We start from the raw sequence: 58,725 nt of genomic DNA on the forward strand, positions 1-58,725 counted from the left end.
TAGCGTGATTATGATAAATAACACGAAGTCGACTGATTCTCAATTCTGATTTAACAAACAACAGTATATTGATCCGATTAATTAAAAAAAATATTCTTATTCAGATGACATATAATTCGATAAGATGACCACGACAACATTTCTCTCGTATAAAACGTCACTTTGCGTGCAGTTTTCTTTATATTTATAAACTTTACAACTTTCGTACTCTTAATATACAGCATTTGTTTTTCATCATTGCTTATTTTATAATTAAATACTTCTACAAGACTTTTTCATGCTCCAAGTTTTTAGTTCAAACATAAAAAATATCAAAATAATAAAAAACCTGTTCTTCATATATATATTGATTATTATTAATATAAATTATTAATATGAATTATTATTAATATAAAAATTTTCAAAAACGCATAACATCACAAATATGATAATGTAGTTGAGCGCATACTTGTGAGTATACTTTTCAGTATATAACGTGAGTATAATATACGAACGGTATCACTGCAAAACACGACAACGCGCTACTTGACATGCCACCAGATTCCTCGTAAGATAACTTCCGTCTTCTGTATTTATGACCACTGAGATTTCGCATTATTAGAGTCATTTACTATTTTCGTCTTATAATAATGTTGCTAAATTTTTACCAATTTTATACACTTTCAATATTTAAAAGATATTTTTGTTGAATTGCCTTTATGCATATCTCATATTTTAGATAGTTAATCGTTTCCTGGATGATAGCGAGCTGATAGAATAAAGAAGAATTTCCAAAAGTGATGTATGTTCCTGAACTGTGTGCTGAATATTTCATCAATCACTTCTATTTGGAGTTCAATTAGTATCAACATAAAACTGGTATGATTTATTCGAATTTGTGGAATAGGTTCGAGATTGTATCTCAACATTATAAAAACCAACCTTGAAATAACATTTTTCATGTCTTATTGGTCGATTAAGACATTTTTTGTAATTTACTTTAAGACATCAGACACGAACAATGTCTTACTTAATTAAATTTCAGAGCATGTCTTTTTACGAAACTTATTTTTAAACACATTAATACTTAAAGAAGTACTTTTTGTAATAAAATCATAACTTTAAGGTTTAAGTTCAGTTAGATATTTTTATTATCAAATTACAATACTAATGATAATGAATTATTTGCATATAATAGTCATGTAGCAGATTATTATTCTGAACATACTCTTTCACGTTAAAAACTGGCTCACAAAAAAAGGATCTATTCTTACAAGTGATTCTTTACGCTGAAATGTTGTGAAAGAATGAACTATATCGATTACAAGTGTATCTATTATCATCAATGACAGGTTTTTAAATTATTACTACGAATATACTCGTCATTACAAGTTTCCCAGTGAATTTCCCATCTCGACTCTGAACTCACATTTCACCTCGTCCCATCGGACGGTAATAACATTCATCTTCCAAGTTGTATTGTCCAGCTATCCAGTCTGAACAAGTTCTTCATCCGTCTCCTATTCAACTCTTGGAGCACGACATTTCCGAGTCTCCATAGCAAACCTATTGTTCCCACTCTTTCTCTTGGCCTTAGTCCTCAGTAAAGCCATACGCTCAATTCCTGAAGTAGAAACGGCGACGATAGGGTCGGCCTCACTTAGTTTGATAGCGCGCATCATTACTTACTCTTTTTTTGAATTGTTATGAACTTCGATTCAATTTGAATATCATTGCAGGAATACAAGATTTCCGACATATTCAGGATGATTTGAAAATGAAAAAATACAGCTGTCATGAGTGAGAATGATAGATTCATGGGTATTGGAAATAAAGTTTAGTTATATCTGAAAAACCGCAATAACCACACTATAAATCCATCAGTACTTGATCAGACGGTATACATTTGATATCCAATGCACGTTCGTAACGTATCCAAGCGTGACCAACAAGAGGATTGCGCCATTTTAGTTCCCGCGAACAGGGAGATTCTTTATTGTTTCAATAAGCATGGCACCGTCCGGTCTTATTAGCGAAATAAACCTCTGTAACGATCTCAGCGTGTGAACGTTTTCTCCGAACGAGATTCGAAGAAAAGTATGAACAGTAATATGAGGGGATGGGAATAAGAAAGTAACATGAAAGAAAAGAGAAGAGCAATGAAGAAAGGGCCAAAGAGATTCTTAGCGGAATTTTCTTTGAAAAGAGACCAAAGGGAGAATCGATAGGTTTTTCTGAGAGTTTCCATGGAGACCACGGAGGAGAATTGGACTACGATGAGTGGAAGGAGACTTGGCTTCGTAAGAGCATCGCCACCCTCATATTTTTTTTCTACCCTCTAAGCAAAAAAAATAACGTGTAACTTTTTTAAATTGATTTCCTATTGAAATAGCTTTGGAATTCAAGAATAAACTGTTCGATCATGCAGTCACAAAGATTGTCTGGACGAATATCAAGCAGCCATCTTGCAGATCGTTTCTCATCTTTTACGAGTTACCATTCGTCCAGTCGGTTACGCTAAATGGAGCCAACACAATCGGAATATTGTCGGTTTATTTTAAGAAGCCTTAATTTAATTCTTCGTCACAGTATATAAAAGAAGAAGTAAAAATTTGTCGACGAAGAAAGGATAAAAGAAAGAGAGAAAAATCAACATTAAAAAATAAGGAATTAGTTATACAGCAAGAAGAGATTTTTTTTCATAATTGTCTTGAACATACGTATATATAGCGCTGCATATTTAAAACAAAGATTTGTACCCCTTCCTGTCTGCATTTCTCAACAGGAGTAGTTATAATATGTATATATGTATATAAATGAAGCCTCAGCTTTACTGCGGCCCAGAAGTCAGTGACACCTCTCGCATTGTCGATGTTGGTGGCTGCGGTTTTGCGTAGTCATGGTAACCACCTCTTTCCTACTCTCTTCCTCTTGCCGCTATCGCCCCACTCTCTTGGCTGTCGACTTCTCTACTCCACCTGGAGCCTCTCCTCTTTCCGTCTCTGCAATTATCATACAACCATCTCACTCAACGTTTATATACGTCATCTTTCTTCTCTTCGTAATCCGCACATCAACTTTACCTTTCCCCTCTGCCTCCTCTTCTCTTCTCTCTATATAACTTGTGTGCCAGTGAAAGCTCCAGAGGACCTTTGAGGATTGAGAAATGGCTACTGTTGCCAAGCATATCTTCTCCCGTTCGTAGTTATTTACTGTATGAATAGATGTACCCAACAATCAATGTTTATATTTTCAACTCTTTTTAATTATTTTTCATTATTTTACAACTTTATTTCATTTAGTTGCTCTAAAAATTCAAGTTCACATGGGAATGAACGATATTTTATAAATTTTCAGAAAATAAGATTTCAATTAAATAAAGCCAGACGTTTTTCAAGCGAGGATAATCTCAGTATAATTATATCTATCAACTGATTGATTTTGTTTACACACCTATATTCTGCTTTCGCGATGAACTTTCACATGTCTGCGTTTATAATGGTATGACCTCAGTTATATTACTGCAGCCAATTATAACTTGAGATGTACGACAGGATGTATGACTAAGAGTTTATGCTATTCTTGGAGACAGCCTCTTTCTTGAATTGGATGTCGATGCCAAAGAAAACGAACATGTCCATAATTTCATGGAATATAAACTATATTTTTAGAAATCCAAGATACTCCAAAAAGTTCAAAGTGACTTATAAAAAAAGCTGAAAGCTATAAAAAATTCATTAACACTTGAATTTGAATCCTTATGAAAAAAAAATTATTTTTATTCTCGTGAACTTATTCTAACATATAATATTCTTTTTTTGGTACCAGGATACGACCATTTTGGTAGCTTCAAGCCAAGAATCATTGCATAATGTGCGCAGCCGCGAGGATGAGTTGAGGATGCTCCGAGTTCGACCAACCAAGTGACGGTGATGTTCCCCTCGGCCCAATGGCAACTAAGTAGATACCATTCGACTTACACAGCCACGCAAAGAAGTAGAGACATCGAATGGGTGGACTAGTATATACGTTTATATGGAGAAACTGAGAATATAAGGATAGACCTCGATGTTTTCCATGGACCAATAAGAAATTTTTATTCACCCAACTCAAACAAAAAAGTAAGTGAGAGTAGAAATTATATTAACTAATTCTTTTTCATTATAAAAAATTAATGAAAAAATGCATGAATAATTCTTTAGAAATAATGCATATGTTGAAAAGATCATTAATTCATTGTTAACTTTATTCATATTACAATAGAATTATTTATTTACACAGGTCGACAAATGGACAATAACATCGTTGATTTAACAACTATGAAGTTTTGTCATGGTTATATTGTTTATCATAGAATCACACTGTCTTTATATTAACTGAAATAACATGAAAATAGAATAGAATTGTAGTTAAACAGAATAAAATTTTGATCAATTCATTGCCCATAGGATGTTGCTGGTATCATGTCCACGAGATAAATATTCAATTTTGACACAAATTCAACAAAAGGCTGTAAAAAGGTGTAATTTCTACTACATGATTATTATCTTCAAAAATATTTATGACCATAGGATAACTTTCTTCTTCAAACCATACTTTTGATTTATTTAGTAAGCAATGTTTATGCCATTTTCTTATTTTATAACTATAATTTTTGTTAATATCAATCAGCAGGTTTAGTTCTCTCTAAATATATTGCTAAAGAAAACTCGTTAGAAATAAATACTAAAGTCTTTGATGTAAGCATTTTAATGATATTCTAATATTAAAGTTAATGTTAATCATAAACTTGAATTAATTCATGAGATGATTAAAATAAAATTTATCCTCTTTTGTTTGTGAATTTCAGACATAAACGAGAGTTAATGAAAACCATTAAAAAAGAAGAATATCAGCAAAGCGGAGTACAAAAAAAAGCTGTTTCCCTCGTTCCTCTGATAATGCGAGGGCAAGAGAGGAGATGACGCAGTGCGCGCGACTCCTGGAAAAGAGGATCAATAGAGACATCGTGACGAGATCGGTCTTTTTACCTCTTCCAGCGCCCTCTTATCTCATGATTCTGTGCTCTCTCAGTTGATTGCATGATTGAAAAAGTGAGAGAGTAGAATAACCATCAAGAACGAGAAGCTCAACTCAACAGACTCGATAGCTATAGAATCTGGAGAAAATAAGTGAGCTTAATGTTGTGTGCAGACTGAGATGTAGGTATATACTACATTATAGATTGATGTAGAAGAGAAAAGAAAAAAAAAAGAGAAGAAGAAAATGATGGTGATGATGATGACGATGAAGGGGAAAAGCGAAAAAAAATGAAAATGAAAGAAAGACGAAAGTACATAAATGAGGGAGAAGGTAAAGAGAAGCCATGGAAGCCTATATAGTATATAATATATAGAGGGTAATGTTGCGTGTTGAGACGCCTCACAGATTCATTGAGGAGAGTAGAAATGCCAAAAGAGCAACTGAGAAAAATCTACCGTGTTCTTTCTACTTCTATTTTCCCTCTGCTGCTCTAATTTTTGAGTGCACTTCCCCAAAGTCGTCCGCTCAAATTTTATTCCTCTGACTGTCTTAAGTAATCAAATAATATATACTAAATGCTGCTGTTATTTCAGCCGTATAATGAATGCAAATTTATTCTTTATATTTTGATAGATGTAAAAAAAAAGTCATTTTATGAACTTGTAAAAATAGTATATTAAACAAACTATGAAAAAAAAAATGATTAGGCATGCTGATCGCTTACAAATAGTAAATTTATTAATTGTTTCAAGATTAAAGCATTCATGAAAAGGAAATTGATAGAATAGAGTGATGAGGGTAGATGAGACCATAGAGGGTTGATTCCAGGAGCACACAGAAGACGTTGTTGACAACATCGAGACGGTTGGATGGGGCAAATGCGCGGGGGCGCCTTAGCTTGTGGCTGTGATTAATTTGAATCAGTGAATGGCTTCAAGGGTATGCTGAAGGCATAGACTGTTGGCGGTGTATAGAGAAGAAGAGAAAATTCAGAATATGATGTCAGAGTGGGAGGTAACATGAATATACCAAGGGAAGGAAACATTCCCTTCGCAAAACCACAACGAGAGCCAAGGGCAGGCCGCACACATCCAATCCAAATGCCGCAGCACGATAGATGCGAACTGCAGGCAGATGAGGAGGAGTATACAACAACCAGGAGGAATAGGGGAAGATCGAAAAGAGCGAAAATGCCAAGAAGGGTGAGTTACGGTCTTTAAATCATTGCTCAACACCATACAGCCGGGGGAGGAGTGAGATTTTGGTTTACAAATTCGATTACGAGTATTCAAGAACTTGCTCCCTCGCATAAGTGTTTGCTATCGGAAACTAGTTATGTCATCAAATATTTATTGTCATTATTACTTGTAAACAGTGATTCTTAATTAATTAAGTATTTACATTGGTTAATTATGTTTTCAGTCATTAATATGCGGGTGGCCTTCGGTAAATTTTTTTAAGAATACTCATCAAATAGAGCCAGTTATTATGTAGTTAATTCTTTTTGGTTTTTAAATGACTTATTCAGAAATTTCTCTGAAATTAAATAACTCTTGACCTTTGGATACCGCTAAGCGACGGTTTTGAACTCGATGCGGCAACTCATATGTTTTACGACAAAATTTTATTTACTATTCATTCGCCTCAACTGGTGTTGGTTTGACTAATAATGAAATAATAACACGCTGTAAAAAGAAAAAACGAATATTATTTTTCCAACTCATTCAAAGTCCAGTCATTTATAGACATCCATTAATTTTGTGTATTTATGAGAGTTTTATGATTTTTAAAAGAAAAAACAAAAGTGTGATACATTGAATATGTACACTCAATATATTAGTTTTAATTAATTTATAAAATTATTTTAATTATATGACCTAGTTACATCGATAAAAATTAAATTAACGATAATCTACGGAGCGAAAACTGTAAAATCCGAGACCTTTGACTGTTCTCGTTCACCCATATGCGGTACATATAAAAGACGCTGTGGCGCAAAGAGACCAGGGGGATGAAGTGGGCAACGACGACCGGCAATTACTCGTATTAAGTTGCGTTTTTCCACTTGAATGCCCACTCTCTATGATACTCGTACACACTCGTCTCGTTCGTTCGGAGTTTAACTATCCAAACTTACTAGTACAAACATATCATATTCGTGATATTCAAGTGGTCCGTTCATTTATACCAAATGCATCTATATGATCGTGCATGTGCATACTCATAATCATCATTTATGTTAACCTTTTTATTTGATAATAAATTATACATTTATAATTAGATTTGTATTTATTATTAAAATCGAATCAACTCGTATAGCATGAAATTAAAACTTATGTATTAATACACAAGTTTAAATCTCCTATTGACAATTTTAGGCTTGATCTGATTGAGTTTAAAGTCAATACATATAAGGGAATCATCTATCGGTATTCGTATATCTTATTAGTTAAATATATATATATATATATATATATATATATATATATATATGTATATAACTAATAAGATATAAAAACTGTATTAATAATAAATGTAGTAAATATTCAATTTTGTTACAATAAAACTCCAATTAAAAGTAGCAGAATATACTGATGTAATAAATATGTATTGCCTCTCAATATGTCAATTATAACTTGAGATATAAACGAATGTTGAGAATAATTATTAGTTTTATATTTTTTTCCAGAAAGTAATGTAAATTAAATGTACATTATTTACGTCACTTCATTATGAAAGTTTATTGTATTTTATTCCATTTTTGAATGGTAATTTTATTTAAACAAAAATTCAGTAGGAGTGTGTTCAGCTACCACAAGACACAACAGATGGAAAACTGAATCTGTAAAATTGATGACTCGCTAACATATGTTCAGATAATTCACAGACGTATGTATTTCACAGTTAATTAAATATAGAACGTAAAGTAGTGTCATAATTTGTTACGATTGACAGTCGTCAAAATAAAATGTTACTGTGAATCAATGACTTTTTAAAAATAGCTATGATAAGATTTTTAGTTTTTAGATTAATTTATATTACTATTTTGATTTGGATTACAAGTAGAAGATAAATATTTAATGAATTTTAAGCGGGGAAAATATATCAACTAGCCCTGGAGCATTGAAGTCACGCTATACCTTTTTTGATCCTCAGAATTTATTTATCTCGAGTTAAAAAAAAGGGATATAAAGGACGTTATTTAGTGTAATACTGTATTTTATCTTGCTCAAATCTTCAAAAACCTTTCCAATTAACTACTTTATTCTATTCACCGTTTGAATCCATATAATTAATTCAGTCGATCTTGAAAGCTTTTTCGTATGTAAAATATATTTGAAAACAAAAAAAAAAACAAAACAATTAGTAGAGCTTTATAATATCAAAGAAGTTTTAATAGTTGATTTCTAGTAATTTTTGCACTAGTCATCAATTGTCAACAATAATTAAAACTTTTAGAAAAGTGTGAAAAAGCAGTATTGATACACCAGCGTTTTTGAAGATTACATGATATCAGCTTTGTCAAAATCTTGGCTAACTTATACAAGAATCAGTAAAATTGCGCGAAAACTTCATGACGAAAGTAATTTTTGAAAAAATGAGAACTATTGTTTTCTATATTACAGACAGTAGCATATTATGAAACGATATGGTCTCCAAGTCTCGCATGTTATGACCAGGCGGTCTTACAAGCTAACATCAGTTTCTTCGAGCATGCGAACCGACTAGCAAAATCCCTGCAATATATCTACACGTACAAAGAAAGTAAAAAGGAGGAGGCATAGGAGCCAATGAAGGATCTGACGACAACATAACAGTTAAGATACAAGTACGTACTTACACTCATACTTTTACAATAGTATATATTGCATTATTATACAGACTAATTGTGAGATATATCTACATACATAAGTATAAATATATATATATATATATATATAGATATATATAAATTTATTCTTTCGTATGAGATATGATTGCTGATATGACATGCAAACGTCTTAGATATAGCTTGCAACTATATACAACGTATATTCTGCACGACACCATGTACAGCATTCTTCATTTATATGTTTAACATAATTAAAGATAAAACTTCGGTCATTTTATTTTTTTTAAAAAACAGAATATTCTTTTTTAAATGAATTTGTACATACAGAGTAGTCGCCCTGATAATTGGTTGTACTCCTGTGGCTGACCAATACCGAATTTTTGTATACAAGCTGTTAGTAGTTACAGGCACGTGTAGAAGAATGAACTAATTATCGACTTACTAGTTTTGAAATTTTGATGTTTTTTATTGAAATATTCTGGCCATCTGAAGGTATATTTATTATCATGAAATTGATCAGTAATTAAAGGTTATAGAAAGAGGGTTGAAAGTTAATGTTTTCCTTATCATTTAAGATTTACCCCTTCTATTTTTAAATGGAAAACAAACTTTATTACTGTGACTTCAATATTTATTAGTCAAGATTATTTAGAATGAAGAAATTTATCTTAGTCAATTGTTAAGCTCAACAGAATTTAAATGTCAATTGAATCATTGATGATGTAATTGACAAACGATTAGTAAAGAAGAAAACTTTATGTCAAATGTTCGATGATCAAAGGAAGTTAGATTAGAAATAATTATGACAGAAAAGTTGATTGTATATTCATTTATTTTTTATTTAGTTGTCGCTGAAGAAAAACTAAAGTCATTTCTAAGACCACGTTCATTCTTGGATCGATAACAGATAGAAAGTAATAGGGATTGGTCTTATGGTTAAGAATCGAGGAAAGAAGCGAATGGTTTTTATAGCCAGTGAAGGATAGGGAGGGTTTCAAATTCTTGGGTACCTTACTCGACCAGAGTATCCCTAATATACGTCATCCTTTTAACGGTTCACTTTTTTTCATTTTTTCTATGATAAAATTTATGCATCTAGAAATATGGTTATTTTGACATTAATATTTTTAATATGAAATTTTTAATGATCATGCATTTTTTAAGATTATTTTCTTAAAAATATAATTCCAAATAGTTTCATCATTTTTTGGTAAAAAGTTATATCCATTTATTTGGAGATGAAAATTGTTTGTTTTTTGTAATTTTATTTTCAAAAAAAAGTTAAGTTAAGATTATATTCCAACAATGTTCTTACTTAAATTCATTCTTGTCGGACAAAAATATAGCTAAAAGTAACTTTCATTGATTAGTTTTCAATGTTCATTCATTAGTTTTTTATTCTACTATAAACCTATAATGTAATTTGATAAAATAACTTTACTTTATATCTCGTTCTATCATGAGCTTTGGAGCGAGCTTACAATTATAAAGAAATCACATTAAATATTTATTTCAACCACATAAATATAATCGCAGATGCAAGTTAATTTGTCCGTCTTACTCAATTCACCTGACACGAATATATTGATAGGTATTTGTTTCAGAATTGTTTGTTCATAATAAAAATACTTGGAAGAATAAACTGTAAGTATATGGGTGGTCAAAAGAACGATCCAAAGCGAATTGTTGATCGAGGATATGAGACGAAGCATGCTGCAAGAGTTGTAAATATAATTGGACGCGCTTCTGATTTGTACTGTAGCTCAAGCTCAGTCACGTTCATCTCTATTTAGATACATATATTCAAAGTATCGATTCAATACTCGACTATTTTTGCAATAGACACTAGTGTTATTAGTAAAAGTAATTCACGACAAGTCTGGTTAAATAAGAAATTTATGAAAAATATATTGTAAATAACTCTCCACTGGGAAGTTAATAACAAAATCATGACTTATTGTGACAGGAAAGTAAATGAAAAAAATATAAACATTTTGAATATTGGCATAGACAACTAAAAGTAGAATTGAGTTAAATAGCATTGAAAAAAATAGGAAAATATAAGCGATGTAAATTCCTATAAGAAAAAAAGGATTTGATATTAAGATTGTGCGCGTATACGAAATGGTTAATGCGGGGAGTCTTGAGCACGCCCAGAGCTCAGCGAATGAGCATGCACACGAGTGGCGTTTCGGGGTCCCGGTCTTGAACGAGGTAAGACCTGTGTATATACTGACTCGAGTCGATAGCCAGAAAGGTCGTCAGTTCTGGTGAGAATTTCAGAGTGAAAAAAGCTTTCGTTTCATGATCTGTATAAGACTGCTTATTGCACATGAGGAGTGTATAATAACAACATCTATAAATACACTGAAACATACATGTACATTTAAACATTGATCAAATTAATTAATTGTGGTTTCTTCAAAAAAGTCAAGACATGTTTATTAAAAGTCAACTTTCACCCTTATTTTAAACTCAGAAAGGACAATTAATATAATAATAATCACGACGATAATAATAATAATTTGGAGAAGAAGCAAAACTACAGAAGAGAGTAAAGAGTGTGGGTGTAAAGGGAGTGAGGAAACAAGTAGAGACAGCGGCTGATCATTGGTGGACAGCGATGTGATGTTGACTATGGTGGGGAAGTGAACGTCACCCCCGTGTGGTCTGCTGCTGCAGCTGCAGGTGGGGAACAGAAGGGCGCAAAGAGTACAGGAGAGGTATAGAGAGAACGACGACGACGGCGACGTCGATGACGACGTCAAGTTGATCTGGAGGGAGAAGCAACGATTGTGAGAAGTAGAAGGGGTTTTAGTGAGGTGCAGACGACGTTGAGGGGCAAGAGGGGATTCGCAAATATCGCAAAGCGATGTGGAGAACAAGAAAACTTATTCTCTGTTGGTGAAGAGATTTGAAGAAACTCGCAACTACTACCAATTTTATGTGTTACTATTTCATCGTCTCTTCATTTAGTGATTGTCAGTGAATATATTGAAACGTCCACTCAATAATGTTAGTTGATAAAGACTGAAAATACCAGTAAAGTCAACAGCCAAATTTCTGAGAAGAGAGAAAAAAATTGTATCGTTACAAAAACCAGTGACATTTGGATACATCAATTGTATGGCTCAAACAATCTGTAGATCAGTTATTAGTGCTTTAATTTGGAGTTTACTGGCAGTCGTCTAGCGATGAGATCAAAATCAGTGGCGCGAAAACTTGGTCAGGGTGAGTGTCAAATTGGTTGTATTATTTATTCCATCCACCATTTAATTATACCATGAATCGACATGTTTTCCAAAAAAAATAGGATTTTGAAAATGATTTAAAAGTCATTGAATACCTATATTTATTTATGGGTACACAGTGAATGTGTTAAAACGAAAGACAATTTTTTATACTTAAACGTCTAGGATTATAAATAACAGAAAAGATATAATAAGTAAAAGGGTAAAAATTGTCAAGCGATAATATGTTCTCCTTCTTTCCTCCTTTCTTGTGATATATATGTATACATAAGATACGAAGTACACCTCGTGGATGGGCGCGTATTCGTGACGGATGAAAAAGAGGCGGAGCAGCGCCCGCGCATCATAGTCATTACAAAACACTTATAGAATGACATATATATATATATAAACTCATTCCTCATATTTTTCTGTCTTGTCTCGTTGACGCATCAAAAGTCAGTTCTGACTATCTCCAAAGTCACGCCTACATTTTTCGCTAGTAGCCTTCTCTGTTGATAAACCTTTTCTCCAGATAGTTAAACTATTGATAAAAATACGTATTACTAAGAAAAAGGAAGAATAATGATTTTTAAAAAATGCAAAAATATTTTTTGGAGTAAATGATCAAATGGAAAAGAGAGAGCAGCAGTGTTAAGATATTTTTGAAAATAAAAATGGTTCATCCCATTCACAACGAGTCTAACCTGGACATGGTACCGGAAGTCGGATATGTATAGGAAGACAAAGCCAGTAAGACGCGCGTATACCATGCTCACTGGGGATGAGGTAGTTCTCTGTTTCATCATGGTCTTTTGTCTCGCATCCTGGAAGAAAGAACGAATGAATGTAAAGAGTCTGAATAGATTGGATGATCCTGAGCTAGGTCAAAGTCCGTTTTTTCTCGTTTTCGTTCTCATTCTGATGTTCACAAATATCTATGAGATCCCTATTACCAGTATAAACTTATGTTCTTGTTCCTCTTGTTCTTTCAGTCGTGTCTTTATCTTACACCAATTCTACCATCCTAATTCCAATCAACGTTTCTATATATTCTTTCTTAAGATGATTTATTTTCTGTTCTCATGAACTGCAGCTTCCTTTTAATGAAATAAAATCTGCTTCCGCCCGCGCATTGTCTTTTTGTTCCACCACTAGCGTACTATCGTTTTATCTCATCAGCAAAAAATTTCTCTTCTTGGAGAATACACTCGTTTTACAGCTCCAAGTATCAATGTTGTATGATTAAAGTTTGCTAAAGATCGAGGGTTGTTTTTCCTCGTTAAAAATGAATTTACTTTGGAGTTTTGTTGTAGTTTATTATGATTAAAACTCTTCAAGTCTTTATAATTTTTTTATTTTCGAAGTATTTATTTTATGAAATTAAAAAAAGAAATTTATTTGAATAAATACCAAAGAAAGAAATCATTTTATTCAGTTATGCAGTGTAAGAATTGATAAAATAAATATCATCATCAACTATTTTTCTTTCAATTTTATTTTTAGGTCTAATTGATTGAATATATGAAGAATATATCACAAGGATATCTTAAGCGATAAATTTCACGATGTTAGTATAATAAACCTCTTAATAGTAAAACATAACAATACTAATGCAGTCTCAATAAACAAAACTATGAGAACAATTGGTAATACTATGATTCCCTCTTACTTCTCCTTTTAACGAACAATCGTTGTAGTATAGTCCTCTGTCGGTCTTTTATATCAATCATTGATTTTACCTCGGGGGCCTCAATAATTACCAGTGTTTTCCCGCGCTTGTCATTTGTTTTTCCACTGAACACAACGCAATTATTCAATGTGCATTGAACAATCAATATCCAATTGGATGAATAGATGAGGAATTTTTGAGACGACTAATTAGTATGTATTTCTCCTATTCCTTGTTTGATAATGAAAATTTTTTTTGTTCATGTTTGATAATTATTTATTCCATTACAATAACTCCAATATTTATTTCATCATTCTAAAAACTATATGAGTTTAAAAAAACATAATTGAATATTTATCATAATAAAACATTACATATATGCAAAAAAAAAATAAAACAAAAAGATTTTCTGTGAAATATCTCTCTTTTTGCCTACGTCGACTCGTTTATTACTGAGGGTTATTAAATCTTGGAATTCCTCTTAAACTTAAGTTTTCTTGGTACACCAACAGAAGTAGTAAAGAAGTGTGAAAGACCCTAAGAAAGCGTGACCGATGACAGTACACGTAGTTGTACATATATGAATATACATACTTGCCCTCTGTGAAACATTTAAAATTTTTATCATGGTCTAAGATTATTATTTAAACCCTAAAATTTGAGTAAGTCAATCTAGTTTCTTTGATATAGTTTAATAATTAGATAAAAAACTGGTCAAAGTAATTACCATGACCAATGACATGAAAACTAATGTCAAAGGTATAATATAAGAGATATGGTTTATGGTGCTAACCCTGTATGACTTTTTAAAGTACCCTTGTTCCAACAAATGCTATCAAGTATTATATATTGAATGTATGACTACTTACAATCCCTAGTTGCGTGTCTGACATAACTTTACGATTCTCATTTCCCGCAACGTCATTCAGCACTCTACTAGGGCAAAATGGACAAGGACTTTATAACTTTAACCCTCCGTATTCACTTATTGCGTTAAGCAGTCTACATTATATGAAAAAAATATAATACCACTTTTCAATGATTTAAAAGATAATTTAATCTTATCTAATCTCTATTTTGATGCACAAAAACATCATCAGAAATCACGTTCAATCTTTCAAAATATTGCTGAAGTTTCAAGTCTTGACATCGACTAATTGACATCCTAATGATTAAGTCTTTAATCATTTTAAATCAAAATCAATGTATCTTTTCTTATTTATTTCACCTATTTATATCATTTTTATTTTGCTAAAATTCTAAAGAAAAAATAAAAAAATCATCACTAATAACTACGTCGCTTACTAAAAATTATTGATTTGAAAAAATAAAAAATTTTATGTTAATTTAGAAAACATTCCTGAATGTTATGACACAAAAGTAACACTCTATCATACTCTAGAAATATTGATTAAAATAAAAAGCATAATGAGCAAGTGAAGGTGATAGAAATCAGTAGTAGAAATCGAAGGTTTAAGCGATATGACAGGAAGAGGGGTGTTGTGGTCAGGACAGGGAGGGAGTGGACGCAAAAGACGAGAATAGTAAAGTCAAGAAGTGGTAGTAGATGTAGAAATGACACGAGCGGTTATCTTAGAGGCCACGCGATATTGTCATCAGGGTAGAAAGCAGTTAGAAATGGTGGTAAGTGATGATAAGATCTTCTTAGCTAGAACTAAGGCATAAGTCTACTGTGGTCTTTCTCTGCCTATGTCCATTACCTTCTATTCCTATACTTACTACCCTATGGTTTAACGAAGACTATTTAAACGATAATACAGACAGCGTTAGCCCCTTATATGTGCATTATCTCGCACGCAAATTAACTTTATATTATTTTTTCAAGTTTATATCATGGTAATAATGATAATGATGATGGTATTTATTATTATAAAAGTTATTGAATGTGTTCTTATTATTTGAAAACTATCTTCTACTTGAGCTTAATCGATTTTATGAACTATTATATTTTTTCTATTCTCTATGATTTTTCCCAGGAAATATAATTGACTTGGTAATATAAAAAATCATTACAGTCACGAATCAGAGATTATACAGAATGGAAGGTAACTCAGAGAAATGTCTTAAGGCTATTATTCAGCTCTAGATTGTGTTTATAGACAAGAAGTTGGATGATTTATCGATGTATAGATTTTATGATCATGTTGTTTTACATTATACGATCTATTGTCTTTTTTATCTTGGACAATAATTAAAACTGATTTGATTAAAATAGTTGACATATCCAAGAAAAAAAATCTTTTTACGACACATTATTTATTATTTTCTACATTGAAATTGAGCTTTTTTATTATTTACCATTCTTATAATTTATATTGCTTGAACAACCATCACAAAGTTTAAAACTTTACTCTCTATAATATGACACTGCTTTACGTGTAGGTATTTTCGGACTTGTTTTTGTGAATCTCAAGTTCCCTAATATTATTCACTAAATGTGAGTTTTCAAAATATATTTCATACAGAATACTGAGCGACACCAAAGTATGTAAATATACATGGTAAGAAAGCATGTTTTCATCTTAAGGCACGTACACGAGTGTTGCGTCTATTCTTTTTAATATAAATAAAGTTATGACTTGAAACAAAAAAAAAACTTTTTAACACATAGACATCTGAGAATTTTACAGCAATTTACAATTAAATGTAATTGAAGATGAAAAAAAATAAACATTAAATGGTCTAAATGATTATGAATTGATCAATAATTTATCAATAATCCTTGATATATGTATATGTGTATGATCCTCACAGTTGAGAAGGCAATTACGTGAGAATTCTTGAATGAAGAAGAGAATTATTATCTGTGACGCATTCTTAGAGCAACGTCTCGAATGTCTAAAAGGCCTTCAAGATGTTCTCTCACATATTACGGAGTAGTTTTTTTTATGTCTTCCCATTCCCTCTAGACCGTTTAGTTGAAGCACAAAAGCTTCACTTATCTAACCGTAAGATTCGCAGTACATTCATTCGTTGCATGGGAACCTTTGCTCTTCTCTCCCATATAACCCTTCCTTTAACCACCCTCTTTCTCTCTTCTTTACTTCACGTTTGTTCACCTTATAGGAATACAAGACAATAAACTATGAAAGGGAGTGCGTCGCGAATTGAGTTTAGGACTGTGTCAAATGACAAGATGAGAAGATTTGACTCGTTGAATCATCATCTCATCTTGTACTTAATGTCCATTTATTTAACTCTTTAGGCTCGTCTTGACTCTTATAACAAAAAACTATCCTCCACTTGATATGAGGTTTATCCTGTCGTTTTTAAGCTTCTAAAAAAATTGAATTATCAGAATAATTCCGAAAAATCAATATTTTGCACTCAATTATTGAAAAATCTGCTCATGTGGAAAAAAAAGTTTCCACAAAATTCCAAAAAAGTTCTTTTCTGAAAATTTCCCGCTGGTGAACAAGAGGAATTCTTTTAGAATTTTGCAGGAACACCAGAAGAATTTCACAAGAATGCCAAAAAAATTTGAAAAAAAAATTATTTTATTCAAAAACTTCAAAATTTATTTAATGTACTTGAAACTCCAAGAGAAATGAATGTTTTCAATTCTTTTAACAATGTACAATTAACCTTTATTATGATATATAATCTCATATTGTTAAAAATTTCATTTTTTATAACCTAAATTATAAAATGAATACCATGATTAATTTTACACAAATCTTAATATTAAAATATTGCAAATTATCAAATGTAAAAGAAGTTTATATTAATCCCATTGTCTTACAGCTTTTTTTATTTACTCTTACAATTGTCAATAAAATTATCTTCTCCACCTATAACACTAATATGTCACTTATTATGACTTTAATAATGCGAATGAACATTTATTTAAACATAATTAATTTTAATTAAACATAATTTTCATTTATTTTTAAAATATCACTTTTACGTTTAATAACTTTTTTTCAATTAAATGACATCTTAAGGCTCTATGCATATTGAATGTGTATCGTTTCCTTGGGTACTAGTTTATTAAAATTGAAGGGCCAACATTCGGATCCTTTTAAATTGTCATTTCGGGTAAAAAGTAGTTATTAATTTTAAAGATGATATTGTAAAAGATGTGGAACATTTTTTTTACATGAATGATCAATAATTATTAGTTCATTGATGGTAGAGGAGAAGGTAAGATTATGGGTTACTTTTTGATTTTATTTGATTAAATTTAACTTTATTAAATTATCATTCATTGTTTCTTTTCGAAGTTTCTGTTTATTAACAAGAAATTATTTTTCAATATATTTGTGGGCTAGCTAGTGGAAGATGCACCGTGCTCGCATAATAAACTAATGGACCATATTCAAGACTGGACCATAATCCTACCTTCTCCTCTAATGTCTATTTTTAATTTCAGTAAAGAATAATTTGTGATTTAGATTTACATCTGTGTTATTATTAGAACTTTGTTATTACATACTTGATTGTATAAAACGACTTATTCAGTATTCATGTCTTCAACAAGTAGCCGGAATATTTTCACAATTATAATACAAATCAAAATGGTTTGTTTCCTTTTTTTTCCAATTTATATCATCAGGTTTCCATAATAATAATCATGAATAGCAGTTAGATAACATCATACATCCCCTAAAATCACTCTTTCTCTTCTAGAAGAATGAATTCAAATATGATCGATCGTTGAAGTTCTTTTAAAAGTCTCTTGTTGAAGTAAGAACTTACATTTACTTCTAATTCGCACACTTATCCAACTGCACATGCTTGTACGTACTTGCCTTTTACTATTATGCACTACTATACTCATTAAAGTGAAGCAACGACATAAACCTCCGTGAATTTCCGGGAAAAGTCAACCAAATGTGATGGGTAGAAATAATTTGTCGTTTTTACTTTGAATAGGACATGTGTCTATCTATCGAGAGTGGAGGACATATGCAACAGACTCTATGTAAATTTCCTTCAAGGATGTGGGCGGGTAGATGCAGCACACACCTATGTAGTGTCATTTTGGCGTTTCTGTGGACCATATAATCGAGCGCGTCAAAAGAAAGCAGATGTTTGCTTCTTTCTATTTGAAAAAAGTCATCTAGTTACATTTTTATTTCGAATATTTCTGTTATGAGTGAACATAAAAGAAATAATAAAACTATTAAATTCCAAAACTCTGAAAAAATATTCAACATTTAAAATCAATTAAATTTTCACTTCATAAATTAATAATTAACAAAACCATTTTAAAAGCTACAAATGAGAAATTAGTGAGCATCAAAAATAATTCTTTAAATCAAAAAGGGATAGTTTATCCTTTTATATTGAAAACTTTTAGAAATACGATCGAATCTCAATAAAAAATTTGCTCTGTCTGTATGTGTAATTCAAACATAGCATGACAGTTTCATGTGTCAAATGTATATTACATTTGTCGACGGATGCAAGTAAAACGGGTTTAGATCTAAAGCGGGTGAACATGTGTGAAATTAGCTTAATCTTTCAGCTCGGATGACAATAGTAATATAGTGATGGTTGGTGTAAAACACGCATGAGTCGTGTATACGAGTGACAATAACTCTTACCCCCGCCAATTTGTGTCTTTGTACCCTGTGTAAATATATTAGAGGATGATCTCTCCATTGGCGCGGAATCAATAGATAGAAATACTTATCTTTTTATCAATATCATTTATCTCAAATGCTTCTACCTATGTCTAGAATTTTTTACCTGAAGATTAATTAATTCGAAAATTAGTAAAATAATGTGAAAAAGTATTTATCAATGAAAGTATTTGGCATGGATATGAACGATCATGATCCTACGCATATGAATAGCACAGATAAATCGGTTGGACAGTAATTTAACAATGAGCCAGCTGGCGCGTGCTACGACCTATAGACAAGATTGCGACCCCTAATATAGTTGTATATATATATATATATATATATATATGTAGTTGTAGTGTTCGTCTCTCCCTTAGATTGACGTTCACACAAATTTACAATCTGTGTTGGTACATGCTATAGCATATGTAAGAGAATATAACATGGCATACAAACTTATATTTCTGTTCTTACACATATAACAATAAAGTAAAGCAGAGTGGGAATGCCTCAGCCCTTTTGTCATGGTGGTTCTCGCGTCAATGCCCCTGGAGTATTTTTCACCTATTTTTTACCCTCTTCTGATATACTTTTGTCTCCTCTTCACTGCTGAGTCTCTATTATCTATTTCTATTCAAATACATTCAACCGTGCAAACTGACATTTTTATATCTGCACTATACATACTAATTGAGCAATTACGGAAGGTAGGCTGATGAAAAATGGTGTCAAATTTAGACCCCTTTTTAACATGTTCATTAAAAAGATCTTCATGTTTTATTTATTCTAGTTTTCAAATTAAATTTTTCCATATGCACTGTTTTTTAAAATTTATTCTTTCTGTATTTTCAATTTTCATAAAAAATATAATGAAGTAATGATTGGATTAATAAATAAAAAGTGGATAAAATCGGCTTCCTTTAGAGATATAAAAAATTATTTTAATCATATTCAAAATTGATTATATTTATGACAGTATGTAAATATTTATTTCTATCTTATTCATCAAATAAATAATTACCATAATTTAATACTTATTTATTCATGCGATGTTTTAGTGGGAATCCATTATTAGATATTCATTTTAATTTAGTCATTATTCATCAGACTATCTTAATGTCAGCGAGAACTTCGACTTAATTAATTATTTCAAAATAACAAAAAATAAAAAATAACGTTGAGTCGTTGAATTTTTATATAATGTTTATCAGTTTAGAAAGAAAATTAGTTAATCTTTTAGAAAGGGAGAAAGGGTTATAATTTGTTGTTAAATTTTTTTTTCCCCGCCTCACGAACATCATTATCGTTCACGTGTATGATGTATATTCTTCGTCTTATGAATAATTGTGCCAGACAGTGATCTGCGAGCCAATGTTCCAAGTCCACGCCCAGACATTATGTCATTTCTCTTGACTCCTACCCTATCCGATTAGTCTAGGATACGATTAAGTAATAAAACATTTAGACCCCTTTTTGTATTCCTCTGATATAAAATAAAAAAAGCTGGACTGCAGAAGATCGTAAACTTATGTACAAAACCCATATACATGTTTTTCTTATGTTGTATTTGTGACTTGATGCTCTATATCACCCCTTGATAGCTTCATATCCGTCCACACATCCGAAAAAGCGAGGACGAGGGCGTGACAACAGATGCAGCAAAATATCTACCCTCTTCGGACGGTTCAGATTTTACTGATTCTTTTCTCATTCACTCTTGCATTTCCTTTTCACTATTAAATTGCGATTGGAGATAATGATAACAGCCCTAAACAATAAGTTTGATCGTTTGTAATTTATACCAACCACTTCCGTTAACGAAATATTATTTTCATAAGCCAAATTTTGGTTTTTGTCCTTTTATTCTATTTTTTAACAAAATTATTTGTCAAATTCTTCTATTTTTTTTCTGTAGTTCTGTAGTTCAGTAGATATTGACCATATTGGTTTGAAACCACATTCACCATGTAACCCTTCTTTTTAATCTTGTCTGATACAATTATTGGGAAGATATATTATATCAGAATGAGAGAAAATTTTCGTGACTCGTAAAATTAAACCCTATCTCATCGCACACCATCCTTTTGAAATTAATCGAGGCAGACTTAATATTTCATTAAATTATCTCTTCTCTGACAAGATTACATAGGAATCGTTAAATCCCTTGAAATGGTTTTTTCCTTGAATTCTGATGTTTGTAGAGACAAAAACATTAACGTAATATCGTGTACACTTTAGTAATTTGAAAATAATTATATCTTTCTAGGGATCAATGTTATTCAGGGATAAACAAAATTTTCAGTTCAAACAATTTAACAACAAAAGTAATAGTAGTGACTGTGTGTTGGAGCAATGTCTCCATGGTATATAATTACTCAGGGTGTTGGCACAGCTCAGGATAGTTGACACGTGCCGACATTGCCCCTTGCTGGGAAAAAACTTGGCCTACGGTTTTTGACTCCCAACAATAACTGCGACTTTTACATAATGTATAGACGGAAGAATTTTACTTTACTTATACCAAATTTTCAATTCATCCTAATTTCAGATGAATGATTAATTACTTTTTTTGCTATATCTATTATTATTAACAATGATGTATGAAATATTGAAATCGTCAATTTAATTGATTTTAATATTTTTATTCATTACTTTTTTCATTACAATTACTTTTTTTATTTTCTTTCCATTGAATGACTTTTTTGAGATCAAATAATAATAATATCTTCATTAAATTTTTTCAATTAAAAATAAATGTACAAGGTGTTTTTTTGTTTCTTCATATGCAAACACATACAGAGCACAGTATCCCATCTTTTCGACATAAGAATGTATATACGCGAGACTGCACAACAGCTTTTATAGTTACTGGCATCTGACCTCGTCTAGAATGTCGTATTAAAATATGAATGCACGAACGTGCAATCTGTAGCACGACCATGTCGAGTGTATTAAACCACGGTGACACGCGAGTAGATCGTAGGTTCTTTTTCTTTGCTGCTTCAACATTCTTTTTTCTTTGTCCATTTTCGCGTAAAGGATTAAAATCTTCGCGTGAATTACAATTACGTGATTGTCATCAAAAAAGAAAGAAAACACGAAAGCCTGATGAAAAAAAATTTTTTAAAGAAAAATGTAAAAGAAGTTTTATTTACTCCTAATGCTTAGATCTGCTTTCACAATTGACACTAATATTCTTATCCTTAAGCTTTTTATCTTTTTTGTTCTTTCAAATCATTTCAAACATGATAACTTTAGACATGCAAGCTCATGTTATATTTTGCAGCCTTGCCTAGAAAAGAGAAATATTTTTATCTTGTGCAGAATTGACAAAGTTTTCTCTCTTCTTACTTATACTACTCTCTAAAAATGAATCAGTGAATATTGACTATTAACAGTGATAATAATAGCACTTATTCAAACAGTGATGGTTTTACAACTGAAAATTAGTGAATATTGACTGTTTTTCAGTGATTTTCACTAATGCATTTTTAGAAAGTAAGCACTGATATATTGTAAGAACTTGGAACAAAAATATATATAGTTTTACTGAGAAAAATATAATAAATCGAGAGATAGTAGCGTGATCAGGACGTTGGAGCGTCACTTCAACATCGAGGATACTGGTTGACGCATAATTTCCGGTCTCCAAAGATTCATCGATCAAACAATCTCTTCTAGAATTGCACTATCTTCTCTTATATTAATCATTAATCGTATTACGTCAATTACTGTAGTTGTTTTGACCTGTAATTTTAACTCATGACGTAGTTGTATATTAATATTTAATATTGATTCCCATGGAGATTTAATATTTTTTCTGTTGACCCATAGATTTATTTATCTAGTGTTAAAAAAGGGTTCAAACCAATAATTAACATGCTAAGGCCATCAAATCGATAATTGAATTTAAATACATTGTTATAGTTAGAATTAAAGTAATATATTATTATTGAGTGTAGATGTTTCTTTTATTACATCACGGATTTTTACACCCAATTTTTTATTAATTTTATAATAAAAATTATAATCGTGTGAAACACTATAGATTATTTATCAAATAATATTCGTCAAATATTATAATAAATTCATATCAAATTCATATTGTTATAAACAATGCGTAATTTTTAGAGTCATATCTTATCATTAATAACATTATTTCGCCGATAGAATCCAAATCGGTGGGATACACGCCTTAACTAAATTATTTATACGATTTTTAATTGTTTATAATAAATTTATATTGTTATAAACAATGTGTGATCTTATTTATTTTTAATAAGTATCTTATTTATTTATTATTAGTTCTTTTGTTATAAAAAAAATGGCTCAACTGAATATATTCAAATTTCACTCAGATCTTCTCTATAATAATATCTTTCGAATAAATTTTAGTTGAAGTTGATATCTCGATCTGTTCTTGAGATATCGAAAACGAAAAAAATGCTGACATCTGTACATATATATATATGTATATACGTATGTACATACACATCATTCTAAAAATTGGTCAGTATGCTTGCAAATATCTTGAAACGTGAAGATATGATGAAAATTTAAATTTCACCAATCGACCCAATTACAATAACTTCCTGATGAGAAGCTAAAAAAATTTTTTTTGAGTTATTTGAAGCCTTCACTCATGGAAAAAATGTTCAAAAAATAGAATGAATTAATTTGGAATTGCTTGATAGTCAAAATGTTCAATCCAAACATTTTCAGCTAAAACGTTGAAATTTTAGTTGACCTATCATCTTTACTATAGTGAAATGACAATAACAGAACAGATTGATTCGACATTAAAATTTTTTTAAAATTTTAGAAAAAGTTTTGTCTTTGGTGGAAAAGATATTGGACAAATGTCCATATATATTCGAAAATTATTGGTTATTCGTTTTATTCCTTTAATTAATAAGATATTTTTTATTTTGATATTTTGAAATTTCCTTACATATATATTTTTTCTAACTATTGACCTGTAGAGTACATTGACCTGCAGAAATATTGCCAAGTCTAAAAATCAAAGGCAGAAGATTGCGATAGTGTGCTTATACGTATATCTCTTCTGTATAAATATCTCTAAGCAGAATATGGTTATCTCTTGTTGTCTGCCAGTTGTTTAGACTGCCTGTCAAACTTCCGGAACGACACATCTACAAAATTTTTAGTCTATCCCACGCTATGCAGGTGGTCTTACATCTTCTTCTTATTTCTATGGCACTGATTAGATTAATAAACGGCCTAATTTATCATTAGCTGATGATTAAATCATTCATCTTCTATGTCTTCATACATCATTTTAAATGTCTATTACATTTACACTCAATTACTTTGATAATACAAATATTTTTTTTTAAGAAAACAAATAATTTGCTGAGTTCATCATTAGCGTGAGAAAAATTTTTAATCTTATACAATCATTCTCCAATATATTATTGGCAAAGAGGAATTATTTTGTTTTTGATAAAATGTTTTTTAAAATTAATTTCTGAATATGACACTCTCGAGGATTCCCAGTAATACTCTAGCAAGATAAAAGCTCTTGTAGATATGAGTGATCAAATGAGTGTCACATTGCTCATCTGTGTTATACTTTCTTCAATATTGATTCTGGTTTCGAGTATTTTTAAAATCTTTTCGTAGAATATTTGAGAAATAGTTGAATTTCATGGAGTTCATAATTTATCTTAGACATTTATGTTATTTTGATTTCTCTTTCCATTAAAAATATGTGAATTTTGAGTGTTTGGTGATCGGAGTAAGCTTAATGTTCACTAATTAGTATGTGTAAAGTAATGGAATGCCAAGTGTGAATCAAGTTAAAAAACTCTATATTTTCATGTGAACTAAATAATTATTGTTTTGACCATCATGTTATTTTGATTTATTAATTTAAAAATTATTAAAAAATTTCTACAACTATAATTATTTATGTACATATTACAAAAATATTAAACGTGAGTGCTTATTTTCATATATTTATTTCAATTTAAAATGTTTAATTATTTCAACAATAAATAAGAAGATAAAAACAGTACATAAGAATAACTCTTTATTTTAATATTGGCAGCAAGTATATATGAATTAAGTCATTAAATATTCAGTTGTATATTTTTTTTATTTATCATCATATTATCTTAACTATATTTTAAAAGATTTCATCATACTTTTTGATAATAATTCATGTATATCTGCAAAAACGATGGTAGCGAATGATAACATCGATTGTCAAGTTAATCATAATATCAGATACCGGAAATTCATAAAATACACAAATGCTGAATTTGGTGATGACATGCTCTTTTTACTAGAAATAATCGTATAGAAAAAGAAAACAACTCAACATAACACAATTTCTTTTTTTAAAAAAATTTTACAATCGACGAACAAATAAATAATTTCTTTATTAAAATACAGGTTCTTTTCCAAACTCCGTTATAAATTGCAAAATGGAGAACCAATACATTTAAATTAAGAAAATGATAATAATTATCATTATAGTTACTGAATAGTTCTTTTCAATTAAATACTCCAGAATAACTCTTGATTAAAGTGTAAAATATGACAGTAAATAAAATTTTACTTGATGTGATCTATCTAAATACAAGTATAAACGATACATATGTATATGAATGTCTATCAACAAAAAAACAATCAGAAATCGGTTGTTAGAGAACACAAAGAAATCGAATCTTTTGAATCACTTACTATGTTTAAAATGTTATTTGTATTTCTTTAACCCAGTACGGTTTATAATTGAATTTTTTTGTTTCCATCTTTGAAATCAAATGAAATATAAATTGAAAAAAGTGACAAGAGAACGATAGTTGTTTGGACATGTGGCGATGTGTAATGTCCGTGTAGTATCATTCAATGATCTCTGAGTGGTTGATTGTCGATTAGTATTTGTTCACTAATGCGTGATTTCAAGGGTTATAGCTTGAAACAAAAACTCAATTCTTGTGAATATTAAGCCATCTGTCAGACGATGTAAAAGAAAAGAGCATCCGAGTGAACAACTAGGGGATCGTTTTTCATTGGCTTCTCATTTACTCCTTTCGTTTAATTATGTATTATACTTGTGGCCAAGGATGAGGGTACACTGAAAAATTATTATAATTATTATTCACTTTTTTTTACGTTAAACACTATTTTCAACAAATTTATTCAGAACAAATGTTAGTCAATAATTATATAATCAAAGTCCTGTCTTAACCCTTAAACACATCGCGTATCAAAAATGAATCGGTAACTTTATGCCCCTGTTACACATTCATAACTACTAACCTCCAGACTTGGCTGTATAGTAATTGATGTGTTGTATTATTTTCAAGTGTACAAAAGAAAAAATAAGGGTATTAGTGGATTGCGCTAATAAAACTGGTATTTTTGAATACCAGAGCATCGTTTGAGCGAACTGCTGTACATTGAAAAATTTTGTCTGTGATTAAAATTAAATTGAATGGACTTATCTTTAGAAAAAGCAATCGTCTTTTTAAACATTTTCTCAATAAAAATATATAAAAATATTTACATTGATTTTTTTTACTATTTTTCCTTTAACGGACTCATTACTCTAAATCATATATATTTTTTTTCTTTAAATAGACAAAATTATGCATTTAAGGGTTAAGTCATTAATGATTTTTATTTCATATAACATGAAAATGTTCAATTGTTACTAAAATTTTATTTTTATAAAGTTATGTGTAAATTTACTCTCTTTGTTATTATTATTATTTACGAAATTTTAATTTAATATGAAAATAACATCTAATTGATCTTTACTCTGACATTAAAACCCACTTTTGTCCCTCATGCAGTCTATACATTCTACAGTTCATATTATTATGCAGGCCTATTACATACACAAAACTGTAAGAGCACGGTTGTGATAGTGTCTATAGTGGTAGTAGAATCATGGGTTTCAACAGTTATCACACCCTCAAGCATCTTTCAAGATAAAGCAACCATTAGATTCTTGAGATTAAAATAGAAAGAAGATTATATTTTTAAAAGCTCTTTGACATCATGGCAATTTTATTTCAAAGTATTTCAAGCATCAAATTTATCAATTAATAAATAAATTATTTTTAACTCATTCAGATGTTAAATTGTTGTTTTTCTATCATTCCAAGATAAAAACTTTTGTCTGATAGAAAAATATACAAAAAATATATAAAAGAAAGCTTTCATCAATTGCATACGACAATAATAAAAAAAAAATTTATATAATAAAATTGCGATATAAAATTTATCATAAAAATTTATTCGAATATTTTTAAATTGTTAAAGAAATTATTAATTTACTAAGCAAGGTATTTAGAGAAACTGACAACTTGTTTGAAAAATACTTAGAGATGTTTTTTTGTTAAAATTTATTTTTTATAAAATTGAAAAGTTAAATTTCTCCTCAAGTTGGATATTTAGTATATTTGAGTAGTATTTTAATAATAATGAGAATTGATCAATCATATCTTTATGCTCCAAAAGTAATAATAACAATAAGTTAATCACTAATAATAATTAGCTCAACGTACAATAGTCTTGACATGCTGATGCGAATCCGTTTAACACGACCAGAATCATCTAACCGACGGAACTTGATCAAAGGGAACCGACACTCCGTTTGATGTCCCGCACACACACTGTGTCCGTTTCACGCCTATAACTCAAACGGACTCAAAACTGTTGCCATAGTTGAAGCTTTCATTGGCAGGTTCTGACACACTCTATGTTGTGAATCTGTACTCTATGCGATTTTACGATTAAATATTTTACACTTGTAAACATAAGGGTTATATTCATTTAACTTTTATAATTTAATGTTTGTATTTAAACAATCTATTTATTTTAAATACATTTTAAACTGAAGATATATTTATTAAAATGGTCGAAAGAAATATTGAATTTCTTTATTTGTAAAGGAGGAAGGAGGAATCAGTAATTTATAACATTTCTTTTTCCATCAGTTATTTATTGTTTTCATTACTCGAAGAAGCTTCTCCTAGTCGAGTGTCAGATTTATCAAAATCGAATTATAATGAAAGTATATTGCTAAAAGAAAACTAAAGAACCAAGATGCGATGCTTCCTCCCTTCAAACTTCTTTTCATTTTCATTCAACCCTCGTACAATTATGTGTGAATTATAGACCCACAGTTATTGACATATTGTATATTCGCGAACTACGAATTCTTTAGCGATTTCTCACGCCTGGCAAACGCTAAAATTATTTCACGATTGTATCACGATTTTCTTTGCCTCTTATACTTGAAAAAAAACATTGAGAATACGAGACAATTTGATACAAAATAGAGAATTTTTTTTTCTTTGTTAAAAACAGATCAACCCCTTGAGGAATTTTTTTTATGTATAATATTATTTCAGAAAAAGGGGTAACTTTTTCCCCAAAATTTGAAACTTTGAAAGAATTCTGATTTACTTGAAAATCAAAACCCTATCGCTGGTATTCAACCCTTTTTCACTCGAATATCAGATGACGACGCAAAAAATTTTAAACTAGAGTTCCAGTCTACTTTTATTTGTGAGAAGTACTAGAATGGAATTGCATTTACATTAATTCAATTTTGTAATTTTTAAATTTCATAAAAAATTATTTCAACTTATTTTTTTGTATATTTAACTCTATCAGTATTTTAATGTGTTAGTTTTCGTTTTATGTTGTAAATATTATCTCTTAAGTTAGCTGCTTGTTGATGCCAAATTCGATTCTCTACTGATTTCATTCGTTTGAATAGAATGACGGTCCTATTCTTCTGGCTATTCAATAACGTCTGCTGCTATATCCTTTCTCCTTTTTTCCCCTCTTTGCACTGTGGACTTACAATCTACGACGCTAGATACCTTATATAGAGGCTCTTATCTTTGATGTCTTATGTGAGATCATTCTGCGCTACTATCAATTGTCTGAATAAGTGGTGTTCAATTGTCACCAGGGTCATTGGAAGCGTGAATAGATCTATGATGTATTTTCCGTCTTCTAAAAAGAAAATGTATTTTTTTCTACTTATATCTATACATACTTATTTTACTTAATTTAAAAAAATTGAAATTATAATATTACAAAAAAAACAACTATCTAAAATTTAGAAAAATAAAACAATTTTTTTATTAATTAATTATGAGAAAAATAATATTATAAAAAATCAGCAAAATGATATTTAGCTAAAAAACAAAAAAAAGTCATTCAAGGTAAAGAAAAGAGTGGAGTGAATTTTATCGTGTAATTTATTTACCCAATCAATTCATGAATCAAAGGGCAAAAAGCAAACGTGGTTAAAAGTAGGTAGTGGATATTATTCCTTGACTTATTCTACGCCCTAGAAGTGTACAACATGCGGAACAATCCCTCGGTCTTGATTTAAACTTTAAAAGCCCTTTATCTCGCAAATACTTCGATTCTGTAAAAAGTAATCTAAAGGGATTCGTCGAGTGTTTTGGATTTTTTCAAGAATTTCAACAGACGGTCAGTCTATCAGGCTATTGTTGACTTTTGTTTACGACGAGAGCGTGAGATTTTAGAGCTCTGATTAAATTCATTTTTATTGCCTGTATATATATATATATATATATATATATATATATATATATATATGTACAAAACAAATATCTACGTACATATATAAACTATTGTGTACATATATTCAATAGAGATTGACCATAAGATATCTCAAACAATTGTAATATCAATAGTTGATATTACAATTGGCTCTAAAATAATTGAATAATTTTTTCAGAACATTTTCATAAGAATAAAGAAATACAATAGTACTACACGAAGTTTAAACTAACATTATTAATTATAGCATCAGTGAATATTCACTATTTTTGCAGTTTATCCCACGATTTTTCCCATGTCATTTTTGGGGGGTACAGAAAGAATTCATTTCTGGATTTAATAACCTGGAATCTTTTACCATCACATGAAATTACATAACAACTTATTCTCCACTAGCCCGTAAAATGATCGATTAATATATGAAATAATTTTAGATTAATTTAATTTATATTATTATATATAATTTAACCTTTCATTTTCAGCAAAGAAATGATAAATCGGGGAAATGAAGTTTTGAAATATCATTGAGGGGTGGAAGAAAAAAAAGAGTCAAGATATATTTGTGGATATTAAGAAATATTTTTTTTCTTAATTGCAATGTTATAGAACATAGATTACGATGTTCATTCGCGCTCGAAAACATCTGTTTTTCTCTTCTACGTGTTATTTAACTCGCTCTTTTCCTTCAGTTTGATAATAAAGTATATGTGGATAAAGAGAGGAAATAGAGGAGAGTATAGTCTACATACTCTTTGATTTTAGTCACCGAGGTGCCATCGAAGGGCACACAATATATCATATGGAAGTTAAACACATTTTTACTCTCATACTCTTTGCTCCTTTACTTATTTTCTCATTGAGTTTCGATCGAAACTGCGAGACAAATAGCCTGCGGTCTCAGATAATGAAAATCAAATTTAGCTCTTTAATTATAACTCGGTTAGCTCATTTATTTTTATACTTCTAATTCATTAATTGAAAATTACTTATTCACTTTATTCCTTATCTATTGGCATACAAATATTTACATCATTTACTTTATCATACGCGATCACTTTATTATTGTTTGCAATACTCTTTTTCCTCAGTTCACATTCAAATTAATTTTCAAATTAAAAATGATTATGTTTTATTTTTTTTTTTTTTTTCAAATACTTTTAATCCGTTTGAAACGTTTACGAGCAAAAAAAATAAAAATATATTTAAATTTACTTTATGTATTAAAGCAAGGTAATCAGACTAATAGATGTATCTGGATACAATTCAGATAAATCTCCTCTATACAAATTTCTTAAAAAGGGGTAAATTTTTAAAATTATTAAAAAATAAAAGATAAATAAATTACAATACACAAACTAAAGAATTTTATGATCATTTTTAACACACTATATGGTGTCTTAAAATTTATAGTTTATTTAAGGGGTTTAACATTATACACATGTAAATATATTTCCTGTAGCACACTCTCAATGTACAGTGTGGTTGATTAAAAAAATAGCCAATTTTTTTAACGTCAATCGATTGTGTATATTTAATATTAAGTATAATAAATGTTTGTTTTCAATTTGTTAGCCATCTTTGGAGTTTAACTGTTCATCTATTGATTTGTTTATTCTACACGATTTTTTTTAAAATTAGGTTACATTATTTTTGTAATAAATTATTTAACGAACAATAAATGGATAAATGAAACAAAAATTTCTGGTAAAAAAATTTTAAAGCAATTAACAATGTGATTTAAACTATAATACGCATGTGGATATATCATGGATTTTGAAATTTCTCATTTATTGTAACAAAAGTAAGCAGAAACCTGGTGCATTGGTAGTTCATTCTGAGCGTGAGATTCAAAATTAATACGGATACAAGATAAAATTAATTTAACGGCGAGTGCACTCACCCTGGAGGTGTATACCAAAGCCCAGATCACAATGGTGAACGGGTGAGCGCGAGTTGCCAAGCCAGCAAACTCCCTTTCACTTTGTCTCTCAAACTGGCCACGTGTACGCGAGGAAGCACGCCAAAACTAAAACATAATTAGCCTGCATTGTTAAAATGTATCAATATTTGTACACTATCCTCGTTATACCACACATTTTATATTTATTACACATAATTATATACATATATATATAAATTCATCAATAAAAAAACCCATACATTTAAGTAATCATACAAAAAATGTATGAAAGTGAGTATGTACAATTGTATGTCGTACATGATGCTCTCCCTGGCTTTTAAAAGGTGATGGAATAAAAGCAATAGAAGACTACACAAAAGTTGGCTCGCGAAGCTGAAGGGGGCGTTTCATCAGAAGGGCAGTCGCGCGTTTAAGGTCTATATGGGGTCTTGTCGCGGGTCTTCCGTTAGTTCATCGCTTTCCAGTGACTTCCGGTGGCAAGACAAGCACAATGCCATGAACGAAGAACACACGCGGTGTATAACAATCACGTCTCAAGTTCCTTCTGCAGGCGGGGTGCGATGTGTTTCTCTCTTTTTTTTCCTTCGCGACTTCCTCAATGCAAGCCCACCACATTAGCAGTACTTTAGAAGCTGCACTACGACATAAAATCATTTGAGTTGTGGGCATGAGTGAGAAAGCAAAGATTAATAAAAGGAAGCAAACTCGACTCGAACAAATTATAGACTTGGCTTAGCCGTTAACGGCAATCATCTGCTTGCGAATAAATGTACGTAAAGCATTTATATGTATAGATATAAAAGAAGAAAAAAATCAAGAGAGAGAAGGAGATGTTGTTCTTATGAGCAAGCAAAGAATCGTTAGGGGAGCTGAGCATGTCCATTCACTCCATAACATCGAACATGTCTTTATAAGATCTTTAGTCTCTTACAGACTTTCTCTCTTCTGCCTATATTGTACTCCCTTGTGCTGATTTAGTCCTAGGGCCTTACAGCAATCGTCGACTTCTCGAGATTTGCGTTGGGCCCACTCAACCGAGTTGAGATTGTTTAGTGACTTCGAGTGATTTTTTAAAAATTCAATTGCCGACCCTACCACTCACCTTTCTCATTATGCTTCTCAACTGCTTATTCTCCTATCGTCATTCTCTTATGTCTCTTTCGTTTTTTCTCGTCTCGACTTTTTTTGCAGCCTCACACGATAATTGACTATAACATCTAACGGTCAAATAACTGATCTTCCAACCAATCAACACTTTACTCACTCGAATCTTTCAACAAAAATCTATTCAATTTGAACGAACAAATGATTATTATTGAAAAATGAAAAATTTTTCTTAATCATATCCTGCTTAAACCTACTTGTCAATCACGAGCACACTTTTGTAAAATTGTTTCGCAGTTAACTTCTTACACTCTTTTCAGCAGGCGTCCTGATATGTAGGAGACAATTCGGGGCGTGAAAAATTATTAATAACGCTGCTAGAATATATAAGGGATAAAAGGAATCGCGAACTAGAGAGAAAGAGAGAAAGAGTGATGAAGTTTTAGGGGACGCTAGGAAAGAAGGAGAGGGTATTGTGGGGGTGGCAAGTGTTTCTGTCAGTTTAATAGCTTCGTGCTTCCCCGACTATCGTTGCTTCTGCAACCCACCTCCCCCCAACATGCTGCGACATCGTCACTTTACGTGTCAGAAGTTATACTGCGTATAGAAAACCCAAAGCTTTTGATGGTCCAACAACCCTTTTATACTCTTCCGATATAAATATGAAAAACTTATATGTGTGAATATAAACTTATTTTGATTTCGACTATTTCTAAATCTCGTCCATTTTTGAAAAAGTTTAGTCATTTTATTTGCAATTCGATTGACGTTATCGATTTTAGTTGTTAATAAATCATTCGGATGGTCGAGAAGAATATTATCGGAGTTCGATGCGATAAATTCCAATCTCATGACTTGTCTTAAGAAATAAGCAATAAGAATATTATATATATATATATATATATATATAGGAGACTTAAAGGAAATAGGCAGCGCGAGTTGTGATATCGTGACGTTTTATATACTGGTGTAAATCAAACACCAAATATTACAAAAGAATAAAAGTGCAGAGGAGGCAAAAAGGCGAAAGACCATACGTGAAGGATTACATACACGCGTTGCTTGTATATAGTAATAAAGAATAATATAACTGCACACGACACATGTCTTAACTATATTATGTAAAATATACCCACATTTATATACATAAAATTCCTTTTTTTGCGTATTTGATACCACAAGATGAATATTTGTGTGCTTTTTTAAGCTCAATATTTTAAACTACTTTTACAGAAGTACAAATGAAAAATTCTTACCTATTTTATAACATCATCCTAAAATTAATCAATTTATATGGAAATTTTATAGAGTCAAAATTAATTTTATAAAAGTTTAACACTAAAAAATACTCACGTAATTGTATCAATTAGTTTAGTGAATTTTTTTCTAAAGTTGAAATTTTTTAGAAATTTCACATTTTATTACCAGTTTTTTTAATCTGTAAATATTAAAAAAAATTTTTTTTAATATTAAAAACAGTTTAAATGTTAATAGTCACCAAATCATATTTGATTTGCTTTTTCATTTATTTATTAAAAATCTATTTTTTTTATCGTTTAAATCTGTAAAAACATTGACTTGATACTCCTCTTCCTCTTCATCTTCTTTCTCTTACTGTGTTTTTTCTTCTACAAATTCTTCATCAATTCTCTCGCTTTCGCGTATTCTTCCGAAATGCATTTCTCTCTATCCAGTATCACGAGGGATGCTGTGATCCAGTAGTGGGGATCAAGCATGCGATAGGGGTGGCTCCGCCTGCGAGCCAACCAGCGTTCTGAAATAAACTGCTTTGCCACACCCCGCGAACTGTCCCTAGAGCTCCCTCGGGAGTCGATGCCATCCTCTTCTCAACTGATTTCGGATCTTCTAGTCTGCTAAGAGCCAGCTGACACGTCGTAGCTTACTCTGTTCGTTTAAATTTTGTTCTTCATCACAGACGAATCATCCTCCTTTTTCATGCTCTACATCTTTTCTCGCAGTTTATTATTGTTTTTACTCATCTCTTCATCATCTATCTCATCAGTTACACAACATGAATAAATTATAACAAAAAATAAGGACAAATTAATCAATTATGGATAAATTGTGACACTTTTTAGTTCATATAAAGACATTGTGATTTTTTGTTTTGTGATTTAAGTGTTAGTGACATGTAATTCTAATCATTCAGTATTATATTTATATTTAAGTAATAACCAAAATAAATCCACTTTAATATATAACTATGGATTTGTCGAAACCAAAACATGACTATAACTCATTTGGTAAGTTTAATTAATTTTGCACCAATGTCATTTACGTGATTTCAATTTTGAATTAATTATTATCAAAATCAAAGCCAAATGTATTCACATGTTATTTGGTTTCTAATTGATAAAAATTAAATTAACACAATAGAGTGTAGATAATATAAGGCTTAGTGATAATAGGTTATCTTCCAGGATACTGATGAAAATTAATGAGTTTATTATCCATTGCAAATTATTGACAACAATTTATATATACATTTTTTTGCTTTAGTGAAAATTAATAATAATTATTGAAACAGTAGTGTACTTCTTTAAATATGTGTTTTCAATTTACATGAAATAAAACAGTAAATAAATATAAATGCAAGGAGGATAAAAACAATCCGTAGATGATTTAAAAATTGGAATAGTTAAGGGGATATATTGCGTATCACCAGGATGTCCTTTGCGGTTGAAATGCGGTTGTTTGCGCGTGTGAACAGCCGTTATAGAGCAATCTCCGTCGCTCTTTTGATACTGCTAATTTGTTGATTTATCTATTGAGTTTCCCGGGGATCTAATAAGAGGAAAAAATGATTAGATTTTGAAGAAGGAAAGTTGTATCAGAAGACACTAACCCCTAAATTATAATTCTTCATGTAATACAATGACAACAACGGGCTATTATTATTCACACCAATATCTTTTGTATTAACGATATCTTGATTAATCTAGCAAACTTCATAATCATTCCCACGCAGTTTTATTATTTTACAAGTAATTCTTTTATAAATTCCACTTCACGGTATCATAATAACTTATATATCATTCTCTTGATGATCATCTTTTAAAATAAGAAGAACCAACTGTAGACATGAATATACAGGAGTTGAAGTACATATTTAAAGTACACTTTACAATATTACACAAGCTGTCAAGTGGCCAGACAAAGTATCATATCTGACAAACATGTCCAACGACACCCTCTTGTGAATCAGAATCTTTTCTTTCATGTTAATCCTCTTTTATACTGTTTACATTATCGATTAAAACTTTCATAACAAAAAAGACTCTTTTCTATTGTTTAGAAATTCAGACAATAAGGATGTACTGAGAAATACTACTTCTTACGCTTAATCGATTATTTTTATTGAAATCCAATATCGCTACATTAATCATTCTATTCTTTAATTTTTACAAAGTTTGTTATCTCAAAAAAGTAATTCACTAAGCCTTTGAAATTATTTATACATTTGTTAAATAATTAATTAATAGTTTATATTAAATTGACTAAAAAAGAATAAATGCTCAGTGATAACGGACAATTTTATTTTCTGTATATATTTATGTATTTGAAATGTCATTAAATCTAGAATTACTTCCTAGAATATTGGATATTATATTTACAAATTTATTTTTATCACTTCATATAGAGTTATTTTTTTGAATCAATTTAATTTATGACATGATATACGATGATATTTTTTGAGACAGTGTGAAAAAAAACATATCTGTATATATGTATTACAATAGGTGTGCATCTCTCTTGTACTTGATATATTTGTCATCAAAACGCGCCGGTCTCAAATAAAACGCCGGTCTTATCGCTCGAAACAGTTTCTATACTCTAGCACATAAATACACGGATCCTCAGCTTAAATAGATATATATTATTATACCGTGGGAGCTATAAAGACACACACGACAGTCCTGATTCTTTTTCCTTACGTGGCATGTGCAAAAGCAAAACCACAAACAGTGTGCCATTGTTGTGATAAAGCCTCTGCAATTATTTCTTATTATCTTTACTATTAAGAGAAATTGTAGTCTACATTTCAGTATTTAATATTTCGATCATTTGAATAAACTAAGATTCTTAAAAGTTATGATATTGTATGATTTTGTCATTTATTTCACAATTGCTATTTAGTTATTGTTTGTAATCTTTCATCAAAAATATTCTTTCATTGAATTTAAAATAAGAAAGTGATAGATGTTTTAATCTGAACCTAAAAATAATATTTTGACTTGAATGAATCATTTTATTCAAAAAATCCAATCATGAATTTTTTCGCTAGCTAAGCTTTTTTTTATTGCAATCAATTTTCTTGTAAAGTACTTCTACAAGTATATAAAAATTGATTCATGTTTGATGAGAAATATTTATATAATGAATTTTGACTTAATTGTGTTTCATTCATTCTAGGTAGCAGCGACGAAGGTGAAGTACCATCAGGTGGTGGTGTCATTAGTAGCGGTGGAGGTGAAGTTGTTGACAGCTCAGAAATGGAAGAATGTAATGAACATTCCTATTACAAACAAAAAAATATGCACCCACATCCTCTATACTATCCACACCCTCAATGCACTTATAATAAAAGTGATAATTTTTTGATAGTTACAGAAAACTCATCGATAAAACCTAAAATCGATGATAATAAATCCTGGGATTTGTGTATTCGACAATCGAGGCCAGATCAACCATACGAATCAAATTATCGTACGTTTCACTAATTAAAAATTAACTAAAAAATGTCTATGAACCTAATTCGTAACTAAATTTACAGAAGAAACGATAAAAGACGAGCCAAAAGATGGAGATTGGTTATCACCAGTACCAGAGATTGAAGTAGAATACTCATCCTACGGAAATCCCTTAGTTAGAGCAAAAATAAAAATTCCAAAAGGTGCTAGATTTGGACCATTCTTAGGGAAATGGGTCAGTGAACCACACAATCTGCGTTACGCATGGGAGGTGAGTGTTTTCGATACTTCAATTCAGTCCAAGTATTATATAAGGATATGATTTTGCGATGTTATATGAGAAAAAGATGTCAAAGGGGACGATTACGTTAAAGATTCACACGCAAATCTTATCGGATATCAAAGTAACGGGAATTGGAGCCGTTTGAAAGATGATCGATCTGTTTATAACTATAGGGAAGATTAAAGAAATGTTAGTCGTTCGTTTAGGACGCGCTCAACCACCAAGTGAGTTGCTTTTAATCCTCCAAGTATTATCCGGCAGATGCCGATGACATAGAGTCGTCTCTTCTCGTTCTCGACAGGCCCACCTGGCTCAACAACAGTGTTCGGAGTGTCATCCATGCTGACAGATCTGTCAATTGGCTCTTGGACACCTACCCGTCAATAGTACAACCCAAATTTCTCAACAAATATGTCTCTTACATTTCGATTGACTGAAAACATAATTTTCCATTTCAGCGATTCATTATAAAGTTAAAATGGATCCATTATTTAATTATATCATGCGATTATGTATAGTAACGTGTGAAAGGGTTTTTCCAGAGATATGTATGTTCTATATGGTACGTTTGAGTAAAAGGTGATAGATATGATAGTGCGGGAGGTAAGCGCATGTCGCACTGACAAAATGTAAATGGCACTATCCATCTAAAACACGACAAAAAGGCTGTTGGACCAACTGTCGACTGGCGATTACAGGATCGATTAAAGCACACTACCCCTTCGTTTCGTTGACCGATCTATCACGTCTATACGCGACATACGTTCACGTTCATTTGGACCATCAGAATGAACTTGAAAGATAAAGAAAGAAAGGCGATGAGTTGGGAACTCTGAACGATTTTTTTTTTCACACCATTGTTCAATTCTATAGCGTATTTATTATTCTCATTTTTAAATACTTCCTCGTCAAGGAATTGATTTTGTTAAGTACCAACTATTAATCAGTCCCAATAACTTTTTATATGTTATTACATTATTTATGCTAGACTTGTATCAATGAATGTAGGGTAGAGTAAAGCTAAGAAGACTTAAGAGTCTATCACCACATTATCTGTGGTGCGAAATAACCTTATTTCATCCTAATTGTGATTAGTTATAATTCACGATTGAATATTGAAATTCAATAAGTCTGATCTAACAACATCATTTAAGTCAAACGTTTTGACTTGAATGGTATTAAAATACTCGATATCAATCATCCTTTTATTTAAAAAAAAACTGTAGCACCAAAATCAATTTCTCAGGTTTTCTACATTACAAAATAAACCCTCAAAAAATGAAAACAGAAACGGGCAAAGTTAAAAAAAATTTTTAGCAACACTCAGTTGTATATTGTGATATTCATTCACCTTGTTTATTCATTGACAAATCAAAATAGGGGTAAGAAATTCAAAGAATGAGAATTTGAAAACGAAAGGATTTGCCCTCAAGTTTTTGGCATTGGTATATTACCTCACCTGCCACAAGGATTGGCTCTTATTTTTTCGATGATCTGAGGGTACAAAAAAATAGGAAGGCTCGGGAGAACAGGGGGAACAACACGAGGGTCACAAGAGAATGAGAAAGACAAGAGCATGAATATCTCGTATTGGTTATTTGTTGTCTCTGTTTTACTTACGAATATAATATGTAGACTCTCGTAAGTTTATAGTGTGCGGTGACGCGTAATCTTACGATACGGCGTGCCATGATGGTGACTAAACCAATTTTTAGCTTAGTTCAATCACGCGTAACGTCTCACTCTTTTACCCCTCTGATACTATTGCGTGAATGATTTAACGATCTCGATTAAATAAATTATCTTGTTATCTCTTTGCGAATAATCTTCTTTAGTATTATTTTTTTCTGGCGAAAAATTTTGAAAAAATTTTTATAGAATATGTAAATAAAATATTCTGATATTCTTGATGCAAGATCAAATTATAAGAAGAAATTTGAATATTTTTGCCAATATATTTCTATTTTTTATGTTTAAATGATAGTTTTCGCACGTACCATAACCACTAGGCTCTATTTTCTTCCAATCTGTACCCACTACACGTATTTTCTATATGAATGGCTCACACGCATCATAGTGACCTAGCTACCACGATACTTTTTTGTCAAATCGTGTGGAAAACCACACAAAGACCATTATATTACAAACGTATGTCGCTGACAAATTATATTGATGATATTTCTTTCCTGTCCTATTATATCCCTATAGTTTTAATAATATTTTAATAAAACCTACGATTACGCATAATTAAAAATTCATTTATTAATGATTATGAAAAAACATACCAGGACTTTATAATATACGTTATAATAAACAAGTTATTTATTCAGCTAAACTTCATTCTCACCTTTGTGATCAAAAGAATAGAAAAACCTCAAGAGTTTTAGAATTTTCAGCAAATTGTTGAAAACTTACAATTGCACCCCGTGGTGTATTGTAAAGGCGATTACTCTTAAAGAACTCAAACGAGTGGTCAAGCCTCGGAAATGATTTAACAATACCAATATTACGCGAGAATTGAAAATTCAAATGATTTATCTCAGTAGGCTGAGCTCAGGTATTTCTTATTCTCATTCAGTGTAAATTGTTATAAAGATATTTAAATCGATATTTATTCGCAAGAGAGAAAGAAATCGGTTCTCAAGGAATAGGGTTACAATGTGTATATATTCTATTGGCCATTAAAGTTTATGTATTTAAATTTAACAAACGTTTTTGATGTGATAAAAATACCGAAGAGAATGTAATTCAAGCAAATGAGAAGTTATAAAAGTCCACGAGAATAAGCTGAGGGAGAATTGGCAGGAAACAAGTGACAATCAGACCCTTGGAATTTTTCATTGTCACTTCGTCAGACGTTGACGAACCTCCGTAACGGATGTCAAAAGATCACCGATGGTCATCTCACTAAAAAGACCGGTCAATTTACTTTCACTCGAATATCCTTTAAAAAAGTTCTTCTGCTCTAGGTTTCACTTTTTTGAGTAAAATTTGACCCAAAAACAAAAAAAAATCTTATGAATGAAAACTGAATTAAGTCTTGAAAAATCAAAATCGAGCGTAACTTCTTCAAAGAAACTTTGTAATTTATATTTCGCATAAGTCAATTATCACTTCATAATTATAATAGAATTTATTTAAATATTCTGAATTAAAAAGTACAAATAAACAACATAATTACAAAAGTATATTTATCTCAGATTTATCTAGAAATAAATACAATAAGAAGCGAATCCATGTAATTATTTGTCTTGTTGTAATAAGAATATAAATGTATAAATAAGCAAACTCAGAGAACCTGCATGTATGACTTAATTAGAATATAATACATAATAAACTGATACAGGTCTCGCTTACAATGCAAATAATGACAAAACGAAATGCAACATGTAACTTGTCAACTAAGTTGTAAACTAACTAACTAGTTCTATTCTTAGGATCAAGTTTTTTTCATCTTATATTTCATCTGAATTGACAGTTGTTGCCTGCACCTTCATTGCATTATGTAAATAGAATTATGATATACTTTCATAATGCTGGTAATATACATATATGTGTCTATTATATCATTCTGAAATTTACATTATTTTTAGGGCCAAATCATGATAGGTGTTTTGCCACGTGATAATCAAGTTCGAAGTTATTCCAATCGAGAATAAATAAAATAGATTAAAGTATAAAATTGATCTAAATTAGAGCATTACTACATAATTATTTATAAATATTAAATCAATATTTTCGTCTAGATCAGTAATCTATTCAATAAAAATTAAATAATTGCAACTGAAGTTATTGATAAATTGAGTTCATTAAAAAATTTGTCATCGTAAAGTTATATGTTTGGAAGATGAGTGGAAACACAAGTGAAAAATGATACAATAAAGGATGATTAAAATGGAATAATAACCAATTTAATGGTGTTGTCATGTTAAGATTCATCATAATCTAGTAGCATCTGCTGCTCCAGTGAAATAACAATGAGACATAAATCTCATGAGAAAGGTATCTAAATGGTTGACTGCAACACGTGTTACCCATGAGCTCATGAGTCCTTGGGGTCATCATCATCATTATTAACATGCTTCAGTGAGTGTCGACGTTCTGCCACCCTCGACGTCTTTCTTATCACCCTTCTCTGTCTTGCACGTGCTTATTTTCCTGTGCTACCCTCCCCCTTTCCTCCTTCTCTTATGCTTTATCCTGGTGTGTACGTCATCTGGGCTCTTTCTCCAAAGTTGGACCAAGACCCAAGCAGCAATTGCAGTGACGAAGGGCGATTCGTGTGTAGGAAGCCGTTCTACGACGTCTCCCAACACCCCCGACCGTAGATTTAATTGAACTTGTTCGCAACTCATAACGAGAAGTCGAGTAAGTGCAAAGCTTGGTTATAATTTACGGGAAACAATCACTGCTGCCTTTGATGTTTCGTACTCGATTGTCTCATTTCAGTCACACCGATCAGACTATCCTCTATATTTGTACACACATACATGCACACATTCACCTACACTACTTCATGAATATACATAAGGTGAAAAGTAAATAGCAATCATTATCAGCATGACAAATAAGTGACAGATAATACACGGAAAGCATATCAATTATTTAATTAACAAAACTTCTCAGAGTATTTTAATTAATTATGTTCAATTATTCAAACTTGTTTTTCAATTAATTTGATCAATTTATTTACTTATTTTAATTTCATTTTTCAATTCTTTTCATAATGTCATTTTTTAATTAACTAGAGGAAGAAGAAAATAAGTAATTTTATCTTGAAAAATATTAAATAATTAATGAAAACAAAATTGATAAATACTTTATATCATTATGAATGCAAGCAAAATGTAAATTAACATTCTGGGGTATTACGTTGCGATAGCTCCTGTTGGGTTAACATAACTAGGCACACACGTCAAAGTGCACAATAACCGAACTAGTCTGGTCCATGAGGCGAGTTACAGCCTAAAGTCAATATATACTGTACATACCTACGAATACAGACTATAGGTTAGTACTATGCCTCGACGACATTGCATAATTGATGTTTGTACCGTTGTGGAAGAAGAGAGAGAGAAAGAATGAGAGAATGAACAAAAAGGATAGATGAAGCAAGTCTACGTAGTTTACACCAAATTAATTCCCTTTGTAGAATAGTCTAACAATTATAACATTTTAACTTTAAATAATGTAGTAAATATATACTTATTAGATTTGTGTCTATGTAAAATCATAAATTACTGTTTTTTTTTAAACTGCGCATAATTGGGGAACTTTCATGTCAAATCCAAGTCGTCTAGTGCGCAAGGTAGGGTGAAAAAAATGAAGAAAATATTGGCAAATTTTCTGGTAAATAGGTATCTAATGATGGATCATGAAGGGCTGTTTTTGACGCGATTCTGATATAATTTATACTGTTAGATACTATTATAGGGTAGCTTCCCTTGAGAGTTATTGAGAAATAGTTGTAGCGAGGGAGGCATCTGCTGCGTGTTAGATACGGATCGAAGAGCACAATTTCATCATGTTATTCTCTCAAAAAGTCAAGTGGGTCAAAGCATTTTTGTTCCCATATTTTTATTATTTGTTTGAGATATACTAGAGCCATAAAATGATATACATATGTACATAATCTCAGTTGATGAAATATTTTATCAACGTAATTCAATTACTGAGACGTGTTGGTTGTCATCGTAAAGATTGCAGATCCAATTAGAACACCTCAAGCTTAATTTGCAGCTTGTCATTCAAATATCTTATAAATTTTGATCGTTTATATTCTGTGACTACTCTCATAGTCTATAATCTTTATGTCACGCCATCGTACTTGTTTAATTTTTTACACTCGTCAATCGCTTCAAGAGCTTGAAGTGATATTTTCTGCTCTATACTATCGGTTGAAGAATAATTAGCAGTAAAATATATTCTGCTTTCAATAGTCCTTTAGAAGATTTAGTGTCCATCTAATACATGAAAAATTTATTCACGGTTTTTAATATTGATAAGCCATATTATTGATTTAATAAGAAATTTTTTATTTTTTTGATATACTTCACAAGTTGTAGAAAATGGTTTTGATTAGTCAAATTATATGAACATTATTTCCGCACGAGTTACACTACTTTAAAGTAAAAGGACTTCAATTTTCCCATCTGATACTAATAACAATTATTTTTTATTTGGAAAGAAACAGTATAATTTCAGTTTTTAGATCATGTCATTTTAATTTCCATTGACGCTTTTTAAATAAATTTTCTTACAAAATTTTATGTATTTTTTTGAAAGAAACTCATTTTTTAACATTATACCAATATCAAGATATAAATGATGAAAAAATAGATATGGACAATATACTTTTATATACACTTTATTTCAATCCTGACTGAGTGTGATGTCAAATGCTACGGATGAAAGTACATGCTGTGAGCACTAAAAGCATTTCTGCGTCAAGCATCAAACTTGAACTATCATTCGTTCATCGATCCAAAATATTCATATAAATAATTCTCATTTTATTCTATCATTTTTTTCTTCCCTCACGGTCACTACCTTTTGGAAAAAAATCTTAATGACAAGTGATTTATAATTATAATTACAGCGTCAAATAAAAAAAAAATCTTGAATAAATTTTATTTCATTCAAAGAATTATCGACTTGAGCTGCGGTGACAATGAGATCAATATCTGTCAGTAATGTCTCTATTCTTATAAACACGTTCCATGAGGAAGATGTACAATTTCGTATGAAAGCAGGATAGATTTTAAGATGACAATCAATGTGGTAGTATAATCCATCGTACGGTTCTATTCAAAGTGATGCGATGTGGAACGTTACCGATTAGGAGGGATCTCATTCAAGCTTTCCATGCACTGTCCATTTTGAACGCCATCAACGTAGTATTTCAGCAAAACCATCAGCGAAAAATCTTTTCCGGATGCCTTCATCTGGTGGATAGGTTTTGTTGAAGGTGTGAGGTTACAAAAGCAATGATTTTGTATATTGTTAAGACAGACTTATACCCCATACTGTGAAAAGGATCTTCCTCGTGTCCTTGCTTATGATGAGGATCTTGGACTTGTAGGTGCACATGTACAGTTATGAATGGCTTATTATACTAAATTCTTCAGTTTTTCATTACATCTTTAGTAAACCAAACTTGCATTTATAAATGTGATGATACAACAACAACATAACTGGACCCTGTTGTGATATTTTGTTTACTAATTATTTTGGTTTACAGCATGATGCTTATAATCCATAATAATCAAAGTTATCAATTATCATTTTAATCATATCATTTTTAAATTCGTTTATGTATGTACTTAAAATCTAGTGGTATAATTAGAACAATAACTCAACTCTGGGATAATTAAAAAATAGTTATTAATTAATTTCAATAAGCATTGATAAACTTGCATCTTACCAGTCCATATTACTTTATCTAACTTGTTAAATAATGGCTGTAAAAAGCAACAAAAAAAAACTTATAAAATGTAAAGACTTTTAGTGATTTCAACGACTGTTTCGAGGGTTTTTGGAGATGCTGATTACAAATATAAACTTCGTTCACAAAATTCATTTGAAAGAACTTATTCATGACCGCTAAAAAAATAAATTCATTTTAATAGGATTTTTCTCAAATCATCAAAAAATCATTTGAATATTATTTCCAAAAATACTACACCATTTTTTCTCATGAGCATGTGTTATCGTTCATATTCTTTCTTCTTTTGTTAACAATAAAACCTTTATAATTCCTTTAACTATCGATTTAATCATGAAAATGTATATTTCCTAATAAAAATCTATTATAAATTTTTTCTTAAACCATCGTAGAACTTCCAATTGTGTAGAACCGATTGGAAAATTCTTAGCTAGATAAATCTATCCTCCGAATTGTCTGTACATGTCTAGGAGTAGATACCGACAAAGCATGAAAGTTCCTGCTGTGAGAAGATTTTCAGATCTTCCTCTGCAGTCTGTAGAGTTGTAAAATTCTAAAAACTGTATAAGCAGAGTGAAGAAAGAAAAACTGATGGAGAGCATATCCCTTGCGTGCTAGTAGATGTCAAGTTAACGCATCATTGTGGACGATGTGACAGACTGAGAATTTTAATAATCTGTCCTGTATTACCTGGTGCAATACAGAGCAAGCTTGGCCATTGTTACTTGAGTCGTTCGTGCCCATTCGAAAGGAATACATCTTAAAGTTCTTTTTAATATATACCATAAAAATTGAATACATTTTCTAAATGTTCTTCTTCCTCGTTATATAATTTTTTTTTTAATATAATCAATCATTAAATAACATAAGGATAGTCACCGATATTTGAAGTGAAATGTTGCATATAAATTTTCAAAAGTGAATGATTTAATCGTGGATAAACTTTTACAATGTAGAGTATGGATATAAAAAATAAAGTGTTGAAGCGTAAACAAGCAAAAGCTCATCCCATGTTTTCTGAAGATTTAAACGCGAGGTAAAGAGACGTATTCGGTTCAATGCAAATAAGGATTATCCTAATAATAAAAAATATCGGAAGCTTGTTCGGCTTATTGAACATTAGAGAGTGTATTAATTCAAGCAGAAACTCGATGAGTAACAAAACTCTCTATAATACTATCATATATATCCCTAACTTATCCACTTGGGTTGAAGAATATTGATTTTTGAAAATGCAGTTTCTTATCATAACCGACAGGTGGTATAAGCATGAACAGAATAATTTTAAACTTACGACTATTTATCACTTTTATTTTTTAAAGGAGTTATTTTCAATTCAATATCATGAATAATTATCATCATTTCAAACATTATCATAATTACATATTAAAATTGAGTTTTATTCATCCATATTTTTAAGAAACACTACCCCCTTGTTCATGATACATCACATTTTTCCCAACTAAAAAACCTAGTGATTTGTTTATTTTAATGGAAAAAGCAATGATTTGTGATAACAGAGTATGTTTTTCTACATGCGTGATATTTTCTCGGTTTTTATTCCATCAATCATTAATTTATTTAAATGTAAATAGTCAATAGAGCTTTATTGCCAGCAATAAGGTGATTCTCACGCCTCAATTGACAATTGGTCCAAATGACGACAAGTGCAAAAGAAAAGTAAGAGAAGGGGACGAGCAGTGGTTAACGATAAAACTTGACGATCGTAGTTGTCCTCAGGGGTTGGATGCTAAACTTGGGGTGACTCTAAATTGAGGGGAAATCGCGACGCTTGGTTGGCCAAGCGTCGCGAGACCGTGTGCGGTCGCAAGACAATTGAAAAAATCACTTGTCTCGAGCTAAAAGCACTGGATAGAACTAAAGAGAAATGTAAAATGATGATAGGGATGGAGGAGGGTTTTTGCTGCAAGCGTTAGTCCGTTAAACGCAATGTTCCGGATCTAAACATTACCTCATTCGCGTTCCAAGTGTTCCTGAAAGCTTTTTAACTGTTTTATTTTCTTTTTTTTTCTACTTTCGACAGGTTCGTGCCTCCGGAAATGGAGTCCGAGGATGGCTGGATGCTTCTGATGAAGCCAGTAATTGGCTTAAATATATTCGCAGCACTAGCAAACTCCACACTATTAATATGCGCCATGTCTTAATTAGAGAACAGGTAATCATAAATCAACTATTTTTTTTCCATCAGCATAGAATGCTTCATAATTGAACTTAATGCAGTAAATAAAATTTCAACTATATTTTATAGCAAATTAAAAATATCGTTCTGGAGAATTGTACTTATAATGAAGTTAATTATTATCATAATAACTGAACATATCGTTTTTACATTTAACAAAAAATTGACAATTATTCTACAAATACAACTAGTTACATTAAAATGAGAAATAATAATTGCTAATTGATATTTTTTCAATACACCATATGTTACTTCTATTTAAATAAACTCCTGTTGTCAATCTTACAAACAAACACAAAGTAATCGTAATAACCATTGCAGTCACGTAGCCAATAATTATCATACTATGTTTGAAAAATAATCATTAAAGCACTGTAGATGTCGTAAGGAAATAAAATTGCATGATATTGATCCTTGGTGTTTAACGACATCCAGAGCCCAAGTACATATTTTTTATGTTTAGAGACAGCTTGAATAAATTGTCTTTGTTATCTAAAGTCGTCAATGATACTTGAATGTTATTTTTTCACAAATCATTATATTTAATTAAAAACTTTGCTTTAAAAATATTTATTCAAAAATTTTAACAAATTGTCAAAAATTTAAAAATATATTGCTTTCTATTGATACAAAAATAATTTTATAAAAATTAATGAAAAATTTTGAAGAATAGTATTAATAATTAATGCATTTTTCAGATATGTTACGAAGCTTTGAGAGACATTGCAGCTAAAGAAGAGCTTTTAATCGCAAAAGTGCCCATCCAACTTCAAGATATATCAGACGAACACTTAACGGAAGATAGAATTGATCGCGAGGCTGGTGAGAGTGGTAAGGATATCAAATCCTTGAAAATGTTTTGTCACGTGACCAGAGTGACTGTATAGAATATCAGAATAATTCACTATGTCCTATCTTATACATATCAATACATGCTACTCGTGTGCATACGATTATTATATACGATGAATATAGGCAGGTGGTATAGTAACACAATGATGAGGGCAAATGGAGGGTAAATCGTGACTCGTAAAAGCCATCACGACACTCGTCATGCTTCTCTGACTGCGTCGTGATTCACCTGGACTACCGTTGAGTATTACACCACAGTTAGTGCACTGTGTTCGCGTTGATTATCTGCGCACGAGCCCCCGCGTGTGCCAGGACGATCATACTCACTAGATTAGTTAACAACGTACCTTAAATTTGACCCCTACTTTGCATGGGATGTTTAATCGACCCTTTTGATAGTGTTACGATTTTTTACATCCACAACATCGTTGTATTTTACTATTTAAAAAAGTTTCGCTCTGACAAACAAAATAAAATCATTTTAAATATTATAGGAGGACTTTTAAATTATAATTCAACTGATTCTTCAAATTTATTTCATGTACAAAAGATTCTTTGGATTTTATCGAAGAAGTAGAAGTCAAGCACTATTATACTTATTTATTTTTTTATCTCAGGTCATGATAATCAAAGCTTTTAATCTACTGTTTTTAGATTCTTGGACAGAACAATATTTTTATTTTGCTTCATGAACTTGATTTATTTGAGTTGAATATATGATTAATTTTATTTTGTTTTGAAGAAAAAATGATTTTTATTTGAATACAAAATATTAAAGTTATTAGAATACTAGGACTCACTTTTTTACATTATATAAAACTCAATTATTTAGATTTTCATTTAAAATTTCTTTATTTTTTGATAATATTATTACATAATTTCAAATATATTTCTTTTATTTATTTTTGAAAAAATATATTAATAATTGTGATTAGTAGTAAGATAATTTATAAGCTGTGAGGACGAAATAGTTATGTCATATTATCAGTATTGTAACTTTCCTCCAAGGTATAAGTATATAACAAGTGAAAGAGGGTGAAATGTGACAGCCAGATGTTGAAGTAATTAAAACTGGGCTTATTATCAAAATTTTACGTTCTACGACTTTAGATTACGTCACAAATTTCGTGAGTAGTTTCTATAATGTTATTAAGTACAATCAAGTAGAAGACTAAGAAATAGAAAAAAGAAGTGAAATACTTATTGATATAAAAATTTGCAAAGTCAACATAATTATAATAATGAGAAAAACGGATAAAAATTATCTGATTGATATAAACAATATTAACGTAAGTGAAAGTCACGAGCACAAGTTACCCCGGAAATGGCATCGGCTGGTTCCGGTTAAATGTTTACGCGTAATTACGGTAGCTCTACTATCTCCCCATGTATGATAAATGAAGAGGGTTGTAAAGAGGGCGTAGGTTAACGGATCAGTCAAAAGCTTTATGAACTCAAGTTGATGACTTTAATAGAAATCAAAACACAAATTAACGATTTTTTATTTTTCTTATCAATGATTTTATTTATGATGATACATCAAAAATTAAAAAAACAACTTTTTTATTTCAATTAAAAAAAAAAAAATTTTTTTTTTAAAACTATTGTAACTACACTAAGAATATCAATTAAGTTAGTTAAACTTATGAAGACAATGGTGATAACTTAAAAATTAATTAAAAGTCTTGAAGGACTCATTTACAACGCCCCTATCGTCATAAAAAATAAGTAGGGGTATGACTAAGGAGTAAATTTAATTTCTTCAAAGATATAAGAAAGTAACTTTCAGAGAAAAGTCAAAAAGATTGATGATTACAATAATTATTCTCTATATATATTCTCTTAAAGAAACTGCTTTATAAGTAAACAAATTTTTTTTTTTTTTTTTTTTTTTTTTTCAAATTAAAATTAAAATTTTATATTACTTTCAACAAGACTTTCACAAAAAAAATAATTTATGAATTTAAATATGTTATTATTAGTAGCAGATTGTGTGAGGAAAGAATTCTCCAAATGATTTCTAATTGCGTAATGAGGACGAGAATAATGATGTCAAACAAACAGCACACACCCCATTTTCTCTACCCCTTTCTTTTGGAGCATCTGCGCCCATAATCTTCTCCCTAACATCATTTTTTTTCTTCATCGTCTGTCGTACAAGGAGAATGAAATTCGCTTTTACACGCCTACGTGGGGTGCACATACACTTATGCATTGAGACGTATTCAAATGGCACAGCATTTAATATAATATTCTAACGAGATAACTTCCTCACATTTTGCCACGTGTCAACGAGCGAAAACTGGATTATTAGTTGTATGTATGTTCACACTTTTATTTCTAACATAAATCAAAATAAGATGTTGATCTTATAAACATTCGATAACTTCCATTGTTCCATAGAAATATTGATTATTTATCAAAGCAAACGCACGATTATCTTCCATTAAATACAAATTGATCATATAAATAAATTTTTTTATTGTAACTCGTGGATTGTTTTTTTTTAATATTAATAATATCAACTTCAAAATTTCGAAAAAAGGGAATGTATTTGTAGGTTTCACTTCTTGTTGAACCCACCGTATTTCATACGAATAAATGAAAATATTAAACATCAGTGAGCTTTAAAAAATATATCCATTTGAAGGATTACAATAATTTATATAATTTTTATTGACGATTAACACGCGCGTAATCAGGGTTCTACAAGTTAGAAAAAAGTACAGGGTGAAAAAAGGGTACATTACAAAAGGCCACGCGACATGTAGTCCGAGGGAGGATGATTTTCGTTCACCCTATCGTATTCTTGTATAATAATCTACTCCATCCCATCATGCATCAATATGACCATATCTGAAGCTTATTTTGCTGTCTCATAATACATCTACTTTTCTGAAAACAAACGCACAAATTTATCAATCAATTTTGTTCCATTTGACTTCACCAATTTTTTATTGTTTAAATAAAATATACTTTACTGGTTATTATTTATAATATTTTTATATAAAACAGTAAGTCTACACGTGTTGATATCAAAAGGAATAACAATTAAGTAAAAGGATGTACGACTAAAGTAGGAAGGTTGTTAGAACATTGATTTCCGTTACTTTTTCCCATGCAACGGCCAACTGACTTGGCAGGGGGTGAAGTCGAGTCTTGGATGCCCACCTGTTGACTTTCCGCAACGTGACTCCAGACAAGTCTCTATTATTAAAGTTCGAATTAACATAATATTTTCAACTGTTAACTAGTGATTGGAATGAAAAAATAGGAACCATATTGATATTTTTATAAGTTATCTTTTCAAAATCAATAAACATCAAAAGCTCATGTCATACATTTCACTTTCTAAGAGAATTAAATTTCACTTATTTTCATTCGTAAAGAAATATTAACTATTGGGCTTTAAATTAAATAAAATTTTTGTTATGGAGATGATGGGAGTCTAATAAATTTATTGGTATTATAAAAAAATTACCTTGAAATTTAGAATAAACAAGGTTGAGGTAGAGTAATCAAGGGCTGTACCCTAAATTGTATTGTTTGAATAATATGTTTTTTTTCATCATTCAGTAAACAAAAAGATTTCTATGATTGTCATTAATCGGTTGATGATGAATCAAATATTCTTTCAATATTTCTGTGATTAAAATAAACTTTACGAATCAAAATAGGAAATATCAATGAAAGGTTGAATATATTGGTCTAATGTTGGACAAAGATACTACCAACCTTGAGGAACTTAAAAAATAATCTACCTATTTATTATTTCAATAAAATACTTACAATTGTGAATCAATATGTATATTTATCATTTTTTATTTTTGGACAATTTAGTTTTAAAATTATGTTATTTAAACTTGTATTAAAAAAGTTATGTTAAAACATGGGTGCAAATGACTGTGAAGTATAACATTTTTCTCACAGTTTTGGAATATTTCAAGGCTACATAGAACTTCAGGGTTCATAAAAATGTCTTTCATGCAGAAGCATGGCATATCATATAATTTGTATATCTGAAAGCACGAAAAAATACCACACAGGGGGTATTAAAAAGTCAGGAAAGCAGAGTGATAGAAACGGAAGAGTGAAAAAGGCCGGAAGGGATAGGTGATGGTTAATAGTGTACGGTACCGTGCCCGGTTCCCATGAAGATCTGTTGGGGGTAAAGTTAACTCTCATAACATATGGTAGGACAAGTGTACAGTAGGAGATTTAAATAACCGTTGAAGTTATCAATATGTTTCATATGACGACATACTCTTATTTTTACAACTCTCTCTTTACAGACAATGTCTATAAATAATAAAAAGAAACGATTACCACTTGGAAATAGAATCGAATAAGATCTGTAAACATAGAAGATGATTGAGTATAGCGCAACTAAATCTATTGCACACCGCATTGAGTATATAATAATAATTCACCTAGAATAATAAATCGTGTTATGCCGCTTTAACGTTTCTCGGTCCCTTTTGATTCTGCTGTCATGACATTCGGGGGTGCAAGTCGCTGCGGGGGCGACTAACTACAATGTAGTCTCTTGTGATTGGCTAACGCATTGAACTGCTTTTACCAATGGCAAACAGTCCTGGTTACCCCCTATAGTGGCATTTATGTTATAGGACAACTCGGTATCCGCGAATTAGAGCATCATTTCATCTATTGTGTTTGTAGTCAGTAGTGTGCTGGATGTTTGAGGATCAGCATACCAGAAATTATTTCATCACATACACATCAATTGGTATCGCATAATAGCATCATTTCTCTCGGTTTATTACATCAAGTAATTATTTTTATTGAATTACTGATAATTTATAATTAACTTTGTTTTCGTTTTTCCCATAGTTATTTTTTTATTGTTATTGTATATACTTTTTTTGTGATTAGACGCTTTGATAATAAATATATCATCCTCATCGTTTTGTTATTTTGTAATACGTACTTTTTTTAATTTAATTATTCATATAAAATGTCTCATATTCTATTGTCACGCTAGAGATAGTAACACAATTTTTAAAAAAATTACCATTCTATTATTTTTATTCAATATTAAAAGCATAAGAAAATATTTAATAAATGTTTTTTTGTTACAGCATCACAACATAGTGAAACTGTTGATGACGATCGAGACGACGAAGAAGACTGTGAAATTAGGTGTACTGTTTGTGATAAACCATTCCTAGATCTTGATCTGTAAGTTCAATACTTTTTATATTCTTTTTTTTTATTCTATTTTATGTCATTAGTATTTTATAATCGAACCAAACGTGAGGTAAAAATTTAATATTAAAATATTAATAATCAAATAAAATTGCATTATTCGTAATTCACCGAGTAGCTTCCATAATCAGATTATTTATCATGTGTGTTTTATAATTCATATTTTAGTTTAAAGAATTTCTTGTGTTAGCAATGACATATAAATGTATTGCAATCATGAATAATTTGATCAATTTTAATAAAATATTTATAAAGTGCAAAAAAATACACATATGTCACACGTAAAAACATTGAAATCAAGTTGACAGTTTGTTTTAATCAATTACTATTATCAATTCACTATGTAATTTTCAATAAATTTTGTTGAATTTCATCTTTTGCAATAATTAAATTCAATTGTATAAAACAACTAATTATAAACCGAATTAATTCAATAATTATATGTTAATAATAATAAACATTTATCTACAACATATAAATGTATACATAAATTCATGCTAAACCATAATAGATACATCCCTAAATAATACTTGTATCTTGATCAATGCTATATTTTTGATGGATAGTGAAGTGTCTAAAAAATTTCAGAGTCGCACCTGTTGTCAGACTCGAGATATCTGTGTGCACATAAATGTGAATATATTCATAAGTGGTATCCTAATACATGTATATGCGCGTGAAATTCTCAACGAGATCTGCATGCGGGCCATTATCATCTATATATATATCATCAGTGTTCGCGTGCTAGTAGCTCATCTGGCGCGAAATATCGTCACCGTAGAGGCACTATCTCACCACGAATAGGCTTCACACGATACGTCTAAGGGCCACAAAATCAATGCTCTCACACCATAATATCCTTTTGCCGAAGAATACCTTCATGTATGAGGGGTGACGATCAAACGTGACGGCTAGCCCGTTTAGAGAAGCGAAAAGGGGCTTTTATCGGTGCGGAAGCTACTCGCCAGTCACGTATAGTCATCATCTTAACTTCCGATTGACTGTCGCGCCGTCTTGTCGGCAAAAAATTGCTAATACTCAAATCATTTAATCTTTATCTTATTAATTAATTGTTACATTTGAAAATATCATCATTTTCATTTGCTCATAAATAATCTAGTTGTTTGAGGGACAACTGTCTTTTACTTCATTAACATAAACGTATTTTATTTATCTGAGTTTTTTTCAATTGTATACTTGTTGATTAATTATTTTATCTAAGTATGTATTTAACATTTACAGATTAGATAAACACTTAGTAACGGGTCATCGTTATCCAGCTGACCAGCATATTTGTGAATCTTGTCCAAGGGCTTATTCTTGGCGACCTCTTCTAGTTCGTCATCGTGCAATTGTTCACGGAGATCTCCGTAAATATCCTTGTGAAAATTGTCCAAAGGTATTACTTACTTAAATATTATTAATTTAATGATCTATAATGATAGTTGATAAAGGCATTTCCAAAGCTAATAGTCGAACACGCCACAGGTTTTTACAGATCCGTCGAATCTTCAACGACACATCAGGTCCAATCACGTAGGAGCAAGAAGTCACGCTTGTACAGAGTGTGGTAAAACATTTGCTACAAGTTCAGGATTGAAACAACATACTCATATACACAGCAGCGTAAAACCATTCCAGTGCGAAGTTTGTTTTAAAGCTTACACGCAGTTTTCCAATTTATGTCGTCACAAACGTATGCATTCAACGTGTCGTATGCAACAGAATTGTCTTAAATGTGGTCAATCATTCAGCACAGGAACTTCTTTATCAAAACATAAACGTTTTTGCGATTCAACTACACCTACTGGAACTCCACGACCACCTGGAGCGATGCCACAACTACCAGTCTCAGCACCAAATCCTTTTCTCGTTTACCCTCGACCACCAGTTTCTCTTCCTGGTGGACTTTCTTTTTATCCACCCAATTTAATGACTCCGTATCCTGGAATATTTCCAAATACTCCTAGTTTCTTGAATACACCATTACTGTTTCCACCTAAAATAAAAGATGAATTAAAACGTAGTGACAGTCCGAAAAAAGAAAAATATACTCCACCTCCAGTTCTACCACAGTCTAATAAAATATCTCCATCAATGGCTGAAGAAGCTACATCAACATTTAGACCATCTCCAGCTCGACCGAGTGTTCAACGCACTCCTGACAGCGATGACGATATGAAAAAACCAGATATAAAATCAATTAAAATAAAAGCAGAGACGTCAGAACCTACATCATCGACAGAGCAGACCACTACGGATCAACCACTTGATTTAAGAATTTTAAAGAAACGTAAGATACGTGAACAACGTGATGAAACAAGTCTTAGCCCAGTTCCTTCTATTTCTGTTCCTCCCTTACCTCCTCCACCACCACCACCATTACCATCATTACGTCAAGAATCAACATCTTTGGAACTTCAAAAAGGTATAGAAGAAGACAAGATGCAAGTAGACCTTAAGAATATTGTGAGCCCTCAGTCTTCGTGTCTCAATGTTTCACAAGAACAACGACCAACAAATACTTCACCTCACATGGCTTATCCAAGACCAATTCATCCAATGTTTTTAGAAGCAATATATCGAACGCCTAGTACAACATTTGCAGCATTTCCTGGAGGACCACCTCCACCTAGTGGTCCAACAGAATCTCACTTACTTTCATCACTTCATCCATTTGGTCCACCGCGGCTCCCTTTTTTAGGCAATATCATGAATGGATTGAGCGGTGCTGGACCAGGAGAAGGTTATAAATTATTAGCTCGGTCACCATTAGGTGCCTTTACCAACATGAAACCTTTCCAAAATTCAGTTTTAACGCATCATCACCCTCATCATCATACACCTGGTAAAATAAAGGATCGTTATTCATGCAAATTTTGCGGTAAAGTCTTTCCTAGATCAGCTAATTTAACTCGTCACTTACGGACCCACACTGGTGAACAACCATACAAGTGTAAGCATTGCGAAAGATCTTTTAGTATTTCTAGTAATCTTCAACGACACGTTAGAAATATTCATGATAAACAAAGACCATTTAAATGTCCACTTTGTGAACGTTGCTTTGGACAGCAGACTAATTTAGACCGACATCTAAAGAAACATGAAGCAGATGATGGTAGTGTAGTTGTTTCTGTTGCTGATTCACCGAGTAGTAGTAACGATAATGAACGAGAAGATACGTATTTTGATGAAATAAGATTATTTATGGGTAAAGTCACATACGGTGGAGATGCTGGCTACGGCTCACAACTTTCTACGTATTTACCTGAAAGTAGATTACATGAAAATAAAAACGAAAGAGATTTCGATGATGACGATGATGATGATGAATACAGTGAAGAGGGTGCTTCACCACTTGAAGAAAATGATGCATTATCGCCACTAGTGGGGAAAGAGTCACCACCAACACAGCAATATGAACTTAAGTGTAGAAATAAACAAGAGCTTTTAAATAATAACACTACTGAACCAGTAATAGAAATTTCAACATAGTCCTAAAGTCAATTATTTATTAATTATTATTAAATTATATTCTTTAGTAATACTTCTAATTTTTGAATGGTTTCAATTGAAACTATATTATAATTATTTAAAAATAATCATGGCATCATATTCGCATCTGTTCAAAATTCCAATAGCACTTAATGTTTTAATGCAATTGTATTTAAGAAAGTGCTCTGTCGGTGGCTAGTATAATAAAATATTAATCCGTACTTAAAACGGTTCGTGATATTTAATTGTTCGTATGAAATTTTTTTGTTTGTAGACAATTTTCAAAAAATATGAATAAATAAAATTTAAATGCATTAAATACAAACAAAATTTTTATTCTTTGATTATTATTAGAGAAGAAGATTCATTGCACATTACTTTATCATGCATTTCATACAATTATTATCATTATTACTATCACTATCGTCACATTATTATGATTATTATTATTATTATTATTATTATTACTATTATGATTGTTTTATTTTAATTGTTAAATAAATATCATATAAATTATTTATCATCAACCATTAAATACTAGTATGAAAGAAATTTAAGATAATTAAATTAAAATTTGAGAAAAAAGACGATTGCCAAGAGTTTACGCATCGTTGTGATAGCAGATACGATAAAATCGTTATTATTTGCAAGTATATATAATTAAAAATGTAAACATGAATATTAAAAATAGATGATTAAATAATAAATAAATAAAATGCTTAAATGGCGAAAGTACTTTTGAGTTGAGTGAAAAAATAAATGATAAACAAAAAAGGTGTAATTAAAAAATTGTAATTGAGTTCCTGTACAAATTGACATTAGAAAATAACATTTGTAAAATATATATAGATTTATAATTTTTATTAATTTATGAAAATATTAGCGGTTTATTGTGGTAGCATTGCTAAAAAAATAATTATGAAAAATAATTATTAATCAGAATACAGTAATTATTAGTAAAACGACCTATTCTAGATGAATAAAATTTAAATAAGATTTGTTTTTTTTCGATGATTGAATGTCAAAGAATTGTTTACATGTACATGTGTAATAAATTTTATAGTAATAAGAAGAGTTATAAAATCTTCTGTTTCTTTAAAAAATTTAATTAACACTCTAAACATATCTCTTCTGTCTTAATAGTTGGTGATAATATATCATATTAAGAGTTATTTAAATATAAAATCAAAAGGTAATATACTTAAATAAAAAATTATATTACAATCTTGTCTATCTAAACATTCTGTATAAAATCATCTGTAATTCATCATTGCTATTATCAATAATATTATTATTAAAATATTAAACTATAATTCGTTATAACTATCTCATTATTCTTAATGTATATAAACTTCATGTTGAATTTTTTTCATTTCATTTCATTAGCAAGTTCTCTAATTCATTCATTCGGTTTATCATCATAATAATATACGTATAAAATTGATTTGTTTTTATAATCGAAAATAATTTGTAAATTCGTCAACATTGATATTGTATTATTTTTTGCTGAAGCAATTTTTCGAAGCTTATGATTGTATACATTAAAGCTAATATATAATTATTATTACTGTAATAGAAAAA

General features: G+C 30.6%; 1 protein-coding gene across 3 annotated transcripts; it reads left to right on the forward strand.

Moving 5' to 3' along the window:
• Positions 1-11,688: 11,688 nt before the first annotated feature.
• On the forward strand, positions 11,689-58,083 carry LOC118067023 (transcription factor hamlet-like). Of its 3 annotated transcripts, none has more exons than XM_035083534.1 (9): positions 11,689-12,064; positions 37,367-37,456; positions 37,559-37,660; positions 37,728-37,915; positions 47,416-47,547; positions 48,270-48,402; positions 53,523-53,622; positions 54,892-55,048; positions 55,123-58,083. In XM_035083534.1, the coding sequence occupies exons 1-9, from the start codon at positions 12,028-12,030 to the stop codon at positions 57,142-57,144; spliced, it is 2,961 nt and encodes a 986-aa protein (XP_034939425.1). In that variant the 5' UTR covers positions 11,689-12,027; the 3' UTR covers positions 57,145-58,083. The 3 variants fall into 3 exon arrangements, with proteins under 3 accessions (XP_034939425.1, XP_034939424.1, XP_034939426.1); XM_035083533.1 differs by lacking the exon at positions 11,689-12,064 and adding an exon at positions 35,104-35,196; XM_035083535.1 differs by lacking the exon at positions 11,689-12,064 and adding an exon at positions 35,104-35,196 and having other exon boundaries at positions 55,138-58,083.
• The last annotated feature ends 642 nt before the right edge of the window (positions 58,084-58,725 follow it).

Source organism: Chelonus insularis, unplaced genomic scaffold (genome assembly GCF_013357705.1).
Source record: "Chelonus insularis isolate UGA/USDA-ARS -01 unplaced genomic scaffold, ASM1335770v1 contig_359_pilon, whole genome shotgun sequence".
Classification (NCBI taxonomy): Eukaryota; Metazoa; Arthropoda; class Insecta; order Hymenoptera; family Braconidae; genus Chelonus; species Chelonus insularis.

Excerpts from the sequence above, each read along its gene's own strand:
- LOC118067023 (XM_035083533.1), top strand. The coding sequence starts at position 35,157 with ATGGATTTGTCGAAACCAAAACATGACTATAACTCATTTG. Across the intron at positions 37,916-47,415 it reads ATCTGCGTTACGCATGGGAG|GTTCGTGCCTCCGGAAATGG; the intron begins GTGAGTGTTTTC and ends TACTTTCGACAG. Across the intron at positions 53,623-54,891 it reads CCATTCCTAGATCTTGATCT|ATTAGATAAACACTTAGTAA; the intron begins GTAAGTTCAATA and ends TAACATTTACAG.